We start from the raw sequence: 72,089 nt of genomic DNA, 5'->3' as shown, positions 1-72,089 counted from the left end.
TCATTAATGTCCAATATTATCATGAAAATTATTTTAAAGTCTAATATCATCATTATTGTTAAGTTCGGTTAAGTTCGGTAGCATTTAGTTAAGTTCAGTAGCATTCAGTTAAATTCAGTTCAGTATTCAGCAGTATTCAATTAAATTCAGTTCAGTATTCAGTAGTATTCAGTTCAGTTCAGTTCAATTCAGTTCAGTTTTTTTCAACGATAAAGAATAGAGCCTAAAAGTGTCCGGCTTAAAAGGCTGAACATTTTTTATTTTGTATAAATTCTGCACTTTTTTTAAAATGATAAATTTTTAATTTTTTAGTTATTAGTTATAAATAAAAAATTAAGGTTCTATTTGGCAAATAGCTGATTACCTTTTTGGTTAATTGATTTGACTAGTTGATCGTGTAAACTTGTTTGGTAAAACTTAGCTGATTGTTAATAGCTGTTTGTATAAAATGACAAATAAGGACATGTATGGTTAGGTTCCATTTGTATACTTGGCGGAATCTGGCATATCTTAACTAAACCCTTTGCATGGGCTCGCCATGCATTTCTATTTTGCTAATTCTCCTAGATTTGTTACCAGCGAATATCCCGTTTTCCTTCCCTGCACTACTGATTATCCAAGCTATCACTCTTTCCTGGGTTTTCGAAGGTAGGAATAAAAGCCAAAGCAAGCCCTCGCTTCTTGTCTACCAGTTAGCGATGTAGAAAGTGCACAGAATCGATTGTTACGATCAAAAGATCGAGGGAAAAGGTTCGCAGAATCAATAGTGTTAGAATAATTTGTTTACGATCTTTATTTGGGGTTAGATGGTAATAAATATGGGTAAAAAAAGAGATGAAACAATAAGCTAATTGAAAAAGCTACGTAAAATAAGCTTTTTCAAAATTCCAATAAGCTCTTTCAAACATCTCTCCACCAAACATCACTATCAAACAAAATCTTTAAAGTGGCTCAAACCTCTAATTTTATCCCAATACCAAATAGCTCTAAGTTTTTTTTTTTTTTTGAATCAGTATAGCTCTAAGTTTTTTAATTGTCAAAACTTAAAAAAAAATGATTTATTAAAGTAATTAATAACATAGTTAAATTTTACTTTTTGTTAATCTCCTTCACAATATCTCATCTCACAATTTCATAATCATTAAATATCACTATATTAAAGTATATTTTTATTAGAGAAGAAAACACAACATGATATAAAATAAGATAAAAGTACCCACAAAAATCAGGCCATATCCACCATTGACTCATCATTTACAATAGGAAGAAACTCCCCTGAACCACCACCGGCACCACCACCGCCCATCTCCTCCCTAACCCATAAAACCGCATGAACTAAAACCACCGGCACAGCTCCAGCTAAAGTAAAAACCAGATGCAAACCCGCACCCGTCAAAATCAGCTGAATCATCGTGGCTAAAACAATCACCGACAGCACCAAACGTTTGTCCAAAATCTTAGCAATGATGTTTGATTTGGGCAGCGCTTGTAATAAGAGTAGATAAAGTGAAGCAACATATGTCATGATTACAAGTAAAATCAAAGAGACCTTACGCTCTGGGATTAAGGTAATGAAGAGTATGATCCATATAAAGTGTGTGTAATAAAGTGCAAAATGACTCAAGTTTTGTATGATTCTTATTGCTGCTGATTCTGGGCTGGATGGGATGTTTAGAGGGCATACCAATTTGAATTCAGCTCGCCGGGAATCGCTCCGGTTGTTTGGCTCGTCGGAGGTTAATGTGGACATGATTCTTGAAGTGATGCTTGGCCTTTGAGTTGCCATATGGTGATTTATTATAAGGTTGCTAGACCTTCTTGCTCTTTATATGACCCTATTAGATTATAATTAAGATATTATGGCTTCTACACTTTGGATTTTACTGCACATAATTATCGAATATCATGTAATCTTTTATTATAAAACCAATGAAAATAATATTTTAAATAACTTTGATTTTTTTAACTTTTTTTTTATGTTATTTATATATTATTTGCTAAGAAAAGAGAGCTAGTGTTGAAAGAGAAATTTCAAAAATAAAAAATCAAAATGGATAGTTTTATAAGAAATATGTTCTAAACAACTTTAATTCCGATTTTTTTTTTTTATTTTGGGGTCATCATTACTCGTTTTGACTTAATCAATGATAAAAGAAGTTATATTAGTAAAAGCCATAATATCTAGTTTTGAAGTTCAAGAATCAAAGTGAAAGTGAAGATAAAATTAAGGAACTATGAGTGTAATTTTTCTATATATATTCGTATAAATTAATAATTATTAAATATATATTTAATATCTTTGTAAATGAAAAAAAAAATCAATTTCAGTTAATCAGAATTTAAATTGCACCGTCTAATAAATATATATTTAAAATTACATTGTTTTATAAGTGGAGGCTAACTCTATCATTCTTTAATAACAATAGACTAAATTTATAACGTATCTTAAATATAGAGAGAAATTGTAAAAATAAATTTTGAATATCACCATTAAAAGTAGTGATTAAGAAAAAAAATTGAATATTATTTTTATATATATAATTACTATTAAATTTTACATTGGAATAATAATTATTTATATAAATAATTTGTAATAATTATTATAATTAAAATAAAGACTTAATACACAAATAATCTCTAAACTTGTTCAAATATTGCAACTGCCCCTCCGAACTTTTAATTGTAACAACTTACCCCTTAAACTTATCCAATTGTAAAACATAACCCCTCAAACTTGTCTAATTATAAAACATAACTCCAAATTGTTGATATGGGCTGCAATTAAAGAAACACGTGAAATACAAAAGCTGCAACGTTCGTAGAGTGTGATAATCAGATCTTTAGTGTGATACGAATCTGGGGAACGTTTTTACGGTTGCTTCAAGTATGGGGTAAAAAAATTCCCAATTTCGGATTATGTTTTACAATCGGATAAATTTAAAAAGTAAATTGTTATAATTGAAAGTTGGAAGAGACAGTTGCAATATTTAAACAAGTTCAGAAATTATTTATGTATTATGCCTAAAATAAATAAAAGATGAAGGCAAGCGACTTGCCGGCTCTCTGAGGTAGGAAAATATTAATGTTTTGGTATTTTAATGGAAAAAACAAAAGTAAAGACTTGCACAAGTCAATAAGTGGAAGGAGTCCGTCAATGGACGACTTGGACTAATTGAATGCAATTATATATTAGTTACGTGTTCAACACTCTCTAATTACTTTATTATTTTAATTGTATTTTACTAAGCCTGCTTTTATTTTATTATATTACTACATAAAATCACACGAAAGGACCAAACTTTTTTTAATTGAAAATTTTGTCTATATTAAAACTGAAAAACAAATAACTTAAAAACATGGGTTTTGTAAATAGCGACAAACAAATTACTCGTTTGCCATACAATCTGCTGCTCTATTAAAAAAACATGGACCAATCTTACCTTCCAATCACGCTTATATTATTGGTGTACCCTAATTCATAGACATTAGTTCTAGAATATGTATTCGACATTATATATGTATATTGTTTGAATACATTGTATAATTATATGAATAAATGCATTAGTTCATTTTGTTATATGAATAAAGGCATTAGTTCAGTCTGGACCGTAATAGTTTGTTAGAACCCACTTATGATCATTGGGCTTTAAGTCCGTTTAGTATTAACCCATTTAGTATTATTTATTATTTGTTAAATAACAAGTTAATCCATTTAGTATTTAATTTGATTGTGGTTAATTAATTAAGTTTTCTAATGTAATTAATTAATCAATTGATTAATTAGATTGCATAGGATAAATTATTAATTGAATTGTAATGCAATTTAATTCTTTTGGACCTTAATAATAATTGTGGGTTAATTGAATTAAATCTAATTGATCCTAATTGAATTAAATATAATCTGTAGGGTTATATTTATGATTATGGATCACTAAAGGGGTAATTAGATATTAACCACACTTAACCTAAACCTAGTTAGGAAAGGTATGTAAGGACCTAGTTAAATGAATTGACCCTAACCTCCCTATACTAAGAATTTCGGCCCCTGTTCTTGGTGTTCTTGAGTTTCGTTCTTCCATTCTCGATTACGGCTAGCACCCTCTCCACTCCTTTATGATTGGTGCATGAGCTCTTTGGAGATTCTATCGACTTGTGGAATTCTTCAGTCGTCTCTAGAAGAGACATAACCCGTAAGTTCCTAATCTTCATTTTAGAATTGTTTTGAGGTTTGATCTCTGGCAGTCTAACACGGTTCTATTGAATTATAGAAAATTTTAACGGTAGCATTTCGATGTGCTTCATTGGTTTTCCATGATTAATCCCCCAACAGTAGTATCAGAGCTACGACTCGTTAGACTGGATGTATTGACCTCTAATAAAAAATTTAAAACTTTGATTGATTTATATATGTTTGTGTTTTGATGTTTTAATTTTTCTGTTTTGAAAATAATTATCGAAACAAAATATATATGATTTTTGTTGGATTTAAATTTCAAGGCTGAACTGAATTAATTCGGGGTCGGGCTGGATATTTAAATCCGGATTTTTTAAAGGAACAATACGGGAATCCCTGGGGCTACTCGAACAATCCCGACTAATTTTTGGGGCTATACAAAATAGCCCATGTGTCTGTCGTAGAGGCTGTTGTTAGTAGCCCCTACAGCAGTCGTCTACTGTACAGGCTGCTGTTAGCAGCCTCTGCAGCGACCGCAGTAGCGGTTAACGCCCCAGCGGTGTCGATTGTGCTGCTAGATGGCTATTCACGATGGACAACCGTCGGGTCACGGGTATAGGCCAAGTGTGAGCATGAACTTTTTCCGGCCCTAGTGATGAGTCTATGTTACACTCCTCCTAATAGTTTGTGTAGATGGGCATTACACATCACATTATGCGGGGTACGAGCTAAGACCGGAACCCCATTTTCTGCATGCTTTAGCTTGTTTTACTTCGATTTTATTAAAATCTTTTAGATATTAATCTTTCTGAGATTTAAAAAGTACATGTCTGCCACGTAGGTTTTTGATCGGCTACTAGGTAACCGATCGGTAAACTTGGTCGCCGATCGGCGACCTTTGACGGTTTTCAGGCAGTTTTCTTAGTAGGTTTGACTAAATTTCCACTATATAAGTGGAAATAATCGGCAGAAACAAGGAGAACAGTTTTTTTATGAAAAGAGATTTTTAGTGAAATTGAAAGAAAACTAAGTCAAAGTGAGTGAAAAAAAGAGAGTATTTTACACCATTTCATACCAAATTAGCCACATTTGAAAGTTCCCACACCCAAATCAAGCAACATTTCAAGTCTTATAATAGAAAAAACATGTTTATCATAACTTTTTTTGCTATTTGTCAATTCTAAAGTCACTATATTTCTAGAATTTATCTTTTTGGATTCAAAACCTCTCATTTATCGGTAGATTTTGGTTCAAACACGTGAAATTCTACTTTATGATCCTATCAATTTGCTGCTCCACGGGTCCGGATTGCTGCATCAAGTCCCAATCTCGTGTTTGTCGGCCTATACCACATGCCATAAATTGAAAAAGCACTTTAGAGGTAACTTCTGAAGGGTTTTAAAAGACTATCCCTACTTTCTGCTACTTGTTTATTTCTTTTTTTTTGTAATTTTTATCTTTGTTTCGGATTTCTGACATGTAAACAGATGATCTGCCCGTAAGTCTATTACCGATCGGCTACATAGTTGCTGATCGGCAACCCCTGTTACCGATCGGACACCATGTGTCAGATCGGTGGTAGGGACAGACAGGAAGATCCATGTTTTCTATTCAGGTAGATTAGGTTTACTTCGGTAAATTTATTATTTCTATTAAATGAGGCTAAAATCGATTTCGGAATAATAGGGGTATTTTGTCTATTAAAGATTTTAAAACTGATTAGATGAATGGATTAGGCTTCAGACGTAATTGCATGCTATTTCCTAGATTTTAGGCTTGAATAAGTCCTGGCTGATCGAGTCTGGCGTCATAGTTAAATCCGAAAGACGGGTTTCAATGTCTCACATCTAATGTTTATTGTCTTGCAGGTTTAATAGATTTATTTTCTAGGGCTAGATCTGATGTATCAGAGCTATTTGTGCCATTTATGAAAGTGATGTAATAATTTTATCTTTCCAATATTCATTTATCGCTTTCGAACGTTAAATGAAATTGGATTAGCAATATTATGGTATTTTAATAAAGACAAGTCTACGTGTTTATTAATCAGAGCCTTAAACCATTTAAGTCACAAACCTCACTCTGAAGAAGTAGCATGTTGTGAGCTCGTGTGCCATCTAAACTTTTGACATGTTCCCGAACATTAAAACTCGGGTGGCGACTCTGAAATAATTAATCTAACCTCAAAACATGATAAAACGGGTTAGAGAAATAGTCAAAAGAATGCATACACCAAAAGGGGCACGCCTATCGTTGTCCTTAAAAACGGTAAGCCGAAACTCATTCCCCGTGAAAAGCGGGAGGGAAGTAGGGTGATCGAGTCCTTTGTCGGCCGCTCACATAGGTTTGGTGATTTTTAGGCCGGATAATTAGGGTTTTAAAAGTTTTAAAAGGTTTAATTTTATCTGGGGCCAAATCTGCACCAAACTAAAAGTTTATGGATTGAAAATGTTTTTATAACTTTTTAATTAAAATTCATAGATTAAAAATTATTTAGGTTGAATAGTTTTTGATAAAATGAAGTTTGATTGGCATGTATTTTATTTATTTCGGTTATAATATATAGTTTTATTTTATACGATATTAAATAAAATGGTATTAATTGTGAAATTAGTTCAATAGACCGTGGCACCGTGTATTGAACGAGCTTAAATTTTGGAATTGATGATGACCCAATTTTTCAGTGGGAGCAGAATTAATAATTCTATATAATTGGGTCTTCACGGGTCTCAATCATTAATTTGTAAAATTAAACGGTTTCATCCTAAGGAATTCGGTTTAACTAAAATATTAAGTGTGTATGGATTTGCCATGATCATACATTTTATTTATTTGGCTAACCCTGCAGCAATGTGTTTTAATTCGTAGAATTCTATGGTCCAATTTGAAGTTCGATTGTAATTTAATTTCATTTGTTAAATATGGCATGCGTGCCATTATTATTTTGTAAATTATATTAGGTTTTTTATTTCAGTTGAAATTGTAATATGAAACCCATGAAGGAAGTCCAGATGAGCCAAGGCCCATGGTGGAACCCCAGAAGCAACCAGACAAGCCCAAGATGATTTTAGATAATTTAGGTTGTATTAGTTGGCTCATAGGATTTCTATTACTTTATTTACTTTCTGTAAGATATCCAATTTAAGTAGTTATGCAATATAATCACCAGATCATCTCACGTCTTTACATGTTAAGCCGGCCATCTAATTTAATTTGGGAAAAATCTGAGGTGTTTTTTTGGGAATCAGATCAGCATTCAACGCCAAAACAGACTTGTCGGAATATTGGGAATTCGGCGTGCGAGCTTACCTTTCAATTACCTTGGAGTTCCGCTCTTTCAGGGAGCCCCGAAGGCAAGGTTTTTGCAACCTTTAATGGATCGATTATTGCTAAATTCAATCTCTGGAAAGGGCAAGCGCTTTCTCTGGCAGGCAGACTCACTCTAATTAAATCTGCTTTAACGGGACCTTTGATCCACTCATTCATGGTTTACAAATGGCCTGTCTCGCTAATCACAAAAATTGATAAAGCCCTCCGGAATTTTCTTTGGACAGGAAATAGGGATCAGCGGAAACTTTGCACTGTTGCTTGGCGTATCTGTTGTCAACCTTTAGAGTGTGGTGGACTGGGAATTAAGAACATGGGTATGTTTAATTCAACACTTCTTGGGAAGTTCAGTTGGGAACTTTTAAAAGGCGACGACTTCATTCCTAAGCTTCTGATTACTCGCTTTCACACGCATTCGGGCTTACCAAATCCATACATCTCAAACTCGTCGGTCTGGTCTTCCATGAGGAGGGTATATGAACAAATTAAAGAGGACATTGTGTGGTGGTTCAGAGACAACTCCCGGCTAAATTTCTGGACCGACTCGTGGATATCCCCGTCTGTCACTGATCAGCTCGGCATTCCGCCTAAAAATCAGCGCACACTTTTTGAGCCGGTGCGAAATTACAGGTTGGATAACTCGTGGAATAACTTGGACCGGCTTCCCGAACAAGTCTAGACTCGTATTCTTCGGGTTCAGGGTAATCGGGATGGAACCGACACCTGCATTTGGAAACATTCCATATCGGGAGAGCTTACGACTAAATCCCTGTACAGCTCGCTCCGCTCTGTTTCGCCGGTGGTTCCCTGGAATCGCTTCATCTGGAATGCATTTGTCCCTCCTCGACGTTCGTTTGCCTGCTGGCTGGTAATTCATGGGAAAATCTCGGTTCAGGTTAATCTTCAGGTACGCGGCTTCTCTCTTGCTTCGAGATGTGCCTTGTGTAATTGCAATATCGAGACGTTGGATTACCTTTTTATTACATGTTGGATTGCGAGACGTCTTTGGGCGATGGAATTTAATTACTTTGCGGTTGCTCTCTGCTTTATGACTACTTTTGAGGCTTTATTTAGTGTTATTAGAACGGTTAGCTTCCGATCGAAGAAACGCAGCTTGTGGAACTTGGCGACGGTTACTACGGTTTGGTATATTTGGCATATCAGGAACCTGGCTGTGTTTGAAAATGAACTCCCTTCAATCCAAGTTCTTCTGACCGTCTCTTCTTCCTCTTCCACGAGCCTAAATGGACCTCCTCTTCATCGTCTCGGGTCAGGCCACCTCTGAAACCGGACTTCATTACGGTGCGCTGGGGTTTGCCCCCGACTGGCTGGATTAAGGTTAGCACCGACGGGGCTTCAGAGGGTGCTCCTGGCATCGCTGGCGCTGGGGGGATTTTCAGAAACGAAAGAGGTTTTGTAACGGGTTGTTTCGCCTTTCCCATTGCCGATTCTTATGCTCTTACGGCCGAGCTGATGGCGATCGTCTTTGCTATTGAAGCTGCCTGGGAAAGAGGTTGGCACAATTTATGGATTGAATCTGACTCGGCATATGCGGTTAAGTTGCTAAGTGAAAAATCTACTGCGGTTCCATGGAGGATCAAACAAGAATGGTTAAGCTGCTTATCACGTTATTCGTCTATGAACTGCAGAATCACTCATATCTTCAGGGAAGGTAATCAAGCTGCGGATCGTCTTGCCTGTTTTGGCAAATCGGCGTCAACGCTCTACTGGTGGCACTCTACGCCTTATTTTTGCCAATCTCATGTTTTCGATGACCTTTGTAATATTGCTCACATTCGTTTCCTTTAATTCCCCCCCCCTTGTAATTTTCTATTTTTTATAAATAATATTCAGGGTTGGTTAAGTGCGTTAGGGGTGCCAACCTAGTTGGGATGTCTAACATCTTAATCGCGTCCCAATCTTTCATTAAATTTAATTTAACGACCACGTGAGAGATACATTTAATTTATTTATTAATTGAAAGTTAGATTATTCAAAAATTACAAATATAAGACCAATTAAAAAAAATTAATTTAAAAAAAAATTGTGATTTTACTAATTTGTAGATGTTTGTTTGTTTCTTTTTTTTTGTTTTTAAAAAAAAAACAATGACTATGGTTTTTTCTATTTAGAAATCAATGACTTTTAGATTAATATTGTCAATTTTACGATTGATTACATGAAAATATCAAATTCCAAAAATTAAATTTGTTTAGTAGCATATTTTCTAGAGAACCATGTTTTTAATTTTCAAAATCATCATTTTTTGAGTTTTTTTTATCTAAATATTAACTTTCTGTTTCCTAACCAAACAACATCTAAATGAGCTCGAAACTAAAAGGTTGAATCCTAAAGATAACGACCATTACAATGTTTCATACAACACTATATTACTCCTCCCTCTCCCCTAGAGAACCACGGTTACCCCCTCACACCCGTCTAGACGCTAGACCTTGAGGTGGGTATTGGGCCTTGTGCGTGGCCTAGCGCCCCTAGCTGTTGGGCTTTTCTGACCCATGAGGAGCCCAATTAGGGTTAGGCCCATGCTTTAACCCTAGGAGTATATAAGGGTAAGTTTAAGATAGTTTTTTAGACCTAATTTTCGGCCACCACAAAAGAAAAGAGAAAGTGAAAGTCCATTCTTCTTCCATTTCGCCCAGCCACACAAAATTGCCCATAGCCGGAGATTGAACCGTTGGATCGTCGTTAAATTTGGACAGGATCTTCCTAACACCTGTTCGCTTGTTTTCACCGGAGCGATCGTCGTTCGGAGGCTTGGAAGACCAGTTCGTATCAGGGGCAGATCGTAGACAGATTTGTGTCTTCCTTGAGGTTCTTCTTTTCTTTTGTGTTGTGATTGATTCCATACTTCTTGAGGGAAAATTCCAAGATTGTATGTTGATTGTGTATGCCTCTAGTGTTATCTAGGGATGAACTTGTGTATTGCCCATTATTATTTGATATAGTGGAAGGTTTAAGCGGACTACGGTCCCCGTGGTTTTTACTCCTTGCATTGAGGGGGTTTTCCACGTAAAAATCGTGCTTGTTCTTTGTGTTTGTGTGGCTGCCATTTTACTATCATTGTTGTTTCATTTATGTTTGGTTGTTGCTCTACTAATTAGTTTCCTCATTGATTCATTCAAGTCGGGAAAGGATTAATAACGAAGGTTAATTCCGCATTATTGTTGTTACCGTTGTTAGTCCGTTTTTTCCCATCACTAGCAACCCCATTTTCCTAAATTACCCCCATTTTTTCTTTATTTCTTCCTATTTTAACCCCAAAAGTATAATTTTTACTTATCAATATCACTTCTTGTTTCATAATTAAGGGGGGCAAAAGTTTAGAGCATAGAACAACATCAATCACTGAATCTTGCTAGGAATAAATAGTTTTAGACCATATATTTTTCTGTATTTATGTTTGATTTCTCTAATGAAATCAATTTTAATTCAATTGATGTTTTTACTAGTTAAATCCATCAATTAGTTATTATAGAGACTATGATTTGAGTTTAAAATTAAGCCCTTCGGAGAATAATCCCTATTATTTCACAATTCAGGTGTTTTTCGCAATAGCCAATTTCTACTTTCATTCAACTTAGTCATTTAAAATTAAAGGATATTTAAATAGTTGATTAATAATACTACAAGTTAGTATTATTAGTCCATTGGATATAAAAATAGGCCTTTAATGAGATTTAATCACTTTTTGGACGTCTTAATTCCATGAGTTCATAACTTTTTGGTTTTACTCAATTTAGTTCTTTAGATTTAGTTTCTATTTAATTAAGTTCATTAATAATACTATAGGTTAGTATTATTAATCCCAGAAAGATGAATTAGATACAAACAGATTTTAGTGGTGTTTAATCTCATCTTGACCGTCTAAATTCTATGAGTTCATAACTTTTAATTTTGTTCATTTTAATCACTGAAAATTAATTTTCTATTATTAATCTATTTAAAATAAATTAATTCTATTTTAATTATTTTCAACATACATTCCATTTATTATATATTATATAATTTCTAAAAGTGACTAACATCTGTTTTTTAGAATTTCAGGATGTACGGAAGTGCAAACAGATGCGAAAAGACCATTGTAGGTACTTCTTGTGGAAAAGCCGAGAAAGAAGATGTACGCACTTACGGCATGCTTGGGCCATGCACGCCCAATGGGTCCGCGTGCGGCCTAAGCCTTTCCTTGCTACCCTAAGGCTTTGGTACGAATCTACGAACGAAATGAATCTATCAGGATGAAACTTGTATTTTCTCACTATTCCCTTAATCAATTTGATTTTTTTTTTCTTCCAAATCAAATTTTTAGGTTTTATGGGGATAATTAAATGTGATTGAAGACCTGAAAATGTCCAAATATAATTGTATTTAATTTATTTATTTTCAAATTGTATTGTCTTTCTGTTGTTTATTTTATTTTCGTATATTAATTTGTTATATGACATGAACAAGATTTCTCAAAACAAAATGAGTATTTAAAAAACAATTCAAACCTAAGAACAATGTGGTTAGTCCGGTTGTGCTCAGAATGTTAAGTAGAAGGCTAGTGGGTTCATCGGATGTTTTGAGGTGCCTAAGAATCTCTTCTTAAAGGATATTAGTCTTCCATAAGGTGTACTAGATTTCTCAAACCCACTTGCTTCCAGTAAGGAAACTCGATAACATTTCCCAGACCATATATGGGTGACAACTCTTATCTTCGACACTCAACCCTACCGAAGGTAGTCGATTATCAATTGGTCCCCAATCCAAAACAGTTGTATCGTCAACAGTCCCCTTATAATGAATCCCAATAAGATGTGACTATCTACAAATTACTTGTAACAAAAAAAAATCAATTAATATCTAATACCTATCAATAACATTAAATAATAAAACAGCCAACAACAATAATTCATCCCACCAAACCACACCTTATTATTACTGTATATTTATTATAGTGGGTTGCTCAATATCGCCCCCAAATTATTTATCACCGCCTCCATTTGGACTTTTTTGCTCTTCTCATAATTTTAATCAAAAATTGAAAATTCTCTCTCCAAAATCATAAACCCGAACAATAATAATTGAAATTATGAAAATAATTGATGTGTGACAACTCGAACTCCGGAAATGGATGATTACAAGTCGGAAACATTAAAATTTACGGTTTTTATCAAAGAACTCATTAAAATAATATATATATTTTAATGACGATTTTGTATTTTCGTTGCAAAAAATTGGAGAATTTTACATTTTTCGTCACAAAAAATTGAACGATTTAGTATTTTTCGTCACTAAAATTTTTACGATTTTGCACCAGTCAAAATTTGGTCTAAACGGATGTCGCATCCGTTCGGCCCATGGCGGGAACGGATGCTGCATCCGCCCCTGCCATGGGCCGAACGGATGCGACATCCGTTTAGGCCAAATTTTGGTTGATTCTCTCAAAAAAAAAATTCAGTTTTGAAAAAAATATAGAAAAGCCAAAATTGTCCAATGGAAGCGGTGATAAGTAATTTGCGGACGGTAAGTAGTAAACTCTATAATTAAATAATTATTTCGTAGAGTCCACTTTAACCAAAACCATTCATCATTCAAGTCTAATATAGGAAAATGGATATAAATTCTATTTAGTCCTTAAATTCGTGTTAGAAGATTTTTTTTTAAAAAAAAATTTGCACACAATGCGCTTACATTAAAGAAGAAATGTAAATCCCCACCAAACCCGGATGTGATTCGAACCCATGACCTCCCTAGTCATAGGTAAGCTCTCAACCACCTTAAATTCGTGTTAGAAGATTAAATTACTCAAAGTTTACTTTTTATTTACGAGAAAAGTACAATATTCAAACTCAGTGAATAAACATCAATTTTATTTATTTTCAGAAAATAAATAATGGATGGGTCTACCTATTAAATTGGGTAGGCAAGGTGTCTTAATCCAGAAAAGCAGATATATTCTTGAGTATATAATTGGAAAATGAGACTTTGTTGAATCACATGACATTCAAGGAATCTCATTAATTATCTCTATCCATCTTTACCCCAAAAAAAAATATCTCTATCCATCTAAGATTTTGTGGCCTTTGATTTATTAAACTATATCATGTCAAATACACCAAATACTACTCATACAAATACGACCGTATAAGGATCTGGATACTAATCAAGAGAGATTCGGATAAGGAAGTGACTGTTGAGGCTTCGGTCACATAATATAAATCTCTGCAAGCAAAGGAACACTTGACTAGATTCTTGACGAGAGATACTCCAACGTTCAAATCAGTTCTTATCTAGAAGAAAAAGCAAATATTTAGAGAGAGATCGTAAGAGTTATGATCTGATGGGAGATTAGATAGGTTTATGTTAGGAAGTTGGACTCGTTTATATACGAGTAGAGACTCATAGTCTGAATATAAGTGAAAATAATTGTGTATCTGATAAGGAAATTAAGCGGAGAAAGTCAGGTTTCTTTATCTGGTGGCGCTATCTATGCACATTAAAGACTCAGGGGCTCTTAAATGCGTTATCTCACCCAGTGTCCGTAACACAGAGTAAGTTTGAGCAAAAGAGAGTAACACTGGTTTGAGTAGGGGGTAGAATGCCAGCCCCATGCAGCTCTGATAAGTTTTTGTTTCCCTTGGAGTGTGTGGTTTGTTCCGTGTTAATCTATTTTTTATGAAGATAATTTGGAATTGTTTCAGAGTTGGTGGCAGTGAGTTTCACCGGGCTCTCCGCCATCTTGTTAAAACTCATGACCCTTATGTCCTTGTTTTGCTGGAGCCCCATCTTCTAGGGCACCATGCGGAGGAGCTTCGCAGAAAGCTCCAATTTTCACATTCTGAAAAACTGATGGTTTTCGAGGAGGCGTTTGGATGTTCTGGCGGAATGATAAGGTTTGTGTTACTGATTTCTTCGAGCATCCTCAATTTTTGCATCGTCGGATCACTTGTTGGTACTTTTGTATATGTCAGACCTCAGTCCAGTTCAAAGAAATTCTTCATGGATGAGATACTAGTGTTGAGACATACGGTTTTAGGGTCGTGGATTATGGCTAGAGATTTTAATTGCATCAAATCCCTTGATGAGAAGTAGGGCAGATCCCTTCAAGTTCTTGATCGTTGTAACCTCTTCGCTGATTGGATTGATAATATACAATTGGTGGATTTGGGGTTTGTAGGTCCAAGTTTCATCTAGTTCAATGGCTCCTCGGCTCGGACAATAGTAGCATGCAGACTCAATCGAGCCCTTGCTAATTTGGAGTGGAGAAACAGGTTTCCGGAAGCCTATATGCAACACCTCCCCCGGATAAAATCTGATCATGCTCAAATCCTTATTGATTTTCAGGGTTCGAGGAAGGCTGGGGAGGGGAAACCTTTCATGTTCCAAGCAGCATGGCTTCAACATGACTTATTTATGGATTCTTCGAGAAGAATTGGGATTCAAATGGCGCAATCACAGATAATCTTCGTTTGTTTACTCCTTATGTCACTGATTGGAATTGGAATGTTTATAGGAACATTTTCACCCACAAAAACAAGTTGTATCGCTGCTTAGAAGGGGTACAGAGAGCGCTTAATGGATGTTTTGACCAGCGGCTGCTGAATTTGGAACAAAAAATTAGTAAAGAACTGGATGTTGTGTTTGAGCTGTGAAGAAACTTTTTGGTATAAAAAATCCTAGGTAAAATGGATTTGTATGGGAGACATAAATTCCTCCTTTTTTCACTCTTCTACTTTAATCTACCGTAGGTGCAATAGAATTGAGGGTCCTTGCAGTTTTGATGGTTAATGTATTTGGGATGCTAACGTGTTGAAGGATATGGCTGTGGATTTCTTCAAGTATTTGTACACCGAAGAAATTTCTTCTAGGCCCAAGCTCCATATTGTTTGCTATTTCCCTACATTGAGCACTACAGCTTTGGAGGATGTCTCTCAGGATTTTTCTCTTGCAGAGGTCTAAGCTTCTCTCTTCGACATGTCACCCCTCAAAGCCCCAAGCTGGAAATTTTATCAGGCGTTTTTCTAAGAAAAACTTTGGGGAAAGCTTGGGTCACAACAAGGAAGTGCAGTCCTTTATGTTTTAAATTTGGGTTCGATAAAAGCTTATTGGAATGAAACCCTCATTACCGTTATTCCCAAGATCCTAAACCCCGAGAGGTTGGTGCATTTTTGCCCACTTCACCTCTGTAATGTTACATTCAAAATTGCTACAAAATGCATTGTCAATAGATTGAAGCCTCACCTGCAATCTCTTACCAGCTTTACACCAGCTTTATCTCGGGGAGACAGATTTTGGATAACATCATCTTACTTCAGGAGGCTATTCATTCGATGAGGTATAAGAAAGGTAGGAAGGGACAAATGATTTTGAAACTCGATCTTGAAAAAGCATATGACAAGATCAGTTGGGCTTTCTTACGGGAGACTCTCTCTCTCTCTCTCTCTTTGCTTGGTCTGAATCCTCACTAGGTTAACCTGATCATGAGTTGTGTCTCTACTTCGGCTATGAGTGTCCTCTGGAATAGGGGAAAATGCCTAGGTCCATGCCTTCGCGTGGCTTGAGACAAAGGGATCCTCTCTCTCCCCATATCTTTTCGTTCTCTATCTTGACAGGTTAAGTCATCTTATTGAGGACGCAGTCTGGGTTAGACAATGGAACCCTACGCTTTTTTTTAAGAATGACATCATTTTAATGGCTGAAGCCTCTCCTACTCAGACAGGGGCGATTCAAGAGATCCTTACGAATTTTTGTGACTGTTCGGGTCAGAAGGTTAACTTGTCTAAGTCATAGGTCTTTTTCTATGGGAATGTGTCTGTTGTGACTAGTGTGGCTATATGTGATGTCTTTGGTGTTGCTCCAATGTCAGACTTGGGCATGTATTTAGGCATGCCGATGATATAGCATTTTTAAAGAGCTTTTTTTTTCTGTGTTGTTATCTTTACAGATCAGATATTAGAGAGAAATCAAATAAAGATAGTTTTATTTTTGAAGAATTTACAAATTGGAAAAAGAATGAAAGGTTTTAAACTCATGTTGGCTCCCACAATAGTTCTCATAACCAAGCTTGGAAGAAATATGAAGACTTGATGAATAAGAAACAACACATTGAAGTATCTTTTGAGACTCATTCAGTTCAAACTCAATAGGAATGCAGAATATATCTGACAACTATCGATTGTATTCGGTTTCTTTACATCAAGGACTGGCATTTTGAGGAAATGACGAGTCTAATGCTTTAAGTAATCAAAGGAATTTTCTAGAACTTTTAAATATTCTTGGAGATCATAATGAAGACATCAAAAAAGTCAATTTAGATAATGCTCCAGGTAACTATAAACTTGTTGCTCCTGATTTTCAAAAGGATGTTGTGTGTTGCTTTTATTAAAACAACTAAAGTCATCATCAATGATCTTCATGATGAACTGTTTGCTATTTTAATTGATGTATCTCGGGATATATCTATGAAATAGAAAATTGAAATTGTATTGCATTATGTGAACCCAAAAGGATGTGTGATTAAGCATTTTCTTGGTATTGTGCATGTTAATGATACAACTGTTTTATCACTTAAGTCAGTAATAGAAGGATTATTTTCGTATATCAAGTTAGCATGGGCAAGGTTATGATGGAGCTACCAGTATGAATGATGAGTTTAATGGTCTAAAGACATTGGTCTTGAAAGAAAATCCTTCTGCATATTATGTCCACTATTTTGCTCATCAATTGTAGTTAGCTTTAGTTGTTGTGGCGGAAAAACATGTTCGTGTTGCTTTCCTGTTTAATGTTGTTTCCAACTTATCAAATATTATGGGAGCTTCATGTAAGAGAAGAGATCTTCTACGTGAGAAGCAATACAATAAAGTTATTGAAGCACTACAAAATGGAGAGATACAAAGTGGTATATGATTACATCAAGAAACTTCTCTTCAACGAGTCGGTGATACACGATGGAGTTCATATTATATTTCATTGGTAAGCCTAACCACCATGTTTTCCTCTATGATTGATGTGCTTGATGTGATTCAGGAAGATGGGACAAATTCAGAGCAAAAAGGTCAAGCTTATGCCTTACTTGCGTTGACATAATCATTTGAGATTGTTTTCAACTTGCATTTGATGAAAACGATATTGGGATTTACAAATGATTTGTCCCAAGCATTAGAAAAAAAAGATCAAGATATCATCAATGCAATAAGCTTGGTTAACATTTCCAAACAACTGCTCCAACAAATGAGAGATAATGGCTGAGCTTCTTTACTTATTCAAATGGCTTCTTTTTGTGAAAAGAATAACATCACTGTTCCAAATATGGATGATATATTTGTGGATCAAGGAAGGTCATCAAGAAATACTCAGAAAAAATTACAAAGTTGCGTCATTATCAAACTGATGTATTTTACATTGTCAATGATATGAAACTTTTAGAGCTCAATGAGCGCTTCACGGAGAAAAAATCAGAATTGTTTTTATTTGTCTCGTGCTTAAATTCTATTCATTCTTTTGCAGCATTTGATAAACAAAAGCTTACTAGACTTGCCCACTTGTATCCATCTAATTTTTCTACCGTGCAGATTGCTGTAGTTGAAGATCAAGCTGACATTTATATTTTTGATGTGAGATCTGATAAATGGTTTCCTGAGCTTAAAATGATTGGAGATCTTGCTAAGAGCTTAGTTGAGACAAGGAATAGTGTTTTGTATCTTCTTACTTATTTGCTTGTGAAGTTGGCTTTAATTTTACCGGTTGCAACTGCTTCAGTGGAAAGAGTATTTTCGGCTATGAATTTGGTGAAAACTCCACTACGAAATCGTTTAGGGGATGAATTTTTAAATGATTGTTTAGTTACATATATCGAAAGAGAAATATTTGATAGCATTGATAATGAAAAATTATCCAAGGTTTTCAATATATGAAGAAGTGTAGATGACAATTACTTTATGTAATTTATTTTGATATATTATAATTGATTTTGGATAAAAAAAATTTACACTGCATATATAGTTTGCCCCCACTATTTACAAATCCTGGATTCGTCCGTGATTCCACATGATCTTTCCTTAGAGTTTTACGAGTGTTACATGCCTCATGTGAATCTCTAAAATATCCTTTTTAGAATAGATATGTGGTACTTATCTTCCTCGATATATTGAGAACAATTTAATATTTCTTTAGCTGATTGTTTGTTTTTGTTTTTGGGCGTTTAATGGTGTTAAATTGTTAATCAAGATGATGTTAATTGAATTCTTAAAATACTGAATTTTTGTATATAATTATTAATTACATACAAGAGTTGCTAAAATTTGGTGCAACCATAATCCACCAAATTAACTTACTATAACACCCATAATTTCCACTATTGTTCAACCGCAAATTTTATTAATCCTTTCTTTAATACAATTCAACTTAACCGCAATTATTAAATATATATGCATAAGCTCATTAATTATGATTATCATATGTGTATATATACCAATTAAGAAACCAACTTCTCTAATTAAACACATCAAATATTGGTCATGAAGAGAATCAAGATTTGTCCGGCCACAGTCTCCAATTGGCCGGAAATGAGCCCCGGCGGCGAGCCTCTTCGACCTTCTGATTGGTACCGAGGAGATAACGATGGAAGTGATTATCGTAATAACCACGATTATTGGCATGCTAGACGTGCATTTTTAAGCAGTTATCATTTTGAAGATGAACGAAACGGGTTCAAGGACAAGTTGAAAAGAAGTTTGAAAGGATTCAATGAGGCGGCCGTCGGAGTGGTGTCGGAAATCCGAAAGGAAATCTCAGGAAAAGGACTTGGAATTAGGGTTTTCAGGTTTACGTTGGGTTTGCCATCATTTGTGTTTGTAAGTATAAGATGTTTCACTCCATGGATTACTAAAAAAGAGATAATATCATCTACTGATTAATTATTGGATTTTATTATTATTATTATGGATTGCATGAAATTGCCTTCGTATTGATTAGAGTTGAGATTGCGAGAATAATTATTGTATAATAAGTTAATTAAATGAAGGTTTAATTATGTAAAAATATAGTAGGATGTTTTGAAAATGTTTTTTATTCATGGTTGGGATAAAAAAATTTAATTAATTATATTTTAAATTAGATTATGGTATGAGATTTAGAAATTATGCAAATGAAAATGAGAATTTAATTGAGGGTAGTTTGTGGATGATATATTTGCTCCATTAGTTATTAAAATTAAAGCCTTGTCTATTATTATTTCTAAAAATTATAAGAAATATGGCTTGATATGAATAAATTCAAAGTACTCAAGCAAGACATTGTTTAATAAAACTTAAAAGTAAATGTAAATGTTAAAAAAATATGCATGAAATTTTAAGTATGGAAAGTATTAAATAGCGCATCAGTTTGATAAATTTTTCAAAAATTAAATACTAAATTTATTTTCAATTTAAAATTTTAAGTTAAAATAAATAAAATTTTCCTATAAATAAATAAAAAATTTTACTTCAACGAAAAATTTATGTGGCGTTACTTTTATTTTTTTTTAAGTTTTATGGTATTATAAACAAATTAAAAAATCAGTAAGCATTTAGGGTATGTTTGGTACAACGTAATGCAATATAATATAATCAAAATTGTAATTTAATGGAAAAGAATAGTGGTTACTATTACCATACTTATTTTTAGTTAAATATAATCATAAAATTTTATTTACACAGTTAAAATCAATAAAAAAATATGAAAACTTGAAAAATGTGAAATTAGCGTATAGTTTTTTATGTTTTCGTAAAAAAATTGTATTTTTCTTATTTTTTCATTTTCCATTTTCACCGTTTTTTCTACTTACTCATTTTACTATTTTCTTTTTTATTTTTCACATTTTGCGTGTTTTTTTGCTTTGCTTTTTTTCGTTTTTAGTTTTTCACGGTTTTCTATTTTTGCGCTTTTGAGGATGATGAGTGGTGAGATTTGACAAATAAGAGGTTAGATTGAACTTTAGAAATTAGGATTACATGTTTTGAATGTAATGAGAATTCCAACTCTTCTTTTTGTATAATAGGGATTATAAGAGTTATTGAACAAAATTTAATGGCATAATTAATACATCACAAGCTCCCTAAACTTGTCCATAAAAGTAGATTGGTTCTCTAAACTTTACAAGTGTCTCACCAACTCCTTAAATTTGATTATTTCGTATCACAACTCCCTGAACTTATCCATAAAAGTATATTAGCTTCCTGAACTTTATAAGTGTCTCACCAACTCTCTAAACTTGTTTATTCTGTAACAAGTCCAATACAAAAAACCGTAATACCAACTTTTAATCCTCATTCATTCGATCTCTCAAACCTGCAACACTAACTCTTATATATAATAGGTTGAAAGGTATATGAGAAGAGAAAAAAATTACCTCTCGAATAAATGCAGATGTGTTTTTAGAATTTAGATTTGATAGGCTTTGTATTTAGTTGTTACGGAATAAGTAAGTTGAGGGGGTTGGTGAGACACTTATAATGTTTAGAGAGTTAACCTACTTTTATGGATAAGTTTAGAGAATTCGTGATACGAAATAACCAAATTCAAAGAGCTGATAAGACATTTGCAAAGTTTAAGAAGCTAATCTACTTTTATAGACAAGTTCAAGGAGCTGCTAATGTATTAGATCAAATTTAATCTATGTATTTCTCATTCCATTACAACAAAATTATAAAGGTTATACATCTTACCAAACGGACCCTTAATGTAATAATTTTGTCACGTCCGGATCTAAATTTCTAGAATTTATACCTTGATAGTACTATATATTATAATTATTAGGTGTATGATTTTTTATATGGTGCTATAGTAAAAGTTTGGGGTCAATTCGATGGGTTTAGGTGTAAATTAAAAGTTTAAGGTAATTATTAAAAGATTATATAAAGATGGAGGACCAAAAGGGATATTTTCCAAATTTGAGATTTATATCTCAAATGTTCCGGAGGCTTATTCGACCATCTCCATCTTTCTTTTCTTTCTTTCTTTTCTTTTGTATTTTCATCGTTCTTCACCATTCTTCAACCGTTTTTCCACCGTTTCTTTGATTTACGGAGATTCGACCGTCCAAATCACTTGAAACTTAAACTATAGCATCCTTAAGTGTAGATCTAAATTCTAAGGGAAGAGTTTTTGAGTTTCGGAAGCGTTTGGAGGGAAAACGTCTTAGACAGGATTTAGAAGAGAATTGAACGAGTGTATTTTCTTCAATTAGTAACCAAGGTAAGTAACTATCAACTATATTTTGAGTTTTATGTATATAGATATATATATATAATCAAAGAATTTTCAGAAATTGATATTTTAAGGTTATGCAGGAATTTTATAAAATTGGGGTTTTTCACGATTTTGCTTTTTATTATGAAATTATGGTTCAAATGAAGATATTGACTATACTTCTTGGTGAATTTCAGATTTTACTTGATTATGTTGATTTAAGGCTTAATTTGGTTGATTTACATATATACATATATATTTTTGGTTTCAATGTATATATATATATATATATATTGAACAAAATGAATTTGATGATTTATTACGAAATTTTTTTGGATTGAAAAATCTGTTGCGGTTATTGTTGTTATTATTTTGGATTGAAGTCCAAATATGATTTTTATGATACAAAAGGGCTAATTGAAGCCAGATGATTTATGATTATGAATTGGTTTGATGAAACGTTGGAATTTGATTGTGAAAGGAAATTTGAGCACGTTATGATTTTATTATTTTATATCCATCGAGAGTTATCCGGATCGGTGGTTTTATATTTGAAGACCATGTTCAGTGAGGGACATGGCCTGTGTACACAGTCTGAAGACCTATTGGGTATGGCAGCGAAGTGTTGGGTAAGACCATATGGGATAGACAATGTTAAGAGACGTCTCGACTATATATGTTGTTATGGATTGATACTTAAGGGGAGAAACTCGAGGATGGATACAATGTTTTAAGTTCATTTGGATTATGTTTTCGGTTATGATTGATTTTGATATAAAGTTTTACGTTTGATTAATTACGAGTTGGTTTGATAAAACACTTATTTGATTACAATATTTTATAAGGTTTTGAACTCAAGAATGGATACAAGATTATATATATTTTTATGGTTTTGGTTTACTACTTTGACTATATTATGAACTTATGTTTTGAGTATATTTTATAAGGTTTTGATTAAATCCCTTTATCAATGTATATGTGTAGCTATGTCAAGTAAAGTTGGTTTTTGTAGCTGATAGTTTCTTACTGAGATTTTTGTCTCACGTTTTTAAATGTTTTAATGTTTTTAGGTGAGAAAGTACAGGATATAGAGAAGGTTACCGACCGTTTAGACGGGGTTTGGAAGTTGGCTGCTTATTGTGAGAATTATGGTTAGAACTTTGGTAGTTCAATCGTAATATCATGGCATTAGATAATTTGAAGACTCTTAAGTATTGATTATGATCTTTCTATTTCACGCCCGATGCCGATTGAGATCGTCTAGGGTCGGGTGTGACAAATTTGAAGTGCTGAAAATTGTTATCAAACATACCTTTAAGAAATTGAATTTTTTTACATGAAATTTGTTCTCAATTAAGGAGTTATATTCTAAATGAGTTTTTTTTTATAAAATATTCTAAATTAAATTAAATTGTGAGAATAGCAAATTATGTCAAAATTGATATAATTTATGAGAAATGAAATTATTTAAACTATAATTCCTAAACTAGCTATCTAGGTAAATTGGTTTTCTGTGGTTCAAAAAAAAAAGGTAAATTGGTTTTCTTAATTTCTTTCTATCTTCATTCTTTCATCATAAAAAAAAAAATAATCAAGTACTGAGTTGATTCATTAATGTATCAATTATTTGTTCCAACACAGTAACATGATTGAATTGATGAAAATCAAAATTGTTATGAATTAAGTCCAAATAAAGGTTAGATTAATTTGTTGAATAAAAAGCAATTAAAACTTATGGTTGGTTATTAATTGTGTTGGTTATCAGTTTGTTCATACTCATGCCAAACATATAAAGGTTAGAGGTTGGTCCAATCAACAATAATGGCATCAATTAGAATATGTTTCCCAAATTAATCTCCATTAATAATTGAGATTTGGTCAAAAGGAAGTTATCAAACAAAATTTGGTGTTTTCTTATTAATCTTAATTTCTCATGTGTTCCACTATACGACCGACGTAATGCACATTCTAAATCAATACTTTAATCATATATAAAATTTAGAGTATTCCGTGCAAAAATACCTCTAATGTTTACATCCAGGAGCAATTTTACCTTAACGTCTAAAATGATGCAATTTTACCTATAACATTGGTAGCCAAGAGCAATTTTACCCACAACGTTGACAAGTTGGATGAATTTCACATATCATTATAAAGCACGTATATTTTGTTCCTTATTCTGCACCAATTACATATCCGTTGTTTCTAAAAAAAAATTCATATTTTTGGTGATTTAATAATAGAATTTGAGATTAAATTTTTAAAATTTGATGAAATATTTGAATTTTTTTCCAACTCATACAAAATACAGAATATTTTTTAATTTTTATTTTATTTTTTTCACGTCTAACCATATATTTGTGATTTATAACTAATTAGTGATCAAATGACGCACATATGAAATGTAGATGAGAAGTTGCATGACCGAGAAAATAATTTAATGAATTATTTTTCAAATTGATCTAATTTATTAACGTTAGGGATAAAATTGCTCTTAGCTTCCAACGTTAGGGGTAAAATTGCACCATTCTATATGTTAGGAGTAAAATTGCTCCTGGCTGTAAACGTTAGGGGTATTCACAACCAGGCTTGTATATAATTTAATCATATATTTTAATATTTCAGACTTTATAATTAAGAATATAATAAGAGTTGTTTTTTCAGAATTAAATTTTTTATATAAATATCTAATTAATTAATTGCACAATTTAAATAAAGGTTTTAAACGGCCCTTTTAAAAAAACATGGCTCTTTTTATCAAAAAAAAAAAAACATGGCTCTTGAATTTCATGTCACTTTTTTTTTGAATTTTAAATAAAATATTAAATAAGCAAAAATTAAAAGAAAAGACATAAAAGTATGGAATATTATTTTTAATGATATTAACATTATTTTATTGGCAACCCATCTTTTTTTTTTGCTCCTTATGAGAGTCGTCCCTAACATCCAGGTTTAGGGTTTTTGTCGTTCATCCTTACCGCCCTGGGAATCACGGCGGCTGCCGCACTGATCGGAGAGATGGAGGAAAATCTCCAACACCTGCAGATTGTAGACGACGGCTTCGAATTCCCAACAACAGTGATTACGCAGGCAACAAATAGCTATCAACTGTGCTTGGTAGGAACCCTAATAACTGATCGGAAATTTAATTTCGAAATCTTCAGAGGAAGAATGGTGAGCATATGGAGGCCTGGACGCGGAATAACAATTACGGACCTAAGAGGGAAATTAATCCTGTTCCGTTTTTACCACCACTACGACCTCCATTGGGTGATGGATGGAAGTCCATGGACTTTCGATAACAATTTACTTGCACTCCAAGAAATCCCGGCAGGTGTCGAACCATGCAACGTACCACTTTTCTCGATAAACTTTTAGGTGCAAATTTATGGATTATCCGGGAATTTTTTTACTGAAACAGTAGGTCAAGCTCTTGGCAATTTTATTGGCACTTTTATTGCTTACGATCCGAAGAATCGCTGGACTGCCGACATACAATATATGCGCATCAGGGTGTGTATTGACATTAGACTTCCACTGAAAAAAGAAAAGAATGTGAGGATAGCAGGCGGAAGTTGGTTGAAGAGCGAATTCAAATATGAAAAATTGCCGACATTCTGCTTCATATGCGGCTTGATAGGACATATTGACAGGCATTGTGCAAAATTTTTTGAACAAACACCTGAAGAAATCGTTAGACATTGGGATGCTTCCCTTCGAGCACCAAGCAGAAAAGCCAACACAGTGGGTGGAGAGAGATGGTTACGAGAAGAGGCCGAGGATGTTAGAAGCTGGCAGGAACGAACAATCGCAATAACAACCGAGGCAGCTAATCTAAGCAGTCTTGGGGCGAACATGGGAACTGGGGCAGGTGGTAATACAGACAAGTGGGTTAGAACTGAGGATGAGACTGATCTGACCATCCCGGGAGATAGGAAACGTCAGAGAGAAGATGTAACTGTGGGAAGTAAGTCGGCAACAAAAGCAGATAAATCATCCCTTGTGCAACCTATGGTATGCGAGGATACTTCTGTGACAGGAGAAGGTCAGAACCAGTCATCAATGGAGTCCGATCCAAAAAACGGAAAGAAGGCAGGCCCGGATGGAGGGGTCTGCCCATATACATGAAGATTTTAAGTTGGAACTGTCGGGGCTGGGGAGCGCCAGGGCAGTTCCGGTTCTTTGTGAACTGATCCGAGTTCACAAACCTGATATGATTTTTTTTTGTTCGAAACACTGGTGAGCAAATCGTGTATTGAATTCCTGAAGAATAAAATTAATTTTGACAGTTGCTATAATGTTGATTGTGTCGGTCGTAGTGGTGGACTATGTGTTTTTTGGAAGGACTCCAGTGATTGCTCTTTGCTTTCTTTTTCTGCAAGCCACATTGATATGGAAATTCTGGATGAGGCTTATGGTAACTGGCGGGTTACTAGATTCTATGGTTATCCAGAGAGAGCTAGAAGAATAGCCTCATGGGATCTTCTCCGATCATTAGCTGGTGCTTTAAACCTTCCGTGGGCTAGACTGGGAGACTTCAATGACCTGTTATCCCCTGAGGATAAATTTGGGATCCATGAACATCCAGAATGGTGTTTTAAAGGTTATAGAGAGGCTATTGGCGATTGCGGACTGTTTGCTCTTCCACTCGAAGGCTATCAGTTTACGTGGGTCAGATCAAGGGGTAAGGCTAATGAGGTACAGGAGAAACTGGATAGGGTTTTTACAAACGGGAATTGGCAGTGGGTTTTTCCGAATGCACTCTCAAAGAACACAACGGCTCCTCTTTCTGATCACAGCCCAATTGTTTTGCAGACTATCCCGGATATTATAAACAGCTCTAACCGTCGCTTTATGTTTGAAGAAAAATGGCTCCGCGAACCGGATTTAGATGCAACGGTACATACAAGCTGGGCGAATTCCCTGAACAGGCCAATGCTAGAGAGACTTGTGATGATGGCTGACTCCCTAGGCAGTTGGGGTCGAAACTTGATGCAGGCAGAAAAGAAAGAAACCCGGGATAACATGAATAGGCTAGAGCATCTCAGGCAAGATTCATCGGCTGAAGCGGCTACTGAATACAACCAGATCCGATTGAAAGTCATTGATAACTTGCTAAAAATTGAAGACCATTGGAGGCAGCGAGCTCGTCTTCAATGGCATGCTGATGGGGATGCTAACACAAAGCTATTTCACTCAATAGCAAATGGTAGGAGGAAAAGAAACCGTATCAGTAAGCTCCAGAAGGATGATGGTGATTGGGCTACGGATCAGGAGGCCATCTGTACTGTTGCGCAGAGGTACTTCAGCAAATTATTTGAAGGGGGTGGCGAAGATGTCAGTAGCGTTACAAACCTGATTTCGAGGAAAATTTCTGATGAAGCAAACACGCAACTATTACAACCCTTTACAATTGACGAATTATGTGCTGCATTGTTTGAAATGCACCCAGGGAAGGCACCGGGTTCGGATGGCTTTAACCTGGGGTTTCTACAGCGATACTGGAGCCTAATTGGTGAGGAGATTTTTCAAGCAGGAACCTCTTGGTTAGAATCTGGTATTTTTCCTTCTGAACTCAATCATACGATTATCACACTTATCCCTAAATGCGATAATCCAATCTCAATGAAGGATTTAAGACCCATTGCATTATGCAACGTCGTGTATAAAATAATCGCGAAGGTCCTTGCTAACCGGCTAAAACCACTTCTACCTGACTTAATATCGGAAAACCAATCGGCTTTCATTAAAGGAAGATCTATTCATGATAATGTGTTACTTGCTTTTGAAGTGATTCATAGCATGAAGAAGAATGTAAGGAAAAAGAGTGGAGATGTTGCATTGAAAATTGATATAAGTAAGGCCTATGATAGGGTGAATTGGAATTACCTCTCCTCAATGCTTGATTAGATGGGATTCTCTGAAAAGTGGATCAAATACATAATATTATGTGTTACTACGGTGAAGTATTCTGTGAAGATAAATGACAGGCTAGTGGGACCAATTACACCGGAACGGGGCCTAAGACAGGGGGATCCGCTGTCGCCATATTTATTTCTCTTGTGTGTCGAAGGATTAACAGCTATGATTTCAAAATCTGAAAATACCGGGAAAATACATGGGATTCGGGTTTGCAAGGGTGCTCCGCCAATCTCCCACTTATTGTTTGCCGACGATGCTTTCTTGTTCTTCAAAGCCAACATTGAGGAAAGCAGGGAGGTAAAAAAGATCTTGAAACAATATGAGGAAGTCTCAGGTCAGGCCGTCAACTTCACCAAGTCTGGTTTACTCTGTAGTAGTAATGTAAATAACTTACTTGCTGATGGTATATCTTCGATTCTGGGAGTGTGGCAGCCCCTCAACACTGGGCGGTACCTGGGGCTTCCATCTTTAGTGGGGAGGAAGAAAAAAGAGATATTCGCTCAACTGAAGGATAAGCTCTGGAAGAAATTACAAAACTGGCGTGGAAAGCCCCTATCTAAAGCGGGAAAGACGACATTAATCAGGGCAGCAGGCCAGGCCATCCCACTTTACTACATGAGCGTCTTCCTCATGTCTGTCTCGACTGCTGAAGAGCTTCAAAGAATGCTGAACTCTTTCTGGTGGGGAAACAAGAAAGATGGAGCCAGAGGAATCAATTGGATGTCCTGGGAAAAGTTATGTGTATCCAGGGATGGTGGCGGACTTGGATTTCGTGACTTAACTGCCTTCAACTTGGCTCTTTTGGGAAAACAAGGGTGGCGCCTTCAGTCATCACCGGATTCTCTTGTCAGTAAGGTTTACAAAGCTAAATATTATCCGAATGGGGATTTTTTAAACGCTAGGTTGGGATACTCACCTAGCTTTATTTGGCGGAGTATCTGGAGTTCCCAAATGCTGCTGAAGAGGGGGGTCAGATGGAAAATTGGCGATGGCCAGAAAATAAATGTGTGGAAAGACCCTTGGTTGAGAGATGAGTATTGCCAGATGATTACTACACTAGCGCCGGAGGGATTAGATGATCTAAAAGTTAGTGACCTGTTCATATTTAATTCCTTGGATTGGGATATGGAGCTACTTCAGGAACTGTTCTCTGAACAGGATATTGCAGCTATCTGTCGATCAACTGTGCGAACTAGGGGAAGAAGAGATGAGTTGATTTGGCACGGAACAAAGGATGGTGTATATTCAGTCAAAAGTGCATACATGATTGCTACTAATATCATTACAAGTGACGAAGAGTTGAGAGTCGATGGATTATGGGATCAAATCTGGGCCGCGACTGTTCCTTATAAAATACGGTACTTCTGCTGGCGTCTGGTGAGAGACTGCATCCCTAATAGAGTCAAGATCAGAAGCAGATGGGTCAATATTGAAGATGGTTGTGTGTTCTGCTCGCTGGATACCGAGGACAACTGGCATTTGTTTTGGTTATGTCATAATGCGCAGACGCTATGGATGTCGGCAGGACTGTACGAAGCAGTAGCAGTGGCTGCGGATTCTGCAGCAAATTTCAATGATTTATTTTTTGGTTTCTGCAGGTCTGAGACTGCAGATAAAATCGAACGCTTCATGACTTTGCTGTGGTGCTGGTGGAAGGCTAGGAACGAATTACTTTGGAGTAACAAACACACACCAACTGATCTGCTAATTGACAACGGCGTTAGATACACAGCGGAATGGAAAGAAGCACAATTGAGAAGAAAGATGTCCTCAGCACAATCAACGCCCACCAAGTGCGATACAAGCTGGCATAGACCTGATACAAACCAGATATCATGCTGCTCGGACTTCAGTACTTTCATGATACTTGGCTGCTCCGGAAGCGCTGCTGCACTCAGAAACTCAATGGGGACCTTAATATCAGCTAGAACTGACACCACAGATGGGTTACTGGAAGCAAGAGAGGGGGAAGCATGGGTGTTAATTCAGGCTATTAGTTGGGTTTGTAGTTTGGGTCTGCCGAATGTTGTCTTTGAAACTGACTCACTATTAACGGTTCAAGCAATTAAATCTACCAAGGCGGATTTCTCAGAATTCGGCGATCTCATCGCTTAGTGCAGAACTCTTCTCTCAACAAACATCGGATTCTCGGTCCGTTTTATCAGAAGGCAAGCAAATAGCTTAGCTCACGCTTTTGTAAGGGCGGCTTCACATCATGCTAGGCCTACTATCTTTGATTCTATTCCGAACTTTATTTCTCCTTCTGTATTAAACTTTTGTCGATTACTTCATCAGTAATATAATCTCATTTCAAAAAAAAAATAATTAATTGCACAATTTTATGTGATGTGGCATGAAATTATTGGCCTCATTTGTGGAGCGTAGAATAAAATGCCTCTTTAATCTATTGATGCGCACTTTTTAGTATATGGTAATAGTAACACTATGCATAGATCATCAATCATAGTATATTAAAATAGAAATCCAAGTATCGATTCACAAGGAGAAATATACGTTGATGTACTATATTTGTTGAGATTTAAAAGAGAAAAATAACTAAAAAAGACTTGATGATAGTTTTGATTGTTGAAAACTTATTTATGTAAAAAGTGGTAAAAAAACATAATCTAATAGCACAAATCTAATGGTAGAATAAACCGATATGATAAAGGCATTTGGAATAGGAACACACATAGGGCCGAGTAATATATGATCTAATGGGTATTTCATTTGCGCACAAGCAAAACATGTCTTCCTTCCACATTTATATGGTCAAGGAAATTAGTCACAACACTAGAACCATATCTTTATGCATTCGATAACATTCCATTAAGCACAATGTATATAAGTTCATAATCTCTTATCAAACTTACCATCTATCTAGCATGGTAGGTCAATATCTCTATCCAACCTTATGTTAAACAACCTAGATTATCATTTTGTAACAATCAATAAGCATGCAATATTAATGGCCGATTAACACAGAATTAATGGGCAACCTAAAAATATTATACAGATAAATACCCAATTGAACATAAACTTTACTCAACTCTGCCTTTGATGTCTATTCCATGTATATGGACCTACTCACTCTTCATGATAGTCAAACTATGAAGAACGAGTAGATCACATAAGCTCATAGTAATAAGGAGCTTAAAAGCTCCAACAAAACGATAATGGTGAAACTGGAAATAAATTGTAACTTAATCGTTTTCGATGGAGATGGAGTAAAGACTATATGGCCTAAAGAATCTCCTCGAAATGAAATACCTTTGCTGTTAAGCAAAAGTTAATATTGTACCAAAATATAACCAATAGCAGTCGGATGTTTGATGTTAAAACCAAATTTGTTAAATAGGTGGCAACCCTACAAGGTGCCACCTCGCCTATTCCACATTCATTATGTCCATTTATCCCCTCCTTCGCATAACTGTCTCCGTACACCTTCCATTTCTGCTCAAAAGTGTCTCATTTTATTCAAACTGCTTTTAATTGTTATTGAGCCTACACAAATAGATTTAACACAATATGTAACACCCTAGTCCAATACTATGTAGATATTGTCCGCTCTGGCCCAAATCCAACACATTGGGCCTCACGGCTTTAAAACGCGTCTGCATGTATTGGATTCACATCTTACTAATAAACCCCAATCACTCCCTCTCCATTTCCGATGTGGGATTCAGTTCATTCCTGCCCCCATCGCTATCCCTTAGGGCCGCTCCTTGCTCAGACCTTCTACCCCGGCGCCACCCACTCTGGACCGGGTCGTTACAAGCCCACCAGCTTCCGCCTGGTTCGTCCCCAAACCACACATCGTACGTGGAGAGTCGACTCTGATAGCAATTGTAACACCCTGGTCCAATACTATGTAGATATTGTCCGCTCTGGCCCAAATCCAACACATTGGGCCTCACGGCTTTAAAACGCGTTTGCATGTATTGGATTCACATCTTACTAATAAACCCCTATCACTCCCTCTCCATTTCCGATGTGGGATTCAGTTCATTCCTGCCCCTATCGCCATCCCTTAGGGCCACTCCTTACTCATACCTTCTACCCCGACGTCACCCACTCCGGACCGGGTCGTTACACAATAAGTCCATTTATCTTTGCACGATAGTTATGGATTATGTGATTGTACCGCCTATTTCGACACTATTTTTAGCACATGTTGACTTACATCAAAATCCTTCATATTTGAGAAATGCTTGCCCTCAAGTATTGAAGTTACTATATCAAAATCATTTAAAGGGAAACAGAATCATTAATTCACACAATGTTTTATACGCACTCCTTAAATAGTCAGAAATTTATGCCATGCTACATAAATGAATATTTCAATTTTCAGAAAACTAGCACGGATTATTAAAATTTCAAAGATTTCTTACTTCCTCGATCTCCCAAAGTTTTCACATAAAATTGATTTATTGAAACAGACTCTCAATCAACCTATTCGCACGGATGTTCCTTATTCACTCTAATGGTTCACTTAGTGCTTTTGAGGTTAATGTTTTTTTTATCACTCATCAACCAAAGCTAAACTGCATGTGCCATAAGCTTGTAGAAGTGTCTAAAATATAATGTTCATCCAAGTTTTCCAATCAATCAAGAGGTCTTTCTTCACGATTGTAACGAGCTTAGGGTGTAGGTATGGAATGGAAGATGTTTAGAGTTTACAAGCACTACTAGCAGAGTATTATTAATCTATTTAACAGACATTTTACACAATATAGCTAGAATAAAATTTGAAAATTAGGGGCACAGTCTTTAGTGCATAATAATACTAAATAACAGATTTATTTCTCAGTATAAGTTAATAATGGTTCTAGCTTCTTAGTTATAATAGAATTTCTTAAATAATTTTAATTCTAACACTTAATTAGATAGAAATTTATCTTTCAATATAATTAGAATTCTCAATTGTCTAATAATTCTATTAGATAAAATCCGAATTTATAATTTATAATCCATAAAGAGGGAAAAAGTATTTCCTAAAAAATCTAAAAGAAACAGTAAAAGGTTAAAAAGTATATAACTAAAATTACCCTATCATTTCTTGCAACTTGTCAACAAGTCAATAAAAACAAAAAGAAAATAGCATCTTTGAAATTGGTGGAACCATTTTGATTTGATTCAACCTATTAAATTGACAACTCAATTAGCAATTGGTCTCCTCTACTTCCTTTTTTTATTAGAACACTAACATTTGTTTATTTTTCAGAATTATATTTGATTCAAAATAATTTAGGAGATGAAAGTATAAAATTAACCTTATATTTAGGAATTATAAATTTATATTTTACATATTAACTGCAAATCTAATAGAAACACCTTCTCGTTTAATTTGGTTTTATTGACATCCACGTGAAACCAAAAATTAATTCTAACTTTCTATGATGTTATATGTGGAGTTTAAATTTGTGGATCTCCAATAAAATAGGACTAAATTTATATCGGATGGCTGAGTTTATATCTTAGATAATATAGACGTGAAACCAACCTAGTAAAAAAATTGATTTCTATTGGATTTGTTGTTAATATGATATAAAATGCTTTATCTATAAAACAATTAGTGTTAACATTGCACTATTTTATATACGGAATCTAAATTTATTATTTCTCAATAACAATGAATAAGTTACAAAATTAGTTCTATGGTTATTGCGGAAAAGTGAATTTAGCCGTAACATACAAAACAATGTAATGTGAAGACTAACCTTTATCAAACGGTGCAATTTCAAACTTTATTAATAAAATATGAGTTTTTATTTTATTAACAGAAGATGTGCAATGTCCGACCTTATTAGATGGCTAAAACGCTAGATATTAGAGGGTGACAAGAACATGGAAAAAAAACTCTTTGTTTCGTTAATGAAACTAATATGGGATTTTAAATTACATTGTTCTATATGTGGATACCAAATCCGTTCTTCCAAAGTAATCATATACTTAAATTCGCATTGGAAGAAGACGAATTTAACATCTACATACAAAACAATGTTTCCTAGATCTTATGTTTATTAGATTGTGTAATTTCAAATCTCATTAACGGAAAAGTACAATTTCAAACCGTATTTAGTGGTTGTAACAATAAAAGTTGGATGATAGGTGGAATATAAAATTTCACACTAATAAAAAAAAATCTTATCTTTCTTAATAAAAATTAAAATGGTAAATATTTTCTATTAAATTTAAAGTGAAAGCTAAATTTATAGCATATTTCAAATAAGCTAAATTTAAAACCTGAGGGAAAAAGGAGTATCCATTGGTTTGATTGGGCTAAATTATGTCGACCAAAGGATGTTGGAGGCATGGGCTTCAAAGATCTGCACATGTTTAACTTGACATTGTTAGGAAATCAGGGTTGGAAGCTAGTGAGTGAGCCAAATACTTTAGTAAGTAAAGTTTTCAAAGCTAAATATTTTCCAAAAGAAGACTTACTTTTCTCCAAATTAAGCAATAATCCTAGTATGGTTTGGAGAAGTATCTGGAATGGTTTGTGGTTATTGAAAAAGGGACTAAGATGGAGAGTGGGAGATGGTAAGACTATTAGAGTCTGGAAGGATGGATGGGTGCCCAAACTAGATGATTTCTGCATAAATTCATTTTTGGTCCCTGGGATGCAAGATATGAGAGTTGCCGACCTGTTACTTGAAAATGGTAGGGGATGGGATCTGGATAGGCTTCATGGGTGTTTAAATGAAGCAGAAGTGAGTGCTATTGGTGATATCATCCTACCTTTTGATGTTAGAGAAGACACTAGGGTGTGGCATTGGTCGAAAGATGGTTTCTATACCGTGAGGTCGGGGTACACGGAAGGGATGAAGGGGGAGGAAGAAGAAGTGGGTAATGAGGGCTGGAGAGGTTTGTGGAGGTTGGATGTCCCCCCTAAGCTTAAATTGTTTATCTGGCGTGTTTGCTCAGACTGCTTACCCACTCGAGCTAGATTGGCTCAAAGACGTGTTCCCATCACGACTGAATGCCCTGTGTGTGTGGAGCAGGACGAAACGGCTAACCATTTATTTGTTGATTGCAGCTTTGCAGGTGATTTATGGAGGATAGCCGGCTTATCGACCCCTCAACTTGGTGGACAAACTGTTGCAGATTGGCTATTGCGTGAATTGTGCATGCCAGGGGGGGAGTTTGGCCATAGGCAAACTCAACCCTAGTGGCAAGCTGTGTGGCGTATGGAGCTTACCAACGTACGCGGATGGGAGGACCCGAGTTGGTATAAGAAACACTATAGGGGGACAGGGACTACCCTGGCGTATGGATCTCCGCCGCCCCCGGGGTCAGTAATCGGTACTGGCCTAAGTGATCCGCCCTAGTCTACTAGAGACTAGGAGAGTCGGGCATACGTCCTTCGGGAAGGAAGGCGGATGTCTCCGTAGGGTGGAACCCTACGGACATTATGGGGGCCGGTGAGTGCCCCATAGTGCGAGCTCATTCTAGGGCGAGGCTCGCCCCACAGAGAGACCCTTCCGGGACGGAATACCGACAGAGGCATTGACGGGACCCTTCGGTAGGAGTTGGCTGGCCGAGACTTGGGGAAGTCGAGGCGCCACACGGGGCTTAGGCCGGGCCTAGGATTACCCCCGTGACATTTGGTATCAGAGCCAGAACTAAGCAAAGGCCTTGCGAAGTATGTGGTAGTTTCTCAAACTGAGCAAGACCTTTGCGAGGTGGGCAAGTAAGCTCTAACTAAAAGAGTTCTCCCTGAAGAGAGTGTGCCAGCTTTAACTAAGCGAGTTCTTCGTAGTATAAACCAACAGTGCTTCAACTAAACGAGTTCTTCGTGGTGTGAGCCAACGTTGCTTTAACTAATCGAGTTCATCGTGGTGTGAGCGAACATATCTTTAACTAAGCGAGACCTTGGAGATGCGGGCTTGCGATACTAAAGATCCTAAATTTCCCCAAAGAATTGACGGGTGGAAATCTATGATGCTTTTCGGATTGATGAAAGCCTATGGTTTACCAGGGCTAGCGTGGTGAGATATTACCCAGTGTGTGGGAATGCGGAAATAACAAAAGGGAACTAAGTTCACTAACGCATGTGAATGCTAGAAAGTGAATGCATACTCCCCTACGGTAGTAGGCGATGGGATTGCGGGGGATTCAATCCCTTTAATGGGGGGAGAATGTGTAATGGATATTAGGAATTCGGAACTCATGTGAAGTAGCATGGGGATGATCTAGCGAATAGATGGTTATCATGGCCAAATTATTGAGGCGTAATTTGTGCGTGAATCATTCTGATTCGGTTAGACATTACTTTTCCTCTTCCATGAGTCGAGAAAACTCAGGTGGGATTTGAAGGATCGGGGGAAGGACATGAATGGATTGTTGAATTCCGTTGTGTGTGCCTTCTCAAGAATAAAGGAAAACTCATTATAGAGTTGTCTTCGGACTACATGGACACTGTCCATCATACGGAAATAGACCCTTATGCGGAAACTGTGGGCAACAATAGATATATTGGCCCAAGTCTATCGTGGCAAAGGATAGACATCGGATGTAATTGGGATTATCGGGTGAGAACAACCCAGTGAAATGGTTCACTGGCCATAGAAGGCCTTGCGAAGATGAAATGACGGAAGATTCATTTGACCATAGAAGGTCGTGGGAAAAAAAAAATATACATATATATCTTTTGCGAAATTATCATCTGACCCATAGATGGTCACGAGATGAAATTGAGTAAAGATTATGGTTGCAAGTCCATACAAAAAAAAAAAAAACAAACAAACAAAAAAAAAAGGAAAAGAAAAGAAAGAGACATGGAAAAGAGATCACTCGAGTATACAAATCCGGCAGAGGCCGAGACCATACCAAAAAAAAAAAAAAAATCCGGCAGGGGCCGAGGCCTTGAGGGCTAATATACATACGGCAGAGGCCGAAGCCTTGAGGGCTAATCTACATCCGGCAGGGGCCGAGGCCTTGAGGGCTAATATACATACGGCAGAGGCCGAAGCCTTGAGGGCTAATTTTCATCCGGCAGGGGCCGAGGCCATGAAGGCTAAATATAAATCCGGCAGGGGCCGAGGCCATGAAGGCTAAATACAAGTCCGGCAGGGACCGAGGCCATGAAGGCTAAATACAACTCCGGCAGGGGCCGAGGCCACAAAGGCTGATATTGAAGATAAATAGCTCTAATACTATGAATGTATCGAGGGGATGCCTGAGATAATTCATAGGTTTTATCCTTGCTTGTAATGAGCTCTGTGACACCCAAAACAAACTCATGTACAAGAAGGACATGTTTTCTATGCAGGTACTCCAAAAAGCTTGAGAAAAGTGAGGAGTTTCGACTGTCAAAGGAGTGAGGGGGATTCCATTAAAAGAAATGGAGCATTCAAAAACACCCAAAAAGCGATGGCAAACTCGAAGCGGCTTAAAGCCTACCCAAGCAAACACAAAACGAATTAAATGGTGGCATAAGCAAAAGGGAAATGGCAGCTGGCAAATCAGCAAGCAATGGTTCTAGCAAATGGTAGACATGTCCGTTCCAAGAAGGGACATCCCACTAGCGAGCTAGAACATGCACCAACAAGGAAGTCCTAGTGGGACTCATGAAGGCAAAGATTGATGTGCAAAAAGGGGCACGTTTTTGCAGAGCCCCAACAAACTTGGAGGACATGTGAAATCTCAACACCAAACAGGATAAGTGTCGAACAGGACGTGTTCCATGCAGAACGTAGTTTCGTGCAGAATATAGTTCTTATGCAAAATCTAGTTTTGGTGCAAAATGTACCTCATGCAGGTCATACTTTGTACTTGAAATGTGTTTTGTGCAGGTACCGGCACCCCAACAAGCTTGAGAAAGTGCGGAGCCTCAAGAGGAAAATGAGGGTGGTTTGGTGTGTTGAAAACCCTAACAAGCGTGACGAAGGCGAGCAGTCTCAACAACAGACATAATATGTTCTAGACAAGACATGTTTCCTATAGAACGCAGTATCTTGCAGAACATGGTTTTGGTGTGGAATATATCCCATACATGGCATATTTTTGTACCATATATGTTTTATGCAGGTATTTGAGCTATATGAAGCTCGAGTCAGGCGAGCGCATTAAGCAAACGAGTCTAACGACTGACAAGTAACAAATAAAGGGTTTTAGCAGACTGTGGACATGTCCAACAAAATAAGAGGCATTCCACTAGTGAGCTGAAACGTAAGACATCCAGGAGATCCTATCAGATCCTATGAAAGCAATGATCGGTAAAAGTTCGAGTTCAACCAGAGAATTGACGGAGGCCAGTTGTAAGACCATCGATGGAAAAACTCCAGAGTTATAATTCTGAGTTTCACCATCGACTTTGAACTCATCTCGAGGGAGAAGGCGAAACAACCCAACAATGGTGACAATAGAGGCAGAAGTCCAATTGAAAAGGAGGCAGGAAACGAAGCAGGGTCTGAACCGTCAGCAAACAAGTCCAAACTTGCCGCATGTCTCCTCCTCGGCTATAAATGATAATGAGAGGATGTCGGCTACATAGTTGGTACATCATAAGGGGAGCCACAGATGATTCCTCAGCAATCACGGCAGCTGAAAGCATAGAGGATTTTAATAGTAACATGAAGAGGAAATCCCCTTCTAGAGTAGACTCAAACCCCAGGACTAACAAATGGAGCAGACCATGGAATGGGGGAGATGACCAAAACTATTCCTCATCCGGAAGTGAAAGGCGACCGTGGAACGCCAACAACTCTGAGCGTCGACCCTACCTAGGGAACTACTCAGAAAGAAGAAACCTTCCTCCAAGAACAACAAGTCCCTACACACAGAGATCATCTCTGGCTTCACGACTTGCGACACGAGAAGAATAGAGTGTCGAAAAGGGGAAAGGAACGCGAACCTTCAGAACCCTCAGTAATGGGATCGCTTCAATTCATGGGAGCCCTGGCAAAACAAATAAAAGAGACAGGAGATAGTTCAGAGAAGGGACTCTTGTATGTAGAGATGGTAATAAATGGAGAGAACACGAGAGCCTTGACCGACACTGAAGCCTCCCGCTTAGGACTCCATGTGGTAAGGGGGATATAAATGATGAAGGCGGTGAACTCAGCTGCTCAGTCGATTACTGGAACGGCCCAACATGTACCTTGCAAATTGGGACCCTGGACGGGCATGATAGGGTTCCCAATAGCACGTATGGATGACTTTGATGTCGTGTTGGGGCTGGATTTTCGAAAACAGAGTTTTTGCAGTACCCATGGCATCAGCAAGTTGCCTTTTGTTTTCGAACCAGGATCAGTGCATCATACTTGTAACGATGAGCTCAATTCGAGCGAAGTATATCTCAGCGATACAATTCAAGAAGGGTATAAAGAGGGGGGGGGGAGTGACCTGTCATCCTGAACAGTCACTCGGTTGTTGGTAGTCTACCATCTCTAGTAATTGCCCCCCTACTACTACGAGATGGGACCCTTGGTGTAACATTGTTACTTATCTATGAATAACATCATCTGTGTATTGTTCTTTCTTGAGTGTTCTGTATGTTACCCATATGTGTGTATGATTGAGATATTTGCCCTTATGTTGGTATCGTATGTACGCTATTATATTCACTATATGTGGTTCCTATCTAACCCTTGCATGTGATCTTTACAGCTAGAGTGATCTAGTTCCATTGGCCGGCTTACCATCAATATCACCCCTTTGGTAAATCAAGTATTTGAATACTTGCAAAATCGTGTAAGAGTTCTTATCCCTCTATTATGAATAATGATGGTAATATTATTGTCTTCATATTTTGCTTCCGTTGCGAATGTGGGTAGGCTTAACAAAAAAGTGTTCGGCTACCAACATTCACATTTTCATATTACGAAACTGTGGTTTCCTTATAGTCCGTTTTGCAAGGTAAATTCTTTCCAAAGACAGGAAATAGGTCAACAATTGCAAGATGAACATGTTGAAATCGAAGCAAGGATTAGCGACTTCTTTCTTGGCTCATCGACATCGATGGTTTTCGAAGACGTTCCAAAATCTCCTCGATCAACAGAGACGTTGATCCTCTAAGTGGGAGAGAGTTCAAGTGATGCAAACCCTCCTTATGGTATATTGACCCTCTAAGTGGGGGAGAGTTCAAGTAGGCCCTATGCAAATCCTCCCTATGGTGTATCATAGGAGATTAAGGTATACTATGGTATATTACGGAAGAGTTAGAATACTTAGAGGAAGACCCTCTAGTATATGATGAGATGTATATAATAAGATGTGGTGAAAGAGTATGGGAACTCGGGAGGAGACACTTGGAACAGTAAAAAGACTTAAAGGGTGATCCGGGGAGCAACAGTATCAGAGGATGTTCCGTGGAGGAAGAGTACTCAAATGGAAACACTAGCGGATGTGAAAAGAATTTGTCAAAAACTTCACAACCCTTTGAAAAGTACTTCTGCTAGCGCCAACGAAGAAAGCTTATAATTGCAGCGCAAGAAAAGATCTTCAGTCAAAGATGTTCAAGTCGCAGGCTACAGAAATAGCAAAGTAATGGTCGGAGTGGAAACCATCTCTAGTGACAAGTGAACAATGTGAAAACTCAAGTAAAGGATGGTTGAAGTTCAAGCCGTCCTTAGAGAAAAGCGAGCAGTGTAGAGACTCAAGTAAAGTTCAAAGGCAAGCGGAGATCAGTGGAAGAAGGCCGACAGCTTAGCGAAACATTAGTGACACTCAAGCCAAAAGGGGAAGCTTTCGTCAGAAGAGGCAAACCCGATCAACAGGGACGTTGATCCTCTAAGTGGGGGAGAATGTAAGGGGGGGAGTTTGGCCATAGGCAAACTCAACCCTAGTGGCAAGCTGTGTGGCGTATGGAGCTTACCAACGTACGCGGATGGGAGGACCCGAGTTGGTATAAGAAACACTATAGGGGGACAGGGACTACCCTGGCGTATGGATCTCCGCCGCCCCCGGGGTCAGTAATCGGTACTGGCCTAAGTGATCCGCCCTAGTCTACTAGAGACTAGGAGAGTCGGGCATACGTCCTTCGGGAAGGAAGGCGGATGTCTCCGTAGGGTGGAACCCTATGGACATTATGGGGGCCGGTGAGTGCCCCATAGTGCGAGCTCATTCTAGGGCGAGGCTCGCCCCACAGAGAGACCCTTCCGGGACGGAATACCGACAGAGGCATTGACGGGACCCTTCGGTAGGAGTTGGCTGGCCGAGACTTGGGGAAGTCGAGGCGCCACACGGGGCTTAGGCCGGGCCTAGGATTACCCCCGTGACATCAAGACAGGCTCATCCGGACGTGTTGTGCTTTAAAGACTATTTGGGAACACCGGAACCGGGTATTATGGCATATGGAATGGTGGCCTGTGGACACCAGTTGGCGACTAGGAATCGAAGAGTACCGCGAGTGGAGGGCATTTCAGCGTGGAACCGGCGCCAGTCCCACGATTGGACAGCGACATCATGGCATGGTACATTCTGACCCGTCAACAACAGATCAACGTCGTCGGCAGCCGGATTCAGCAGGTCCATCACGTCTAATCCCGCAGGTATTAACCAGACTCTCCTTTCCTGTTTCTATTCCCTCTCCGAAATGGAAGCCCCCAACGTTAGGTTCAATTAAATGTAATGTTGACGGGGCATTGTTCATGGAGGAGAGGTGTTGTGGGATGGGAGCAGTGGTCAGGGATGCAATGGGAGCAGTGGTCAAGGATGCAATGGGAGCATTTTTATTCTGTAGCAGTAGCTGTGTCACAGGTTCCAGGGAGCCTCGAGTGGTCGAGGCATTAGCATTAAGAACTAGTATACTTTGGTTGATGGCTTTGCATTACACACATGTTGAATTTGAGTCAGATGCGAAAGTAGTTGTGGATGCAATTCTGTCAAGCAAAAGAGACATCTCGGAGTTTGGATCTCTTATTCATGATTGTCGATTTATTCTAGGATCCAATCCCAATTTTAATTTGTCACTTATTCCTCGTTTAGCGAATATGGCTGCTCATTTGGTAGCTAGGCAGGCCTATTCCAATGTTAGCGATTTTGTATCTTCCGAAGTATCGGAATGGTTGTTAAACACTGTTATTGAGGATGCGAATCCTATTGTTATATGAGATTTCCGATTTTTGGGTAAAAAAAAAAAAAAAAAAAAGTTAAATTTGTCCATTATTCCATAGTGTAATAAATATATAATCCTATTTAATTAAAGAAATGCAAAAATGGAGTAGCCAAGTGTAGCATCTACAACCAGTAGCTTCAACCACAACCACAAAAATGGTGAGGAGCCCACAGAGGTTAGCTGTAATGTCTTCATTTCTTAGTTTTGATTCAGAAAAAATCTCAAGCTTATCTTCACACTCCTCACTTTCTTCATTCTCCACCAATCTCTCCTCCTCTTGTCCTTCCACATTAATCACTACATTTTCCCTATATTTCACTCAATTTCTTCTACTTTCTTTCCTTTTCTCTCTTGTTTTTCTTAATACTTGGTCCTAAATCACTCTCCTCTAGATTTTTCTTCTGGGATTTTTTCTATTTTTCATGATTTTTTGAAAAAGTTGAATCTCATTATACCTTAATTGCAAAGTTTTGATCTTTTTCTATTGATAAAAGTTGGATTTGATAAAGGAAGATGAAGATTCAGTGTGATGTGTGTGAAAGAGCTCCAGCAACTGTGATTTGTTGTGCAGATGAAGCAGCACTTTGTGCAAAATGTGATATAGAAGTTCATGCTGCTAACAAACTTGCTAGCAAACACCAAAGGCTTCTTCTTCAGTCTCTTTCTAACAAGTTGCCTCCTTGTGATATATGTCAAGTATGTTCTTTTCTCTCACTTTCTGCTTCTTTTTTCAGTTCAAATATACCCTATTCACTTATCTGTTCTGAGATTTGCAGGTTCCAATTGTTTGTTTTGTTGAGTTAGGGTTGAAATTCAGTAAGATTTGAAATTTCAGATTTTTATTTTTGGTATTTTATGCTCATACTTTAAAGGGTTGAAATTTGGATGCTTTTAGTGATAAACACCTTTTGTAAATGCAGAAACCCTCATACCACTATCTGTTAGTTAGATTGGTGAAATATTTAACAGGTTTCCTTATATATGCCCTAATTTCTGTGTAATTTAGACCAGATGTGATTGATTGCTGTAGGCTAGGGTCCAAAGTGGTTGGTGATTTTTTGAGTATCTCCCTGAAAGTGTTTTGAAATCTGATATGTGAGAATTGTATGAAATTTGATTGTTCCTTGTTCTCATATTTGATGACAGGAAAAACCAGCATTCATATTCTGTGTAGAAGATAGAGCTCTATTTTGCCAAGACTGTGATGAGCCAATACATTCAGCTGGTAGCCTCTCTGCAAATCACCAGCGGCTTCTGGCCACCGGAATCCGGGTGGCTTTAGGTTCTAGTTGCACCAAAGAAACTAACAAGACCTTTCTAGAGCCACCAAATCGAAGTGAACAACAACAAACTTCTTCTGCAAAATTGCCTGTGCAGCAATCATCAAATGTCAGTTCTCCTTGGCCTGACTTGCTAGAATTTTCAGATTTTGAACAATCGACAGACAAGGTGAGGATCTTTCTCTTTTATTGGTTCCATATTTGAGTTATAGATGATGATTCTTTGTATCTGTTACTTATTTTGTTGATAAACTGAAATTGTCCTGGTAACCGGTTTTCCTAGAATTGAAAACTATCTGAAATGTAACGACCCGGTCCTAAGGGGGTAGTGTCGGAGTGGAAGGCCTGGGAAAGGAGCGGCCTTAAAGAATGACTATGGGGCAGAAATGAAATGGATCTCACATTGGAAATGGAGAGAGAATTGCTAGGTTATATTAGTAACATAAATTCCAATACATGTAGACTTATTTAAAACTGTAAAGCGGACGATATCTACATGTCATTGGGATACACTTTACTAATACAGCCTTGTCACTCTCTCTACAACTCTGGTGTGGGATCTCGTTACCATTCTTTAGAGCCGCTTCTTGCTTAGTCATTCCACCCGAAACCACCTTCTCAATACAGAATGTTGTCATCTCAATAGCATACTTGGTTATTAGTATTTCTCTAAAAGATGTAGAATTTGGTAAGTTGTTAACAACATTATCAGGAAAAAGAAATTATTAGCTGATTGTTGTGGCTCTAGTTACTCATAATATGAGAAGAGACCTGTTATTTATCTCAGGTTTAAGTATTCCATATCGGCTAGTATTAGAGCCAGAGAGCCGTATATATATGTGAGACATTCTTCTCCGTTGAGGGTTCTTTTTCATTTATATATATATTAGGCAATTCTCTCATTTGAGGTACTTTTGGAGTGATGTTAGGCACAAGTTCATCAATATTACATGAGAGCCACTTAGTCGAATGTTGATAAAGTTTTATCCACTCGGTTTTTCTTAGTAAGGTTTTTAATAAGTCAGTATCCTAATTGTAAGGAATATGGACATCTAACTGGTGTGTGTGCGTTCGTTTTTAAAACTGATCGGGTTCATTGCACCCGATTCACATTAGAATTTCTTCATTCATAGCTAATTGGAAACATTGTTGGTTGATTCTTTCAGCAAAAGGAACATCTTGAACTAGGAGAATTCCAATGGCTAGCAGATATGGGACTGTTCAATGAGGAAGTTCCACAAGAGGCATTAGCTGCAGCAGAAGTTCCTCAACTATATATGCCACCAGCAGTTAATGTCAGCTCATATAAACCAAACAAGTTCAACATGTCTAATAGTAATAAGAAGGCAAGGATTGAGATTTCAGATGAAGATGATGAGTTCTTCACTGTGCCTGATCTTGGTTGAATTGAACTCTGTTTTTATCAATATAATGGATTTTACAAATGCATTTCAGAAGAAACACTGAGGTTAAATTAGCATAGAAATTTGCTTGTTTAACAATATTATTTTATATTTTGGTTCTTGAATGTAAGATCTGAAATCATTGTAGTGATGATTGTGGCAATGGCTGTTTCAATACTTATATTTTCATGCATATGCTCTATAATTTAAAATCAAATTGTATAGACTTGTTTAAGAATCTATTATGGAACTTAATTTGTTGTCAAATTAGTATGCGGATGTAATGTAAATTTATGAATAACTTGGTCCGGTGCTGAGGATTTATTTGGATGAAGTGTTATTGATATAAATTATGCATATGGAATAGGCAAAATCTGTAAATTATGGTAGAGGTGATGAAAATGATATTTCAGGCAATTTTAATTTTGAATTTTTCAATTAAGAGATAAGTTGTCTGTTTAAAAAAAGAATGTGATTATTTAGTGACATAAAGCTCCATAAAATAACGATTTGGGAAATAAATGATCATTTGAAAAATAAAAACCATACACAACCTTATTCCTTGAATTTTTCCATTTCAAAATCGTCAACAGCCATTTTAAAATTGTTTACTTTCATATAATATAAGACCTAAAGGTGAGGAGAAATGAATGTGATTTACCTATTTGTTGTTATTAGTCGTTTATTATTGCTAATACAATAGATGGTAAATTTTAGCTAAGTGTTCTTTCGAAATGATTATCATGAGTTATTTCCGGTCCTAACCAAACACTTGAGACGAATATTGAAGTAAAACAACAAAAAGAAGCTATAAAAAGCATCAAATCGGCACTTGGTGCATGCAAATAAACACAGAACAATTGACTTGATCCAAATCCTGATTTTGGATGAAAATATTCTACAAGGAAATCTTCCAGAAATTAGGCATCGTCCGAGGGAAACCCTATCTAAAAACATAGCAACTCTTTCTAATACCTGAAAAATGTTACATCTTTCAAAAACACCTCAAGGTTAAGGCTCCAGAATGTGAAAATATAATACCTGGAAAAATATCAACTAAAGCACAAATATTTTCTATAGAAACTTGGAAGCTCTACACAATAATGTTTCTTACTACACATGAACTAATTTCAGTTTAGAAAAGCCAATTGATCGTAATGTTCCCAAGCCATGTGAACAGCGGGAACTGAGCCAAAGCGATGAATAGTAAGAGATAATGATGCTTGCTTGAATCATAACTCCTCACCTCTGCAAATAGAACTCTCTTCATCGTCTTCACCAAGAAAATTCCCATGCATAGGCACGCCCACGGCATCAAAAAGTAGTAAGAGTAGTTGAATAAGATCTTTCCGAGAACAGCTATACACATCCCTATGAAAGTATAACCAGCGTATGCGACGATGTCTAGCAAAGGCGCCTCTCCACTACCCAATGAAAGCAGAGTTAATTTGAGCAGTGCAACTTGCATAAACCACCCAAGTAGTCCCTTCGCAAACAACCAATTGAGCGCTTCTGGGCTAAATCTGCATCAAACAAACAGTGGATGATGAAAGGGAAAATGCTAATCAAGTACCCAATAAAACTGGGACGAGAGAAAAGAACCCAAAAAATAAAACTTGAAAAAAATGCAAAACTAGTATTATAGAATACAATTGAACATTAAAACAGGAAACAAATCTTTGACATACTGCACAAAGCCTCACAAGAATCTTGCAGCAGAGGTTATAATAAAATCTCTCAAAATGCAAACACTTTTTTTTTTTTTGGCCTTCCCGTCCAATTTAAAGTTTCTTTGAGCTGATTTATGCAGCACAGACATGCATATGCAAAACTGGATAATGACAAAAACACCATTATCAATGCATCTAAAAGATCTTCTACGAGCTCACTTAAGATTATAGATGAAACCTTAATGCCTAAATGTACTGATTTTATTAAAGCCCTGTATGCATTGGAAGTGCTCATGTGGTCTTCTAGACCAGCGCCCACATCAAACCAAAACAGTTACCAAAGCAAGAAGCGCAACAGTAAATATTTAGCAAACACTGCCACTGTCCTGTAGCTATTTGAGATTTGTTTGAGATTGCAAGAAGAAAATCTAAGAACAATAAGTATGAGAGGACAAGAAGAAAAAGGTTATAGAGACAAGTTGTTTACACAAAAAATCTAAAACGAGTGATCAAGCTTTAGCTTTCATGTGAAATTTAAGACAAAGATAAATGGATCATGTCATATATAATACACCTACTTTCCATTAAGTCCCAATGTCAATCCTGCGAGTACAACATATGTGCCAAATGCCATGAACGGAATGTACAAATCTGGAGCATTGATATCATAAAGCGGGGGTTTGTAGGAAAGCCTGCCACCTACAGGTTCAGTTATTCGTGTCCAGTGCCCCTTCAGGAATGAATAATAAGAGCAAAAATCAATTAAACGAATAAATTCCATGAGAAACAGAAGAAGTCACGGCAGCAACTCTTACCCTGTGCAAGAATGGGAATAAAACAACCTTCAATTTGTTTCTCACGTATTGGTCATTCACTTGGAAATAGTACTGGGGATCAGAGAAGTACCTAGTTATCTGTTCATTAAGTATGAAAATATCAATTAGAGCCACAGACCTTAAAATATTAAAGAGGAAACTATTGCATGTCCAGAAACTAGAAGTATTGCTGTCATTTCAATCATTTAAAGACACTAACACAAAATCTTCAGAATATCCAATGGAAATAAAATCCAATGCCTTTCAAAAAAATTCAAACATGAAATGGTTACACTAATTTAAGACAGTATATGAATCAATTGATCTTAACAAGCATGTACAATTATCATATTAACCTTTTAAAAGCCTTCAGTTAGTAACTTTCATTAATACCACTTTTTATTCACCTAGCTGACAACTATTGGTTTGCAATGTTAAGACAAACACGATAACCAAATCCTCCTAAAACCTAATTCCCATATCTATTAAAAACATCATGTCCAGACAAATAAAGATCACAGCTGTGTGCTGTCAAGCTCCAGGACATCAATTTGTAGTTTAATCCATGCCCCCCAACCATACCCCTAGAAAAAGCCTATTCAAAGCATGCTAGGGAGAGATGAGCAGAAGATGTTAACATCATAAGTCTTTTCAAAGTTTACAACAACCTAAGACATCAAATTTTCAAGTGCCAATGACAGGTAGCGTGCATATGCTTGTGATGGTACTGCGTGGATATAATATATAAACTTTGAGAACTAACTATATACTCTAACTTAAAGTCAAAGGACTCAGCTTCTATACACTTTAAGTTAGTGTCAGAAAATTCAGCTTACAACAAAGCTTAAATAAAATGGCATATCCAATCATATCCTTGGAATGCTACTTACATTGCTTTGTACATATTCAGCGCTAGTTCCAATAAATTTCTCTCCATAGCCAGCAATTCCACCTCTAATAATTCCTGAACCAGCCCCATAGAATGCATTCCCGAATGGATTAGGCTGAGAATTTGCAGGAGGCCTTGGCGCCCCAGGCTGGGGTCCCACATTGTTATACATTCCTATCATAGGAGAAAGAAAAGGCAGGAACAAATCAAAACAGGTTCATACAGACAGGAATTAGCACCATGTATCTCCCACTTCAATCAAATGAATCGGATTACAGATGCTGATTCAGCATATAAATTTTTTACTGATCAAAACTCAAATTAATAAAAGAAGGTTCAAACTGAAATGAGAATGAACGTACTAGACATTGTTAAAGAAAATGAAAAGGCTTATACATCCTTGAATCAAAACAATGAAATTGAAATCTACAAGATTTCCATATAATTTAAGCATCTATTAGAACTTCAACAATCTAAGGGTGGAACTTTCAAATTTCTCCTCAACATGGAAAAACTTTAATGCCACATTACTCCATACTGCTATTTGTGCCACAGAAACAATTAGTTACAACATGATCCATGCAAGCAACTTCCCCAATATCTCAAGGAAACACAAAGCAACATAATTTCTCCCTAACTCAAAAAGACAATCAAAATCCCTACAAAAAAGAAACATATGTAATTGTACAGCAACCCATCTCCTACAGAAAGTCAAAACAAATAACAATAAGCATGTGCAACAAAATTTGGTGCTCTACGTCTGCAATTGCAACTAGAAAAATTGTATGGACTCCCTCCTCAAGATCCTCAAACAACCAACAGATATAAGATAGATAGGCATGATCATCCAACTATTCAAAACCTGTCCCATGAATAAAATTCTATCAAGGATTACACATTATAAATCACAGAATTTCAGTATAAAAAGGAAGCCAGATAGCAATAGATAACCAAAACTGTCAAATTACACAGGAAACTAACAAATAAAATCTAACCACCAGTTACTTCAAAAGAAAACCCTTCCTGAAGATTGATCCATATCTAGCAAGTTATTCAAGAACATATAACTACTTTTGTATGAAAAGTTTCCGAACCCTAGCAAATAAACAGGATCCAAAATCTCAAGAATTATGGTATAGAATCAACTTCATTTCAAATTTACAAACTTCCACCGAGAACCTAGGAATCCAAATCTTCACAAAAAAAAAAAAAAATTGCAACTATTGGACTAAACACAAATTCATAACCCTATCTCAATTTAACCAATCTACACGTAAATTGCAATACATAGAGACATAGTTTGAGAGAAATGGATCTAAAATAATAACCTGGTTGCATATGTACGAGTCTGCGGATTTCCGGCAACTAGATCTGAGTTCCGGCGAGACTCCCGGAGATGAGTGTGTAGCAGGACAAAAGTGAGTGAACCGACGGTGGGAAGAAGAAGATGGAAATTAAAGAAAGAAAGAAAAGAGAGGTCTGTAAGAAAAATACTTTATACTTTTGGCACGTGATGTTCACATGCCTACGCGTAGTTCATTAAAAAAAAAAAAAAAAGTCTTGCATCACTTCACCAATCAGAAATTAAAGAGTAAAGATGAACAGCCTAAGTCCAAATAAGAAAAATCCCTAAATTGCAAATAATTTAAAGGGAAAATTATAAAATTTGGACATTTATATTTTTAACTCACTTACTTTTTAACTCATCTACTCAACATACTACATATCTAGACTATGTTTATGTGACTTTCTTAAAATACCCTCACCCTTTTATTTTCACCCTTCTCTTTTTTACGCAAACAGTTGCTTTCTCAGACTTTTGATCTTCCCCTCTTCCTTTAAATTTTGCGAAATCTGCACTATTTCTCCACATTACCATGTATTTCTCTTCTTTCTCTCTTCATCTCTTGATTCTTCATCTTCCTAATCTTAGAAAACGAAGTCATGGTTCTTCATCTTCCTATTCATGCTCGTTTATTAGTTTCTTTCTTCTTGTGACCATAAAAAAATGGTTATTCTACGTTATTTTTATCGTTTTTCCCAGTTTATCGTATTGTTATTGTCGATTTTAATGGTGAAAGGCGCGAAAAATACAAGTATCTACTGTTTTCTCTGCGTTTTTCCAGAAAATCACTTCACGTAGTCTGGTTTCGCGAAGATCTACGATGAGAAAGAGCCTGAAACGTGACGATATAATTTGCGAATCGATGATTTCGTGAAGTCGGCGAGTAGAAAAGTTCATGATTTTTCACTCACAGACTTCGCGAAATCATCGATTCGCGAAGTAGATCGTCACGTTTCAAACCTCGCGAAATCATCGATTCGCGAAGTAAAATCATCCTTTTCCATGCACATTTATATTCGCATGCTTCGCGGATCCTCATTTCGCGAAGCTAGATCGTCTTTTTTTCTGCTTAGCACGATTAAATTTTTCTAAAGGTGCTTGAATACATAACATCCCTTTCTGGAAGGCGGCGTACTGGGGTGTCTGAGAGACATCCATCCCAAAAGGTCTGGACTTCCATTTCAAGATTGGTCAGATTCACTTTAAAATGATTTGTTATGAGTTATTGTGGCAATCTTATTATGCATCATGTGATACGTCCATCCCAAAAGGTCTGGATTTCCATTTCTCATTCCAAAAGGTCTGGACTTCCAATAGGGAGAAATTTCCATCTAGATTCGTCACGTTCGCTTTAAAATGATTTGTTGGGAGTTTATTGTGGCAATCTTGTTGTAAATTTTGATGATGTTATGATGTTGGAATCCCTTATTGTTGTGCCTTTTTGTTGTTATATACCACTTCGTAAAAACTCGTTCGTACTTCGCATATTGAGAAATCTGTGAATTGAAATCATCTAATAACCCAAACATTATCTTCGCATAAGGTGAAATCTGCGAAATCAGACGAGATGGAGACAAACGCGACGTAAAATTATAAACATATTAAGGGTATTTTGGGAAAGTCACACAAACATAGTCTAGATATGTAATAGGTTGAGTAAATGGGTTAAAAATGTAAGTGGGTATTCCATTTGACCCAATTTTATAATTTTTTTCTAATTTAAAAAACAGCTAATATCTATCCGCTATCCACGAATATCTAACAATAGAAGTGTTACTTCTCGGTCCTGACAAATGATGTCGAGTTGAAAAGCATGAATGACGTACTACCTTAAAGAATGATGATGAGATCATGAATACATTGAATCCCACATCGTAAATGGAGATAGAGTTAATGGAATATATATTAGTAAAGTGTGTTCATAGTTAATACATATAAATGTAATTTAAAATCATGAGATCCAAGAAATAAGATTTCAATTAAAATTGACAATACCTATCTAATATTGGCCCATGTTGTTAAAATTGGTATCAGAGTAGATTTTCCATATACGATGTATGATTCAGAGACGAGTTAGATGGAAGGTGGTGGACCTATAACGATTTGATCAGAAGTGAGTGACGTCGAGGTAGATGGCACGTGCAAGGAGCAGTTCTAAAGAATACTGATGGTAACAGGAACGGATTGAATCCCATATAAGGTTATTGGTATATAAAAGTTTGCAAATGAGGCGGAGTGGAGATGTCGATTGCTTCTCTTTCCATGTCCTCGTCCATTTCCATGTCCTCGTCCATGTCCCTATTTCTATGGGAATCCTCATTCTCAGTTTCTCAAATTTTAATTATTGTTTTATTTAGTAAATTTTAAATTTTTTTATAAGAGTAAATTTTAAAATTTTGATGTATAATATGATTTGATAAATATAATATATAAAATATTAGTAAGTGGGAGAGAGGTTCCTAATATACTAATATTTCATAAATAATAGATCAATAAAAATAAATAAAAATTATAAAAATTATACAAATAAACATTTAAAGATCTATATAGGCTATATGGGGAATCGGGGATGGGATACCGGTGGGATGGGCATGAGAAAGTGGGAGAGAGGTTCCTAATCTATATTATACTTTAAATATAGTCAATTAAGTCCCTAATTTATCAAATAATCAACAATTAGCTTATTTCCCCTAATATGATAACCTAACACCGTTAACTTTCTCCGACTTCTTTAAATATTAACGGGGTGTTTATTAGAGGGGATAAAGATACGAGGATAAGAATAAAAAAACTGAGACAAGTTATCCCATGTTTGTTTTAGAGATAGATTAGGGAAATAAGGGCTCGTTTGGTTCGCGGAATAGAGGGGGAATAGAATAGCCTATTCCTAAAGAATAGCTATTCCCACCTTTGGTTGATTTTTTTTTATGGAATAGCTATTCCATGGAATCTCTATTCCTTGATTTCATGGAATAGTTATTCTTCGATTTAGGTTAGAAATAGCCTATTCCTAATATTATATTTTTGTAATTTACAAAATTATCCTCCATTAAATCCTCAATCTTCTCTCTAATCACTTTTCCAAATCTTATAAATTTTGGTCAATCCATAATTTATATCATATAAAACGTGAAAAATGGAAAAATGACGAAAACGTTAAAAAATGTAAAAATACGAAAAATATGAAACACGAAAAATGTGAAAATGTTACAAACATGAGAATATGCAAAAAATAAAATACACGAAAAACATGAAAACGTGAACAAATGCGAAAAACACGAAGACGCAAAAAAAAAGCAAACACACGAAAAACACAAAATAGGAATAGCGCGAAAAAGTGACAAAACACGAAATATTAAAAAACGTGAAAAATAAAAACACGAAAATGCGAAAAAATACGAAAAATGCTAAAACACAAAAACACAAAAACGTGACAATATGTGAAAAACATGAAAATGCGAAAAACGCAAACAAAACACGAAAACGTTAAAAACAAAAAAAAATATGAAAAATACGAAAAACATGGAAAAACGTGAATAACACGAAAAAGTAACAAAATACGAAAAATACAAAAACGCGAAAAAAAACAAAAAGGGGAAAAACCGAAAAACTAAAACGTGAAAAATTGAAAAAATGCAAAATAAAACACAATAACATGACAAAACGTGAAAAATACGAAAACGTGAACAAACGGAAAAAACAAGAAAACTTGGGAAACACGGAAAAACATAAAAAAACGTTACAAACGCATTTTTCGTGTTTTTAACACTTTTTCATGTTTTTCGATTTTTTCACGTTTTTCATATTTTTTTCACATTTTCGTGTTTTCCACTTTTTTCATGTTTTTGTGTTTTTTACGGTTTGCACATTTTTTTGTGTTTTTTCATATTTTGCGTGTGTGTTTTTTTTTGTGTTAACACGTTTATATGTTTTCGCGTTTTCACCATTTTCCACTTTTATCTCATTTTTTTCTTTTGTTTTTGTTTTTTACCTCTCTTTTTTCGTGTTTTTACAATTTTTCCTTTTTCATATTCTTATTGTTTTTTCGTTTTTAATGTATTTTTCGTGTTTTTTTCGTCTTTCGTGTTTCCCATTTTTCTATTTTTTTATATATTTTTTAAAATAATATATATTAAATATTTGAACAATTTATAGTAAAAAATTAAAATTTTAAAATAAATAAGAAATTACATTTGAGGATAATATTGTCTTTTTAATAAAAAAAATTATCTATTCCATTCTACCTTATTCCATCAACCAAGCATAGGAATAGTAATTCCTAAGAATTTCTATTCCATTCTTTGCTATTCTATTCCTTTGGAATAACCATTCTATTCCGCGAACCAAACGGCACCTAAGAGCGGGATATAAGTCTTATCCCTCAAATCCTATACCCAAGATGGGGGTGGTATAAGGAGGTGGGATAAGCTCCTGCGATTTTAATAGGATGGAAAAGTCCATTTTACCCCTCAAATTAATGTTATGTAGTTTAAATAAGGTTAAAATAGTAAAATGTATTATTTTATCTCCATCCTTATCTCACGTACCAACATTGAATAATAATTCTCAACTATCATATTTTTATCCTTATCCCAACCATTAATCCTTATCCCTATCCCAATCTTTATCTTTATCCCTATCCCAATAGAATACCAAACGCCCGTAAAGAATTTCGAAGGTTCACAAATTCAAAATTGATCAAAATTATCAAGTTGGTTTACTAAGTAAATTAGTTGATATATATCTATACATTTCTTTGCAAAGCTTTAGAGCCCATTTACTTTACTTATTCCTCTGTGTTATTTACTGTTAGCTATTTGTTATTTGTTGTGGTTTTTTATTTGAAAGCAGTTGTTTCGAATTTTTATCAAACGTTTTTTGTCTCATGTTTAGAATTAAAAGTAAAAAAGCAATTCTAAAAATGAAAACAAACGGACGCTTACCATTTTTTGTTTTTGCTTATATCAATCTATTAAGAAAAGAAATCAATTTTTTTAACCATTTCTTTTACTTTCCGTTTCTCAAGTCTCTTATATTCGTCCTACGGTCTAAGATTAATATTAAAAAAAAGACAATTATAGTAGTATCAAAGACATTAACCATATTCTATTGGCGGATAAATAATTTATCAGTTCCTGCATTTTTATTTAACACATTATTTAATCGTTTAACCTTTAATTTTTGTTCTATTCAAAAGTTTTTCTCTAATATTTGAATCATTAAACAAAACAATTAAGTCTCTCTATAAAGCACTTTAAAGACTAAACACTGTATTATTTTAATGCAATAACTAAAGAATGTATTAAATAAACATTTTGCTGCAAACTAGATTCTCAATTGATCGAGCACCTTCAATCTAATCTCTTTTTAACTATTGTTTCATTGCCCCTACTCGTCCGCGTCCACCGTGTCATTCTCGTTTTCTCCCGCGTTTTCTTACTGCTGCAAGCTTCGATTATGGGTAAAATTACTCATATATAACATATTTAGAATGATTTTTGTGAGCTGCTATATACTGCATTTTTTTTCATCCACCGCACTCTTTTGACATTTATGCCATTCTCATTTTATTTTTTAAAAAACTCAAATTTTTTTTTCTCTCTTTCTCTCCCAAGCCTAAAAATCCGAATTTGACGAAAATGGATCCGAGTATTCCCGAAGACCATGATTTCGAACACGAAGTAATCTTACGATATAAATTTAAATTAAAAATTCGTTTTTTAAATTTTGATTTTTTTTAAGGAATAAGCCTAAATGGATGCGCTACCCAGTTCCACCATACGGTGGAACGAGCGCGGAACCTAGTTCCACCTTACGGTGGAACGGGTGCGCCACCCGTCCGTTCCGTCCGTGGTAGCAACGGCGTCGGAGTTCCGTTTAGGCAAAAAAAAAAACGGGTTCCGCCTCCGAATTCGGAGGCGGAACCCGTGATTTCGGACATATTTTTAAATAAAAAACTTATCGGAAGATTCATTAAGCATTTTCCCCTTCCTTCCTTTGGCTGTATGTCGTTTTAGGTCGGGTTTTATGAAAAGCTTCAAAAGCTAGAGAGGATTTGAGAGTTTTTGGTTATTGGTTTGAAATTGTGAGGAGGGCATAAATGTCAAAAGAGTGCGGTGGAAAGTATAACTTTTACGATATATATCAATACCCATGATTTTTTTCACCTTATCCCTATCTTTAGCAATTGAGTATTTCCTTTTACTTGTATTTTTTAGAAAAAACAAAACCTTCAAAAAAGTTTAGTTACCGTGAAAAGTGCGAACTGAGGTAATTGTAATATTTTCATTAACAAAATTCTAATATGATCTGATCAGGGGCGGAGCCAGCCCAGGGCTTGGGGGCTCCCCCTCCCCTGCCGGCTCCATCCTTGAGTAGTGATGTTCGGCTCCACCCTTAAGTAGTGATGTTTCGGCAGTTTGCAGCCTCCTAATTTACGTTCATATTAGTGTATTTATTTGTAGTATTATTGCAATACTTTAAAATAGTTGAGTTGATTAGGCTACATTTTTAATACAAGAAATTATGGCTTCAAATCCTTTATGGACTGAACTTCCAAAGCTAACTGCGTCAATAAAACTAAAATTAGCCCCCAAATCTAAATTCCGAATCTCCCACGCGATCCATCTCTCTGTCTTATATTTCTTGTTTGTCTGAATATGAACTCTTTCTCTTTCTTCTCAATTCGTTTTCTTTCCTTCCATATAAAATGTTCTTATAATAAGAAATGGGTCCAATTGAGGATTTCATTATAGATTGGGGACTTGATTGATCATTTTAGGAGGTTAGGGTTTTAATTGATTTTCAGGGTAGGGGCTAATATGGGCTTTAAGCCTTAATTATTTCATAACGAAAAGAAAAGAAGGATATTGTAATTTTCTGATAACAAATTGTTTTCATCGAAGGCAGGGGAGAGGCGAGAAAGATGGAGGTTGCAGGAGCTGAAGAAGCGCTGAGTGTCTTGAACTATTCTCTTTCCCACATCAAATGGCGCTTGAAACCTCCGGCCAAGCGCCGGTTGGAAATAGGTTATTGTTTTCTTTACATTATTTGGAAAAAATAAATTGTTCCATGGGTTTCAATTTCTCGTTCAGATTCCAGATTGAATTTCATATATGGTCCATGGATTCTAGTGAATTGGGTGGTCCTAAAACATTATCAAGTCATTTGAATTCTTTTGAGCTCTGTCATATCGCTGTATTTCAATTGCATGAATTCAGTTTTTTCTTTTTTTGATACACTACCATTGACTCTTTATATTGCTGTATGCTGCTAATATTTCTCATCATTATAAGTGATTATGTTTGTTATGAACTACTGTATGCTAATGGGGCTAATTTAATTGACTTCGTTTTCCAGATGTTCTAGCTTTATGTACAGAGATGAGGCCAGTTATAATGGTAGACTATGGTGGGATGATGCCTGAACTCCAGGAGCGTCTGTGTGCACTTCTTAGATTTTGTCAGCAGGTACGGCCCCATATTGATTAACTATAGCGGAGAATGTCTATCATAGTTCTCACTTTTGCTTTATGGAGGCATTATGATTTAATTTGGTGCAGTGTTTCTCTTGTGTATAATTATAATTTTCATAGTATTAACACTTACTGAAATTGAAATCTAAACATCTAGGCAACAAATGAATAAATAACTAAGTCCACCAGGCTTACAATTTGGTAGATATTCAAGCATTTACACTTTTATGGCAAAAACTTCATGGATACCTTTGAAGAGGTTGTCTGTTACCGACTATTTTTACAGTGCTACATTCAGATTAAATACAATAGAATTCCATATATTGGCCAGGCTTTTCAAACTCCAGAAGAGTAATGAGAGGAAAAGAAATAAAAGAAAAAGACTAGAAGCCTTTTGCATAACCAATTTGCTGGATGGCCTATTTTTATTATTCATTGTCCAGAATTTTATATCTTTGTTGTGGACTTCGAACTCTATGCAACTTTTGGTAATTTTCCTTTATTGTTTGCTTCTAATGGAATCAAATTGGTAGTTTTGATTGGGAGGAATGCTCCTTAAGGAACGAAGCAACAAAGTATTTATTCAAAACCTGCATGTCCAGCATCCTGAAGATAAAAAAAACATGCTTTACTAACAAGAAGCATCTCACAAATATTGACAAGGGTTAAAAAACCTGATCTTGCTAAAGATAGAGAAACATAGGGATTTCAACCTTTATTTTTTCATAAGTCTGTTGTTCTCAATGTTCATATCCATGCATTGACTTGGCAGCCAAAAGATTGGTAAATTTTGCACCAGTAGTGGTGCTTGATTTTCGAAGTAGGAAATGTATAAGAAAACAAACACCACAAGTAGAGACTAAGATTAAGTGGTGGAAATTGCAAGGAGAGAATCAACAAAAATTTGTGGATGAGATGACCAAAAAAGATGTTTGGACTTGTAATATGGATTTAGATATAGATTCGATATGGACTAAGATGGAGCATAGTATAAGGGAAGTAGCGAAGGAAGTTCTAGGGGAATCTAAAGGTAGCATGCCACCGGGTAAGGACACATCTTGGTGGACAGAAGAAGTACGACAAGCAGTAAAGAGTAAGCGAGAATCCTATAAAATATTGGGGAAATGTAGGAGTGACGAGAACTACGAAAAATACAAAGAGGCTAAAAGGGAAGTAAAGAAGGTCATACGAGATGCTAGAGCAAAGGTGAATAGGGATCTGTATACCAGATTGGATACGAAAGAAGTGGAAAGAGAGAGATAGGAAGACGCGAGATCTCGGAAAAGTTAAATGTGTGAAGGATGTGGACCAACAAGTCCTAGTTGGAGATAAGGATATCAAGGAACGATGGAGGTCCTATTTTGATGACTTATTTAATGGAGATCGCAGACAAGATGTGGGAGATATAAGTATCCATCACGATATGATAAATCATGAATGCCTGCGGAGAATTCAAAAAGGTGAAGTCAAAATGGCATTAAGTAAGATGAAGTTGAAGAAAGCAGTAGGACCTGATGGCATCCCTATTGAGATTTGGAGATGTTTGGGAGAAAGAGGAATCGAATGGTTGACGACGTTCTTCAACAGAATTTGGAGAAACAATAAGATGCCATCAGAATGGAGGAAAAGTATCTTAATCCCTTTGTATAAGAACAAAGGCGATATCCAAGATTGTGCCAACTATCGGGGAATCAAATTAATGAGTCACACTATGAAACTTTGGGAGCGAGTGATCGAACAAAGGCTAAGGAGGACGGTGAAGATCTCGGAAAACCAATTTGGCTTTATGCCAGGAAGATCAACTATGGAAGCCATCCATCTAATGAGACAATTAATGGAGCACTATCGAAATAAGAAGAAAGACTTGCATATGGTTTTCATTGACTTGGAGAAAGCATATGATAAGGTACCAAGGGAAGTACTTTGGTGGGCCTTGATAAGGAAAGGCATTTCGCGGAAATATATTGACATCATAAAGGACATGTATGAGGGAGCATGCACGAGTGTACGTACTAGTGTTGGGAAGACTGAAGAGTTTCCTATTACGATTGGAGTGCATCAAGGTTCCGCACTAAGCCCATTTCTTTTTGCCATCGTTATGGATGAACTAACAAGTTCACTTCAAGATGGTATACCATGGTGCATGCTGTTTGCAGATGATATTGTGTTGGTTGATGAGACGAAAGAAGGAGTGGAGAGGAAGTTGGAACTATGGAGACAAACTCTAGAATCTAGAGGCTTTAAGTTGAGCCGAAGTAAGACAGAATATTTGGAGTGTAAGTTTAGCGGCCATAGGAGTAGGGAGGCAGGGACAATCACCCTAGATGGGAGAGTTGTTCAGGCCTCGGATTGCTTCCGGTATTTAGGATCTATTATCCAAACGGATGGAGAAGTAGATGGAGATGTTGCTCATAGGATTAAAGCTGGTTGGTCGAAGTGGAAGAGTGCTACGGGTTTCCTTTGTGACCCCGGCATGCCTAATAGATTGAAGGGAAAATTCTACCGGACGGCAATTAGACCAGCATTGTTATATGGTACGGAGTGTTGGGCAGTGAAACACTGCCACATCCATAAGATGTCGGTGGCGGAGATGCGTATGTTGAGATGGATGTGTGGTCATACGAGAAAGGATCGGGTGAGTAATGAAATAATTAGGACAAAAGTAGGGGTCACATCTATTGAGAATAAAATGAGAGAAAACCGATTAAGGTGGTTTGGCCATGTGAGACGTAGAGCGCTTGATGCGCCGGTTAGGAGAACCGAAGAGTGGCAAAGGGATGTAGTGGTGAGGGGTAGGGGAAGACCTAAGCAAACTTGGAGGAGGATGATCGAGAGTGATATGAGTTTACTGGGAATTGAGGAAAATATGGTAGTGGATAGGACGGAGTGGAGGGAGCGAATTTGTGTTGCTGACACGACTTGATTTCACGGTTTTATATGATGGTTCATGTTAGCCGACCCCGAATCATTTCGGGACTAAGGCTTTGTTGTTGTTGTTGTAGTAGTTAGCATTCAAAGAAAAGAATTTGCTGTATGGTGACGATCTATGACTTTTAGCTGAATGGCAAGGATAATCCTTTCTGATTTCAAGGTCATGGTTCAAGACTTCGTAAAACTTCTCTTTGCAAGTGAAGTTGGGAGAAAGGCTTCACGCATTAGACAACCCCTTACAAACCTTCATGAAGACTGAAGAGAACATGCATCAAGTATCCTCCTCTTTTTATAGCCTTATAGTGTCTTTTGCCCAAATCTTTTATAAATTAAGCCCCCCTTCCCCAAAGCTCATCTTTTTACTATCTTCCTTTCCTTTCTATAAGAGTTGTTATGTAATGACCATTGCATAAAGTCACCATCCCAAGCAGCTCAGCTCATTTAGAGTCCTAATATATAGCATATTGCATGCCAACCAAGGTTGTACAAAATGCTGCTAGTCGGGCGGATAGGGTCCTTGGGGATTAAGTGGAGGATTAGTCGGGGTTTAATCGGATTTGTATTTTTGTACTTTCTTATTTATTATTCCCTCCGTTTTTTATTATATGACGTGTATTCGCCAACAATCGTGAGGCAATTTTCAAAACTGATTCATAATAAAGCAAAAACAATAAAGTAAAATAAAAATAGTAATAAATGTTTTTTCTTCCGATCACTGCCTAAGCGTTGCCCAGGCGGCCTAGGCGGTGCCCAGACGGCCAAAAAACATCCAGAGGGCCTAATCGGAACAAATTCTTGATTTCAAGCGTCGAGGAGGCTGTTTTCTTGAACACTGATGCCAACCTAATAGAATGATTGAAGCTAGTCTGGGTAGAGCAATACAATTTCTGTACAGCATACTCATAGTCTTATCTTCGTTTGTGCTTCTTATTGATATTATTGTGCAATTTTACTTTGAAAAGTTCTTGTACATCATTTATTTGTGCTGATACTATTTGTGTCAATTCTCTGATCAGCATTTCTAGTGTGCATAATTTTCCCAGGAGTCACCTATTTTTGAGCATCTAAGAGTGATGGTTATAGAAGATATGATATATCTGATACATTTTAGAGCACTTGCAGAGTATGTCAAGTCAAGCTTGAACTCTGAAGTAGAACTGGTCCTTGTGAATTTAGAACAAGATCCTCTGAAGGTTTCTTCCTCTTAATTTTATTTAGTTTTATTTTCTGAACAACGATTTTTTTTACACTGTTTGATTAAGACAAATTTCGTTTTTGATCCAGATGGTATCTCTAGCAGAAAAATGCTCATTAGTAGCAGATCTTATAAGAGTGCAGAATCTATTCTCTGTGTCTTTTCCTCTCATTGAAACGAACAATGAACTTTCCTCTTGTCGCACCATTGATAGCACAGCTAGAGCTAATGCTGAATCCTCTAGCGATAAAACGCTAACTTCTCAGTCCTCAGGAATTATTGATCTCAGTAGCTGCATGCAGGACACTCAGATCACTGTGCCTACTTTAAATGGGTAACTTCTTATTCTAAAACTTTTAATTCAACATGGATTAATGGCAGACAAGGTTCACACTGAAGGTGGTTCAAAAGGTAATGGAATAGTTTATATAGTAGAACTAACATTTCTTGTACTATTGCTGTCTTACCTTAGGCTCTTTGACATTTGTATAAAATTTATATTATCAAACAAACTCACTTGGCACTTTCCCTATGATTCTAGCATCTGATTTCAACTTTGATTAGTTTTTCAATATAATAAATGTGGAACAGGCTACCATGACTATTTCGGTAAGATATGCACATTACTGCTCTAATCTTTTAGACAACAGTGATGAAGTTAGTAATTTACTTGTGTATTCCTAGTATATTCTTGTAACAATGTGGTCATTTATGTATGCATATGATTGTCTTTTTACTATATTCTTATTCATAGATCCTGATTTAGTGATATCTTACCTAACCATGGGTCTTTATGACATTAGGAATTAAGTTTTCCAAACTTGTTTTCACAAAATTTAGGAATCTGAGATTGGAACAGACAGGGTTCTTCAAACCATGTGCTTCCCGTCAAATTTCATAGGCATATAACTAAATCTGCACAAATCGTGCAGTTTCATTGGCCTTGCTTGTGCATGTGTCCTTACATGCGTTAATTATTGTAAGTGGTGTATAAAATTTCATTCGTCAGTTAACAGTCCGAATTATCTGCAGCACTAGTATATGCAAAGTCCAAATTATGGAAAGTGTTGCAACTAGGTTACAACATCTCTAAATGATAGATCTGTTGTTTCTGTAATTCTCTGTAGATCATGATTGGCTTTTTAATTTTGTGTCCAGTGTCCTTTTAGTTTTGCATAAAATATTGTCTGGTAGTAGCTGATTTGTTTTCATTGTGCACCATCTTTTTCTAGTATGTAACTGTGTATTTGATATACTTCAGATGGCTTCTTGGTTATCCAGTAGTGTACTTGTTTGGCAAGGAGCAGATTTCCGATTCCATTTATAATCTTTCCACCAAGTATCTTAACATCTTCAGAATTTTAGTCAGGTTTGTTTTTCCTGATTCTTGTCTATGGGTCTGTTTTTAAGAAAATCAAGACTATTGATACTTTCATCAAAATGGAGGGTCTACATAAAAGCATGACTATTGGTTTCATATTAGAGACGTTTGTGTCTTAGATGAGTGGTTTCTAAAAATTTGTTCTTACCGGATATACACTAGAAATGTTCATGCTGACAGTTAATTTTTGGCACTAATAATTTTTTATTTATTTATACAGGAATGTTTCATCAAAAAAAGGTTCACGCCTAGAAGAATTGATGAGGTAATCTCCATTGCTTATTCTCTTGGAATTGGTCTAGGTGGTAAAAAATTCATCAGAGCTAAATTACAACACTTGAATAGGAAGGCCAAGATAAGTTTTTGCCTTAGGTGCAGAAGATGAGAGATATAGAGCAGTGATTGAGATTGTCATGGTTAATTTCATTTGAATTATGTTACGTGGTATGATTGAATTTAAAAATTGTTCACAGTTTTTCGGTGCCTTATGAACTGAGCATGGGAGGAAGCAAGGAACCATGGGCAGAGGCATTTATGGGTAAAATGCAGTCAAGGTGGGAAAATTGCAAACAAGTATGGAAAGTGTTGCAATTGGAGGTTAGTGAATGTTATCCACAAGCAATTGTGTTATAGCTGTGCCTGTTATCATCCAACTTATGAAGAATATGTAATTTGTTTATTTGGGGAACAAACTTTGCTAGTTTTGAGGAATAAGGTTGTTTTATTTATTTGTTATTGCTTTCCTTGCCAAACACTGCAATGCAATGCAATGCGAAGCTGTTTAACTGAATACAAATGAATAGCGCTCTATTAGGAGTTTAATGTGTGCAATTACAATTGTTCAGGGCTTAATTTGTCGAATTAAAAGATGAGTTTTCCTTATTTTTAGTCATTGTATTGTTATTTTGTAATATTTGGTCCTTGTATCTGGCTTATATTCTATTAAACCTTTGTATTGTTAAGTGAATTTGAATAGTCGACGGGGTCCTTAATGTCGGGTAACTTGCATCGATGGTTGCCGGAATTGGAATTTTGTATTGTTTATTATTTTTGGTTGTCACTTAGCACATATGTGGCTATCATGTCATGTGTAAAAGTCAGTATTTTTCAACGTAACTGTCACGTACTATTCTAATTTAATAACTAATTCAATGACTTTTATAAGATAGACCTCCTCAATAATTGTTTTAATAAAGAAAGAAAAGAATAAGAATTCTAGAGAAAAGTTAACTAGGCATGGCAATGGGCAAGAATTCTCCAAAACTCACGAGGAGGATCCGAACTGATGGGGATGGTGAACATTTTCCCCCGAAATGGACAGGGGTATTATCCCTTGAACCATGAGGATCTACGGATTGTCCCCGAATAAATCTCCATGGGATCCCCAAAAAATACATGATATAAATATAGTTTTAATATAATATATCTAATATAATTTGTTGTAATATTATACTGTATATTATATGTATAAAAAATGTAATCTCCTACAGGAATCATCTCAGTCATTTGTTGTTATGTTGGTGTTTTGCTAAAAGCTTTATATTCTACCAAAACAATAATTAAAGCTTTACTGATTTTTGCTGGAAATAGCTTATATTATTAATATTTTTCTTTCGGGATCGCTAAGAAAAAGATTTTCAAAACTTTTAATGGAAATTCCTCAAACCCCACCCCCACCCCTTAAAACCAACCGATTAATGAAGGCATTGGTTGAGTTAGGCTTAACATTTATCAATGCTTATCCACTTGCTCATATACTCATTGTAAGATGCAAGTGGTCCATCCCATGGATTTGATAGGTTTTCTCATTCTTCTTTGAAAAAAGAAAAGAAAAATACTTTACAGTGCTCCAATCCACACACAATTTGATTACTTTACTCAAACAACAAAACTTTATTAGGCCAGACCTTAAGGCAAAAAGTCTTGCATCATAACACATTTACGAGAGAAAACAAGAGAAGAAGAAAGCCCCCCCTCCATTTTGGAATTGCACTAAAATGTAGGGGGGAAAAGGAAAGAGAGTGAAAAAAAACTAAATGCAAAGTCTAATGTGAGGCGTTGATTAAGATGTTCTCGGCGTCGACTAAGCTGAGGACATCGGCGACGGTAGGAAGGGCAGGAATAGCTCCTTTTTTGGTGGTTGTAATGGCTCCGCAAGCATTTGCGAATCTGAGTATTTCTCTCAACCTTGGTTCATCCTGAAATAACAAACAAATACCCAAAGTGAGCTTATGTCACAAAGTAAATGCAATTTCCAGATTGTTGAAAGATACTTACATCCAATACAGAATGATCATCTACAATCTTGCATAATAGGGCTCCCACAAACGAATCACCAGCACCTGTTGTATCCACGGCTTTTACATGGAAAGCATCCACGGATCCATGGAAATTCTGTCATTTCAAACAAGTGTCAAAGCGAGTTTTGTAATGTCATTTATATACTCCACATGATTATATACAATAAAAATGCAACAAAAAAAAGATAATAGTGTCAAGCAGATTGTCCCTATTATCTTGTATCAGAATGTGACAGCCTTACCAAATGAGAAATTCCTAGTTTACTTGTTTTTGTATTCCAAATGTGAAATGTCTAAATTTATAATAATGATCCATACATGATGCCCCCTACTTTAAAGTCCAAGGTGGGCCAATTGCCCAAACACCCACTCATCACCATGTGCAAAATCAACCAAAATAAAAACAAATCAAATAGTAGCTTTTTAATACATAAAATGACCCACATATAATAATGGCTGCTGCAATTTGGTAGAGCCAAAATCTTCCACAAATAAAATATATCTTTAATTTTATAATCATATATATAGCGTATCAAAGACTTATTTTATAGCTTTTCTATAGGCGTGCAAGCTGTTGGTCAAAAACAATACAAACATGTATGAATCATGCATGTATAACAGCCTTTGTTCTACATATTATCAAAAAAAACATTTGAGGTCCCAGATTATTCGGATTTTGATAGATTGAACCCTCATCTTTCGTATCTTTCATTTCAACACATTAAGTTTTCGAGTTTTTTTTATTTTATTTTGGTCCCATTAAACCCTTTGTTATTAAAAAAAGTCAGTTTTGAACATAAAATATCACGGACTCAATCCACCAAAATCGGAATAATTAGGGTTAAGGATGTTTTTTTTTACAAACAAAAATAATAATTGCAAAAAAGGAAAAAAGAACAAATTGATCACCTACCCACTTCTCAGCCGAAAGTCAATTCCTTTACCAAAAAACTATTGATTAAAAATATCAAATCACGGATAAATTATTAATTTGGCCTATAGATTTCCAAAATGAGTTTTAGTTATTAATTTTTATTTACAACTTGGCATTATTTTATGTTAGATAGACGTCATATCCAAGTTAAACATTTTGGAGGCAAAATTGACCATAAAACAACCAGATCACACCTAACATAACCAAATGGAAAAAAGGGAAACATTAGTGAGATTCAAATCAAGTACCTTGGTGTAGTATCTACAACCCTTCTCGCCGAGGGTAACCAAGAGCAGCTTCAAATTTGGATGCCATAGTGACAAGGCATCTTCGTCGCTAATTTTGTCGCTACCGGTGATAAACTCAAGCTCAACATCACTGACTTTGATCACCTCTGCCTTGTCCCAGATGCTCATTATCTGCTCACGGGCATAATCTGCAGATGGCCACAATGGCAATCTTAGATTTGGATCATAAGACAGCAAAGCTCCTGCATCCTTTGCCACTTCCATTGCCTTCAGGTGTGCCGATCTGCAAGGCTCCACTATCAAGCTTATGGATCCATAATGGAAAACTTTGGCCTGCATAAAGGGCAAAATTGAATGTTAAACAACCCGACCAACACGATACAATTAACACACAATTAGATCAATCAATCATCAATTTTTAGCATTTATATCATATATAACTAGGTTTCACACAAGATCAATAAAATAGGATTAAAACTATCAGAAATGACCCACTTTTCTCCTAAATCCCCAATTTCGATGAAAAAATGATAAAAAAGAACTTAATTATGATGATTTAATTAAAATTGTTTGCATTATTACTCAATCTCTCTCTTAAAAAAAGAAGCAAATTTGAATTTTTTTTTTATTCAAAATAAATTAGTAATAAAAAGCATGTGTATTAAAAAGAAAAAAGTACCGGATAAGAGTATATAATAGAAATATATATTATTAAATGGATAATTCTTTCAAAATAATAAATAAAAATAAATGGATCATATGATTTATCAGCCGTTGAAGATCCCACCAAATCAAAAGCTTATGGACAAAACAAGCTTCTTTAAAACGCCGCTTGGCCGGATAATTAGGCGCGTGAATGCAGTTTCTCTAATTAATTATAAAAAATTCCTAATCTGCCCCCCAAAATCTAGTAAAATATTCAATTATGCCTGCGCTACCAACCATAAGCAATAGACGCTAAATAGGATTCTCGAGTAGGACCAACAGGTTTCCCAAAAGAACTACTCCGTCCGGCACGTGAGATCACGTGACACCGACAACTTTCTCACGCGATTCTGGATGGAGTAAGCAGTGGGTCCCAGAGAAAATAATACATGTCACCGCCGGTGACATTAGCATCTCTGTTTCCCCTGAATTCATGGCCTAAATATCGGAGATTTAACAATTTTATACGTGTCTTAGAAAAGGAGAGATCTTGATGCATGATTCTTTAGCTGCTAATAGATCTGATTCCAAGTGGACCCCACCCCCTAATTATGGCAACCACCCTAATCTCATCATCGCACTCCCGGCGGGTGGCTACACTCTCCTCCACCAAATTAAAACGAATCAAAAGAGAGTTTGGATATATATGATTACTTACAGATCTAAGAACCTCAAGGTTGAGTTCTTCCGGTTGCAACAGCATGTCGGCGCTGGGATTCCGGTAGAACATGAATTCACGTTCTCCGTCTGCGCGTAGAGTCACGAAGGCCAAAGCGGTTCTTGCTCCTTTGTCAAAGTTAATTCCCTTGCCGTTGACGCCGTTTTCTTTCAAGATCCCGGCGAGCATGTGTCCGAACTCGTCATCGCCGAGTTTTCCGACGAAGGCGGCATTACCGCCAAGTCTAGCTACTGCGATCGCGACGTTGGCTGGAGCACCGCCGGGAGCTTTCAAGAAACCGGGAGCCTCGGCGAGGGAAACTCCGGAGACGGTTGGGACAAAGTCGATGAGCATCTCGCCGAAACTGACGATAAGAGAAGAAGAAGAGTGTGAGTTGCCATTGGTGACAACAGACGCCATTTGCTGATGTAGAGAGAGAAAATACGGTGGTTTGTAGAGAGAGAAAGAAGGGATTATGTTTGTAGGGAAAACGGAGAGAGGAAACAGAGGCGAAGAGGAAGGTTTTTATAGAGGGAAAATTACATTTTTTTTAATCGTAATAGATAAGTAAAATAAAATTCACACCTAATTAAAATCTAACCTCCATTGGATTTATTTTTATTTTTTTATACCATGTGAATATTATATGGATAATTTGGACCCACCATATTAACCATAATCATTTTAATTTAAAAACATAATGATCAACTGTTTTATTTTTTTTGAGGGAAAAAAGCATTCTAATATTCCTAATTATTTCAATTTTAATAAATTTATATTTTATTTTAACATATTAAATTTTTTATTATTTATTTTATCATATTAAATTTCTATTTATCAGATGAGTTAGGTGTAAATATATAAAAAAATATCTAATTCAATCGAAAGAACATATTATTTAAAACTATTAATTAAAGTTGGTTTGAATGGTTAAACGTTTCAAATCAATAATACGAATCCCTTCTTGTGAAGCATTCATCTTGAAATAGAAGAACATGTTTAGAGGAGATGAATCAAAACAAGAAGAGCCGAATAAAAACAAAAGCAGAATAAAAGCAGTCGAGCTTTAAAGAAATGATTTGACAGAAAAAAAAAACTCTTGTTTTAAATAGAGAAAACAGTAATAATTAATGGTTTCAAAACCAATATATTTATGTTAAAGGAGTTTCCAGAGGAATAACGCTTCTAAATCTGGTTGCGTCATTCCTCTTATACTCCTGTTTGGATGAGAGACAAATTTCTGTCAGCCCCTAATCGAAAATGTTTGCGATATGCAAGATATAAATTAACATATTTTACTCTTAATATTTTTTTCTTTGATAGGAAAAAGAAAGTAAAGATTTTATTCTTAATATTATGTATATTTCAAATTGATATATATTTTTTAATTATAATTCAAGTCAAATTAAATTAATTTTAAAAATAAAAATTGGTTAATTTTTTTATAGAATTTTAATCCGATTTGTATTTTTTAATAATTTTAATATATGCATTTTTATATTTTTTTTCTAATTGAATTTTTTTAAAATATAATAATAAAATATGAGATTTTAATTAAGAAATATATTAGAATATAATAAAAAACTAAAAATAAAACTTCATTTTTTATTTTTTTTTATATTTATCCGGATGGTTTGATTTGGTCTAGGTTCAGGAACCCTTTCGGTTCCCCCTTCCTTTTGCCTCTTCCTTCCCCCGAGCTTCTAATAATAAAAAATGAAAAATGAAAAACTAAAAAATATATTAAACTATAATTAAAATTCAATATTATATTTATGATATAAAAGAATTACAATTTATGTTGAAATGGAAACAACGTCAATTTATTATGTTATAAACTATTACAATCAATAATATTCTAATATTACACTTTAAAAGACTTTATCAATTCAATACGTTACATATATACATTTAATATTTGCATTAAAAAAAAACTTGAAGTATATAGAATTTTGTTTTATAAGAATGAGACAAAAAATATTATCATATATGGTTAGATTTTGAATTTTTTTTAATATGCATACAACTTCAATTGAATGATAAATTGTTTATAGTATTAAAGTGTTTTTATGCAAAAAGGAAATGAATACTATTTTTGTTGTATATAAAATTGGAAAACCAAAACCGGACCGGAATAGGTGAACCAATTTAATTTAGAAAATAAAGAAAAAAAGATTCAGTTGGATTTATCATTTAATTACGTATGGATAGACTTGTATTTTTCCTACGTGAGATACACGTAATTTCCAAGTATCCGAATTGCATATTGTTTGACTATTCAATTAATTTTTGGATAGAAATGTCAGGTATTAATCAACTACCATGTAAATAAAAGATGTGGATTAATGTAATTAATACTCCATGATTTTTTTTTTTTGGAAAAGGATAATTCTTCTACTAAATATACTTAATTAATTAATTATATGAAGATTTAATTTATATATTTATTTTTTTTATCTTTCATGGAAATTGTACCTTGGATGTTAAAAGAAAATTACATTTAAAATTTAGCCCTAATTGGTAGGTGATCTGTAAATTTCACTGTAAACCCTCATCGAGGTCTGTGGTTTGTCCTGATTTTGGGAGTGGGTAGACCTACCCTTACCTAAACGTTTGGCGATAAAAAAAAATGACATTTATATTTCTCTAAAAAGCTAATAATGATGGGACGACCAAAGAAGTATAGTACACCTCCAAAGTTAGAGGTGAGAGATTATGCGTTCGAACTCATTCTCTTAAAAAATGGTGGAACAGATAATGTTAGGAGGGAAAAGGTTTGTGGAAAGTTCTGGCATAAGCTGTGTTTAGAAGAAATTTGTTGGAATGGAATTTCAAAAATCGCATTAGTTTAATTTAGTCTTATTGTCGAAATAAGGTTGGTGGCTCCTTACCTATATGAATTCCTTAGTAGCTTGTGTTTATAAGCCTAAATATAGCCCCATTTCGTCTTTTTTGGAAGCCTTTGTTAAAACTAAACCTAGTTAAATCTGGCGAAATATAGTGACTGCTTATGGGCTGGTGATTTCAGGTGCTCGAAGAATGGTTGGAGACGGTCGAGATATTAGAATTTGGCGCGATCGTTGACTTTTTGATACTGACAATCCTTACACTGAGAGTTCGTTAGTGAAAGTGTTGAGCTTTGAGACGGTTGCTAGTTTTCAGTTGACAGATGAGCATCTGTGGGCTAATCAGGGATGGATCTAGGGGGGTAGGTGGGTACTTGAGAATCTATTGGTCGCTAAAAAACGTCAAAAATTCTATGAAACTGTGAACGAGACTTTAAGTTTTTTTTAATGTAAAAACACTTTAAAAAAAACATCAAAGTGAACTCATGTATCCGTCACTAGGGCTGATGATATCTTGCAGGACCTTTTCACTGACAAGATCAAAAGCTTATCCACCAAATCTCACAAGTAGAAGGAATGTTGGTGACTCATGGCATTAGATTTGGGATGATAAAGGTAATTTTAGTGTCTAAAGTGGGTATCAGAAATTGATGTCGATATCGACAGTTGCACATGTTCAGACGACTTCCTAGTCTTGGAACTCTATTTGGAACTTAGCAACCCCATAAAGTTAAAAATCTAGTTTAGCGTGGCAGGTTATCTTCCAACCTTGTCAGTGCTCAAGACACGTCATGTTCCAGTAGCATATTTTTGCCCACCCCTATTGAAGATACCTTCCATGTGTTGGTCAGGTGTAGATTGGCACACCATAGTTAGGGATTTCAAGGTTCTCAAACTTTAGGGACTTTTGGGCATTTATTTGCAATTCTTTTAGTCAACAAATTTTATAGCCCAATGATACTTTGTGTTGGGTATTATGGTCTAATCACAACTCATTGGTTTGAGAAAAGAAGTCATTTACTGCTCTTGTCTTTTTCAGTAATGCTACGACATTCTTGTCCCGTTGGAAACAAGCGCGAACAACGAGCTACAATGAGTTGGTCTCCTCCTATTGATAAGATCAAAATCAATCTTGATACTTCAATTTTTTAAAATTCAATATGTTTTAGTTTCATTATTATAGAAGACTCTACAAGCTTGTTTATGTCTGCTTCTAATAGGGTGCTCTCATGTCCTCTCGATCTAATGATGGCATAAGCTCTTTTATGTCGAGAGGTGTTGAATTGGTTAAAACAACATAGCTGGTTAGATGTCATGCTAAAAATGGATTGTCAACTATTGGTTTTTTCTTCGTCACGTGAATTGAGTTCTAATTTTATGTTTGATGTCATTGTAGGTGACTGTAGATCCATGATTGCAGATTTAGAAAACTGCAGTATCAGTTTTGGCAAGCGATCAAAGAATCGAACTGCTCGTGTGTTAGCTCTTGCTGTCGTTTTTGTGTGTTATCGTGGAATTTGGGTTTCTACACCTCCCCTTTCCTTTATAACGTTTTAAGAGTTGAGTTATAATAACATCTCCTCTTATAAAAAAATTTCTTTAACTAATAAATATTAAAAATAAATTATGTTAATTATTAGTTTAAGTTTTTAGTTCAAATGGTTAATTAATATATTAAAAGAGCTTTTAGACCAAGTGGTTGAATTTCCAATCTTGAAAATTTTATAGTTCATTTATAGAATTCAAAACATAAAAAGATAAACTTGTATTATACATGATTTAAGATCAAGAGGCATTTACATGCACGGGTATACTAGTGTATGACAAATGCTATTATTAAGTCTTAACTATATGTTTAAGTTTTTGGTTCAAATAGTTCCCTGATTAAAAAATGGAAGAAGCAAAAATAGACATCCATTTGGTGAAAAAAAAAACTTGTTTATCCATCTTCCACTAGTGGAGAAAACCTCAATACTAACATCCTATTTGTAACAGGTTCATGTTTGAAACAATTACGAAAAGATTATTTACATTAGTGATGACTGGTGCTGAACTCTTGATCGGAATCCTTCCATGCGGGGGGTGTCGTTGGGTTCGACGGGGGGAAGCTCCGATGCCAAAGTCAGTATATAGTAAAGAAACAAACTGTAATGAAAAAGTAAGGTTTAGGAGAGCGCGAATGTGTACCTCAATAGCTTGAGATGCAAGCTATTTATAGTCGTGTAGTTGTAACCCTCGGTAGCTAGAAAGTCTCCATTAATGGCGGTTACTGATCTCATTCAAGTGTGACCGTTAGCTTAT

General features: G+C 35.8%; 4 protein-coding genes across 7 annotated transcripts; 2 read left to right on the top strand and 2 right to left on the bottom strand.

Annotated features, from left to right (window-relative positions):
* Positions 1-41,908: 41,908 nt before the first annotated feature.
* On the top strand, positions 41,909-44,586 carry LOC136223709 (B-box zinc finger protein 24-like). The gene is made up of 3 exons (XM_066011841.1): positions 41,909-42,410; positions 42,861-43,163; positions 44,161-44,586. The coding sequence occupies exons 1-3, from the start codon at positions 42,228-42,230 to the stop codon at positions 44,398-44,400; spliced, it is 726 nt and encodes a 241-aa protein (XP_065867913.1). The 5' UTR covers positions 41,909-42,227; the 3' UTR covers positions 44,401-44,586.
* Positions 44,587-45,237: 651 nt separating this feature from the next.
* Positions 45,238-49,254, bottom strand: LOC136223754 (uncharacterized). Of its 2 annotated transcripts, XM_066011906.1 has the most exons (6): positions 49,100-49,228; positions 48,530-48,633; positions 47,773-47,945; positions 46,883-46,981; positions 46,646-46,797; positions 45,238-45,920 (listed from the first exon to the last, which is right to left on the bottom strand). In XM_066011906.1, exons 3-6 carry the CDS (start codon positions 47,941-47,943, stop codon positions 45,533-45,535), a joined length of 810 nt encoding a protein of 269 aa, XP_065867978.1. In that variant the 5' UTR covers positions 47,944-47,945; positions 48,530-48,633; positions 49,100-49,228; the 3' UTR covers positions 45,238-45,532. The 2 variants fall into 2 exon arrangements, with proteins under 2 accessions (XP_065867978.1, XP_065867977.1); XM_066011905.1 differs by lacking the exon at positions 48,530-48,633 and having other exon boundaries at positions 49,100-49,254.
* Positions 49,255-55,721: 6,467 nt separating this feature from the next.
* Positions 55,722-62,949, top strand: LOC136223115 (uncharacterized). Of its 3 annotated transcripts, none has more exons than XM_066010938.1 (8): positions 55,722-55,900; positions 56,022-56,144; positions 56,476-56,585; positions 60,565-60,714; positions 60,806-61,050; positions 61,978-62,085; positions 62,318-62,362; positions 62,571-62,949. In XM_066010938.1, exons 2-8 carry the CDS (start codon positions 56,042-56,044, stop codon positions 62,728-62,730), a joined length of 921 nt encoding a protein of 306 aa, XP_065867010.1. In that variant the 5' UTR covers positions 55,722-55,900; positions 56,022-56,041; the 3' UTR covers positions 62,731-62,949. The 3 variants fall into 3 exon arrangements, with proteins under 3 accessions (XP_065867010.1, XP_065867009.1, XP_065867008.1); XM_066010937.1 differs by having other exon boundaries at positions 55,722-55,925; XM_066010936.1 differs by lacking the exon at positions 55,722-55,900 and having other exon boundaries at positions 55,949-56,144.
* Positions 62,950-63,970: 1,021 nt separating this feature from the next.
* Positions 63,971-67,451, bottom strand: LOC136222257 (probable fructokinase-4). Its single transcript, XM_066009832.1, has 4 exons — positions 66,943-67,451; positions 65,580-65,912; positions 64,375-64,491; positions 63,971-64,295 (listed from the first exon to the last, which is right to left on the bottom strand). Exons 1-4 carry the CDS (start codon positions 67,360-67,362, stop codon positions 64,143-64,145), a joined length of 1,023 nt encoding a protein of 340 aa, XP_065865904.1. The 5' UTR covers positions 67,363-67,451; the 3' UTR covers positions 63,971-64,142.
* Positions 67,452-72,089: the final 4,638 nt, after the last annotated feature.

The sequence above is a fragment of the Euphorbia lathyris genome, chromosome 3 (assembly GCF_963576675.1).
Source record: "Euphorbia lathyris chromosome 3, ddEupLath1.1, whole genome shotgun sequence".
NCBI lineage: Eukaryota > Viridiplantae > Streptophyta > Magnoliopsida > Malpighiales > Euphorbiaceae > Euphorbia > Euphorbia lathyris.
This window is presented reverse-complemented; position numbering and strand designations above follow the sequence as displayed.

What these genes read in the sequence shown, in the direction of transcription:
- LOC136223709 (XM_066011841.1), top strand. Translation starts at nt 42,228, where the DNA reads ATGAAGATTCAGTGTGATGTGTGTGAAAGAGCTCCAGCAACTGTGATT. An exon ending in CTCCTTGTGATATATGTCAA is followed by an intron (nt 42,411 to 42,860) that starts GTATGTTCTTTT and finishes ATTTGATGACAG; the next exon opens with GAAAAACCAGCATTCATATT. An exon ending in TTGAACAATCGACAGACAAG is followed by an intron (nt 43,164 to 44,160) that starts GTGAGGATCTTT and finishes TGATTCTTTCAG; the next exon opens with CAAAAGGAACATCTTGAACT.
- LOC136222257 (XM_066009832.1), bottom strand. Translation starts at nt 67,362, where the DNA reads ATGGCGTCTGTTGTCACCAATGGCAACTCACACTCTTCTTCTTCTCTT. An exon ending in GTTGTAGATACTACACCAAG is followed by an intron (nt 64,492 to 65,579) that starts GTACTTGATTTG and finishes TTGAAATGACAG; the next exon opens with AATTTCCATGGATCCGTGGA. An exon ending in ATGATCATTCTGTATTGGAT is followed by an intron (nt 64,296 to 64,374) that starts GTAAGTATCTTT and finishes TTGTTATTTCAG; the next exon opens with GATGAACCAAGGTTGAGAGA.
- LOC136223115 (XM_066010938.1), top strand. Translation starts at nt 56,042, where the DNA reads ATGGAGGTTGCAGGAGCTGAAGAAGCGCTGAGTGTCTTGAACTATTCT. An exon ending in CAAGCGCCGGTTGGAAATAG is followed by an intron (nt 56,145 to 56,475) that starts GTTATTGTTTTC and finishes TTCGTTTTCCAG; the next exon opens with ATGTTCTAGCTTTATGTACA. An exon ending in TTCTTAGATTTTGTCAGCAG is followed by an intron (nt 56,586 to 60,564) that starts GTACGGCCCCAT and finishes TAATTTTCCCAG; the next exon opens with GAGTCACCTATTTTTGAGCA.
- LOC136223754 (XM_066011905.1), bottom strand. An exon ending in CTGAATATGTACAAAGCAAT is followed by an intron (nt 46,982 to 47,772) that starts GTAAGTAGCATT and finishes CTTAATGAACAG; the next exon opens with ATAACTAGGTACTTCTCTGA. An exon ending in TATTCCCATTCTTGCACAGG is followed by an intron (nt 46,798 to 46,882) that starts GTAAGAGTTGCT and finishes TCATTCCTGAAG; the next exon opens with GGGCACTGGACACGAATAAC.